Source organism: Enhydra lutris, unplaced genomic scaffold (genome assembly GCF_002288905.1).
Source record: "Enhydra lutris kenyoni isolate GAN:26980312 unplaced genomic scaffold, ASM228890v2 scaffoldscaffold58, whole genome shotgun sequence".
NCBI classification, from domain to species: Eukaryota; Metazoa; Chordata; class Mammalia; order Carnivora; family Mustelidae; genus Enhydra; species Enhydra lutris.
The window spans coordinates 6403636-6468802 of NW_019154142.1; the positions used below are offsets into that span (position 1 = coordinate 6403636).

Genomic DNA, 65167 nt, shown 5'->3' on the forward strand with positions numbered 1-65167 from the left:
TAATCAGTCTGAACTGAAAAACGCTATGAATGAGATGCAGTCTAAACTAGATACTCTAACTGCTAAGGTAAATGAGCCTGAAGAATGAATTAGTGATCTAGAAGATAAACTGATGGAAAAGAAGGAAAAGGAAGAGGCCTGGAACAAACAGCTTAAAATCCATGAGAACAGACTTAGAGAAATGAACAACACAATGAAATGTTCCAATGTCAGAGTTATTGGGATCCCTGAGGGGGTGGAGAGAGAGAGAGGACTAGAAGATATATTTGAACTAAGAACTTCCCTAATTTGGAGAACATGTCCTCTCATGTCCTAGAGGCAGAGAGGACATCCCCCAAGGTCAAGGAGAACAGACGAACACCCTGGCACATAATAGTAAAACTCCCAAATCTTAGAACCAAGGAAGCCATCTTAAGGGCAATTAGGGGGAACAATTACATAGAGAGGGAGGAACATTGGAATAATGTCAGACCTGTCCAGAGAGACCTGGTAAGCCAGAAATGGCTGGCAAGACATATTCAGGGCACTAAATGAGAAGAACACACAGCCAAGAATACTTTATCTGGAAAGGCTGTCATTCAGAATGGATGGAGAGATAAAGAGCTTCCAGGACTGGCAGAAACTGAAAGAATATGTGACCACCAAGTCAGCCCTGCAAGAAATACTAAGGGGGGATTCATAAAAGAAGAAAGAGTAATATCACCCCAAGAGTAATATGGACCAGAAATTTAGAGAGACAATCCATAGAAATAGGGACTCTACAGACAATAGAATGGCAATAAACACGTATCTTTCAGTAGTAACCCTCAAAGTGAATGGCCTAAATGCTCCCATGAAATGGCACAGGCTGGCAGATTGGATACAAAGACAGGACCCATCCATATGTTGTCTACAAGAGACTCATTTTGAACCCGACTGAAAGTGAGGGGATGGAGAATCATTTTTCATGCCAATGGACCTCAAAAGAAAGCTGGAGTAGCAATCCTTATATCAGAAAAATTAAAATTTACTTCTTTTTTTCAAAGATTTTTTATTCATTTGTTAGAGAGAGAGAGAGAGAGCACACATAAGCAGCCAGAGTGGCAGGCAGAGGCAGAGAGAGAAGCAGGCTCCCCGCAGGGCAAGGAGCCCGACGCGGGACCCGATCCCAGGACCCCGGGACCATGGCCCAAGCCGAAGGCAGTGGCTCAACCAACCGAGCCACTCAGGTGTCCCAGAAAAACTAAAATTTAAACCAAAGACTGTAATAACAGATCCAGAGGGACATTATATTATTCTTAAAGGGTCTATCCAACAAGAAAATCTAACAATTGTAAATATCTATGTTCCCAATGGGAGCAGCTAACTACATAAGCCAGCTGCGAATGAAAATAAAGAATCAGATTGACAATAATACATTAATAGCAAGAGATTTTAACACTCCACTCTCAACACTAGACAGATATTCTAAACAGAAGACCAACAAAGAAACAAGAGCTTTGAATGACACATTGGACCAGATGGACTTCATAGATATATACAGAACATTCCACCTTAAACCAAAAGAATACTCATTCTTCTCGAACATGGAACTTTCTCCAAAATAGACCACATACTGGGTCACAAATCAGGTCTCAGCCAATACCAAAAGATTGAGATTATTCCCTGCATATTGGGCCACAATGCCTTAAAACTGGAACTCAAGGGCGCCTGGGTGGCTCAGTGGGTTAAGCTGCTGCCTTCGGCTCAGGTCATGATCTCAGGGTCCTGGGATTGAGTCCCACATCGGGCTCTCTGCTCAGCAGGGAGCCTGCTTCCCTCTCTCTCTCTCTATCTCTCTCTCTCTGCCTGCCTCTCTGTCTACTTGTGATCTCTCTCTGTCAAATAAATAAATAAAATATTAAAAAAAAAAACTGGAACTCAATCACAAGAAAAAATTTGGAAGGAATTCAAACACTTGGAAGTTAAAGAGCAACCTGCTAAAGAATGAATGGGTCAACCAGAAAATTAAAGAAGAACTTAAAACAATTCATGGAAACCAATGAGAACAAAAACACATTGGTCCAAAACCTATAGGATACTGCAAAGGCAGTCCTAAGGGGGAAATACATAGCCATCCAAGCCTCTCTCAAAAAATTAGAAAAATCCCAAATGCACAAGTTAACCCTACATATTAGGAACTGGATAAGGAACAGCAAATAAAACCTAAACCAAGCAGGAGGAGAAATAATAAATATTAGGGCAGAGATCAATGAAATAGAAACCAGAAAAACAGTAGAAGAGATCAACAAAACTAGAAGCTGGTTCTTTGAAAGAATCAATAAGATTGATAAACCACTGGCCAACTTATCCAAAAGAAAAGTGAAAGGACACAAATTAATATAATCATGAATGAAAGGGGAGAGATAATGACTAACACCAAGGAAATAGAAACAATTACTAGAAATTACTACCAGCAACTGTATGCCAACAAATTAAATAACCTGGAAGAAATGGATGCCTTCCTGGAAAGTTATAAACTACCAAGACTGAAACAGGAAGAAATAGACAATCTGAATAGACCAGTAACTCGTAATGAAATTGAAGCAGTAATCAAAATCTCCCAAAAAACGAAAGTCCAGGGCCAGAGGGCTTTCTAAGGGAATTCTACCAAACATTTAAAGAAGAAATAATACCTATTCTACTGCAGCTGTTCCAAAAAATAGAAACAGAAGGAAAACTTCCAAACTCCTTTTATGAAGCCAGCATTACCCTGATCCCAAAACCAGGCAAAGACCCCATAAAAAGGAGAATTACTGACCAATATTCCTGATGAACATGGATGCCAAAATATTCAACAAGATCCAAGCCAATAGGATGAACTGCACATAAAAGGATTATTCACAACAACCAACTGGGTTTTATGCCTGGGATACAAGGGTGGTTCAACATTCTCAAATCAATCAACGTGGTAGAGTACATCAATAAAATAAAGACAAGAACTATATGATCCTCTCAATTGATGCAGAAAAAGTTTTTGACAAAATACAACATCCGTTCCTGATTAAAACTTCTCAGAGTATAGAGGGAAAATTCTTCAATATCATAAAAAAAATCTATGAAAAGCTCACAGTGAATATCATTATCACTTTTCCCTTAAGATCAGGAACACAAGATGGGTGCCCACTCTCACCACTATTGTTCAATGTAGTACTAGAAGTCCTAGTCTCAGCAATCAGACAACAGAAAGAAATAAAGGGTATCCAAACTGGCAAAGAAGATGTCAAACTCTCCTCTTAGCAAATGACATGATACTTTATGAGGAAAACCCAAAAGACCCCACCCTCAAATTGCTAGAACTCATACAGCAATTCAGCAATGTGGCAGGATACAAAATCAATGCATAGAAATAAGTTGTTTTTCTATACACTAACAATGTAACTGTAGAAAGAGAAATTAAGGAATCAGTTCCATTCACAATAGCAACAAAAACCATAAGATACCTAGGGATAAATCTAACTAAAGAGGAAAAGGATATATATACTCTAGAAATATAGAATACTTATGAAAGAAATTGAGGAAGACACAAAAGATGGAAAAATATTCTATGTTCACGGACTGGAAAAATAAACATTGTTAAAATGTCTATGCTTTTCAGAGCAATTTACATGTTCAATGCCATCCCTATTAAAATATCGTTGGCTTTTTTCAAAGAGCTGGAACAACAAAATCGTAAAATTTGTATGGAACCAGAAAAGACTCCAAATTGCCAATGGAAGGATGAAAAAGAAAAACAAAGCTGGAAGCATCACATTGCCTGATGTCAAGTTATACTACAAAGCCATGATCACCAAGACAGCATGGTATTGGCACAAAAACAAACACAGAGACCAGTGGAATGGAATAGAGACTCTAGAAATGGACCCTCAACTCTATGGTCAAATAATCTTCAACAAAACAGGAAAAAATATACAGTGGAAAAAAGACAGTCTCTTCAATAAATGGTGCTGGGAAAATCGGACAGCTATGTATAGAAGAATGAAACTCGACCTTATTCTCTTATACCATACTCTTATGGTATAAGATCTTTACACAAAGATAAACTCAAAATGGATAAGGGACCTCAACGTGAGGTAGGAATCTATCAAAATCCTAGAGGAGAACATAGGAAGTAACTTCTTCAACATCGGCCACAGCAACTTTTTTCAAGACATGTCTCCAAAGGCAAAGGAAACAAAAGCAAAAATGAACTTTTGGGACTTCATCAAGATCAAAAGCTTCTGCACAGCAAAAGAAATGGTCAACAAGGGGTGCCTGGATGGCTCAGTCACTAAGTGTCTGCCTTCGGTTCCTGGGATCAGGACCTGAGCCACAGCCTTATAAGTGGACCACAGCCACATCTGGCTCCCTGTTCAGCAGGAAGTCTGCTTCTCCCTCTCCCATTCCCCCTGCTTGTATTCCCTCTCTCACTGTGTCTCTCTCTAATAAAATAAAATCTTTAAAAAAAAAAAAAGAAATAGTCAACAAAACAAAGAGGCAACCTACAGAATGGGAGAAGATATTTGTAAATGACACTAAAGTCAAAGGGCTGATACCCAAGATCTATAAAGAACTCCTCAAACTCAACACTCAAAAAACAGATAATCATGTCAAAAAAATGGGCAGAAGACATGAACAGACACTTCTCCAAAGAAGACATACAAATGGTCAACAGACACACGAAAAAATGCTCAACATCATTAGCCATCACGGAAATACAAATCAAAACCACAATGAGATACCACCTTATACCAGTTAGAATGGCAAAAATTAACAAAACAGGAAGCAGCAAATGTTGATGAGGATGTGGAGAAAGGGGAACACTCTTATGTTATTGGTGGGAATGCAAGTTGGTACAGCCACTCAGGAAAACAGTATGGAGATTTCTTTAAGATGTTAAGAATAGAGCTACCTTATGACCCAGCAATTACACTACTAGGTATTTACCCCAAAGATACAAACTTAGTGAAAAGAAGGGGCATGTGCACCCGAATATTCTTAGCAGCAATGTCCACAATAGCCAAAGTGTGGAAGGAGCCAAGATGCCCTTCAACAAATGAATGGATAAAGATATGGTACATCTACACAATGGAATATTATTCAGTCATCAGAAACAATGAATACCCACCATCTGCATCAACATGGATGGAATTTTGTTAAGTGAAGTAAGTCAAGCAGAGAAAGGCAATTATCATATGGTTTCACTCATATGTGGAACATAAGCAATACCAAGGAGGACCATAGGGGAAGGGAGAGAAATCCAAAGGGGGAGAAATCAGTGAGGGAGATGAACCATGAGAGACTATGGACCCCAAGAAACAATGGGTATTGAGGAGGGCACATGCTGTAATGAGCACTGGGTGTTATACTTAACTAATGAATCATTGAACACTACATCAAAAACTAATTATGTACTATACAGTGGCTAACTGAACATAAAAAAAAATAAACTGATAGGAATAGCACAGAAAAAAAAATCAGAAAAAAAAGGAGAAAACGAAAAAGAAGTATGGTAGAAATAAGTTCAAATATATCAGTAATTATAATAAATGTAACTGGATTAAACCCACCAATCAAAGTAATTTTGGGGCTTAATCCCACGAGCCAATTGATCATAACCTGAGCTGAAACAAAGAGTCAGACTCAACCAACTGAGCCACCCAGGAGCCCCTCGCATGTTTTCAGGGTTCATCTTTGTTTTCACATGTATTGATATATCATTCCTTTTTTCTTTTTACATTTTTATTTAAATCCCACTTAATTAACATACAGATATATCATTCATTTTTATGGCTGAATAATACTCCATTATATGGCTATACCACATTTCGCTTATTGGTTCATCAATTGAAGGAAATTTGGGTTGCTTCCATTTTTTTGATATTATGAATAATGCCTTTATGTAAAAGTTTTGCCAGGTGTCTTCCAGAGAGGCTGCACCATTTTACAGTCTCACCAGCAATGGATGAGGGTTCTAATTTTTCCACATCTTTGTCAACACTTGTTATTATCTGTCTTTTTTATTTTAGTCATCCTAGTGGATGTGAAGAGGTTTCTCATTGTGGTTTTGATTTGCATTTCCCTAATGCTAATGATACGGAGCATCTTTTCACATGCTTGTTGGTTATTTATATATCTTCTTGGGAGAAATTACTATTCAGACTCTTTACCCATCTTCTAATCAAGTTTTATGGGATTTTTACTGATGAGTTATAAGTGCTCTTTATGTATTCTAGGTACATGACTTCTGTCAGATACATGATTTGCAAATATTTTCTCCCATTCTGTGGGAAATCTTTTCACTTTCTTGATGTTCTTTGAAGCCTTTTATCTTTTCAATGTCCGTAGGATGTGTAGTGCTGTCTCCTGCTACATTTCTAATATTGATAATTTCTATATTTGCTATTTTATCTTGATCAGTTTTATTATAGATTTAATAATTTTACCAATCTTTTTAAGTGAGCAACATTTAGCTTTATTGTGTTTATTCTAGTCTATTTATGTCTGTTTAATCTTTCATGGCTTTTTGCTCATTTGTTATGATTCATATATTACTTATTTCTATTTATTTATTATACCAATTAATTCATTGGGATAATAAATTCAATGTATCAATTACATTGAATTATTATTCATTTATTATTTACATTTTTATCACTAATCATTTATTATATCATTCTTTTTACTATATTGGATTTAATTTGCTCTTCTTTTCCTGGCTCTTGAGATTGAAGTTTGAGATCAGTAATTTTTAACCTCTCTTCTAATGTATGCATTTAAACCATAAATTTCCTTCTAAGCATTGCTTTGGCCACATCACCATTTTGGATGTTGTGCTTTCATTATTTCTTATTTAAATATTTTCTCATTTCCACTGAGAATTCTTTGTTGACCTATAAGTCATTTAGAAGCAGTTCCTTTATTTATTTATCTATTTATTTTTCTGGTCAGTTTTCAGTGTAATTTCATTATGGCCTAAGAACATTCGCTGCATGATTTTTTTAGCTTGTTTTGTGGCCTAGGTCTGTTTTGGTAAATGTTCCATGTAATTGAACATATATTCTGTTTTTGGGACTAGTGCTCTACATATGTCAGATTGAGTTGTTTGATAATGTTCAAATTTTTTATATCTTTATTGATTTTTTTGTCTGATTTTTAATGAGATATTGAGATATGTACATTAAAATCTTTGGCAATTTACCGTAGATTTATGTATTTCTCCATTTAGTTCTGATATTTTGGTTTTATATATTTGAAGTATTATTATTGGCTGCTACTAATAGGATTATTAGGTTTTTATATTGAATTGAAACTTTTGTCATTATGGCATCTTTTTTCATCTTTAGTAATATTTCTTAAAGTAAAATATATGTATTAGTAATACAATCACACAAGCATTTGGGGGGGTAGTGTTTACATCGTATGTCTTTTTAATCCTTTTAAATTATCTGTGCTTTTTTGTTTCTTGAATCCAATCTGAAAATCTTGTCTTTTAGTTGGAACATTTAGTTCATTTATATTTAATGTGATTACTGTTATAGTTGGGTTTATGTTCACAATCTTACTGTGAATTTTATTTTATTCATTTTGTTTATATTTCTACCTGTCTTATCCTTTCTTCCTCCATTCCTCCTTTCTTTCATTACTTTGGATTAAACAAGTGTTTTTATTATTCTGTTTTACCTCTTCTATTAGGTTCTTAATTATACCTGTTTGTTCTCTTTTGGTAGTTACCTAGAGCAGTGGTTCTCAAATGTTAGTGTGCATCAGAATCACCTAGAACACTATTCCAACATAGATTTCTGGGCCCTACTTCTAAAGTTTATAATTTAATAGGTCTGTGGGAGGACTGAGAATTTTTACTTCTAAAAAATTCCCAGATGATGCTTATACTGTTACTTTGTTAACTCTTATACTTTGATAATCATTCCTCTAGATTTTAATATGCATCCTTGGCTTATTACAGCTTACATTAAGCTAGTATTTTTTTAAAGATTTATTTATTTTATTATTTTATATACAGAGAAAAAGCACACACACAAGTGGGGGGAGGCCAGAGGGAGAGCATCCCCTCTCTGCTCCCTACTAACGACAGTGCTGGATATGGGGCTTTGTCTCATGACACATGAGATCATGACCTAAGCAGAAACCAAGAGCTGGATGTTCAACTGACTGAGCAACCCAGAAGCCTCTCTAGTTTTTGGGTTTTTTTTTAAACCACTGTCCAAAGAATAAAAACCTTACGATGGTTTATGTACATTTATCTTCCTCCTCCAAATCATGCAACTGTTATTTTTTCTTTAACTTCTGCATATAAACTCCACATGTTTTATTTTAGCTGCTTTGAAATTCAATTTTAAAAACTTAATCACGGGGCACCTGGGTAGCTCAGTTGGTTAAGCATCTGCCTTTGGCTCAGGTTATAATCCCAGGGTCCTGGGACTGAGCCCCAAATCGGACTCCCTGCTCAGCAGGGAGCATGCTTCTCCCTCTGCCGCTCCCCCTGCTTGTGCTCTCTCTCTGTCTCTCTGTCAAATAAATAAATAAATAAATTTAAAATCTAAAAAACTTAATCACATATCTTTTCTGCTGTTCTTTTTTCCTGAAGACCCATGTTGGCATTTGAATTAATTTTCCTTTAGTCTAAAGAACTACCTTTAATAGTTTTCATAGTCTGGGTCTGTTGATGATGAATTCTCCCAGTTTTTATTTGTTTGAATAAATCTTTATTTTATTATGATTTCTTAAGGATATTTTAATTAGGTATAAACTGATTTTTTTTTTCTTTTAACACTTTAAATGTCTTTTTATTCTTTTTGGCTTCCATAATTTGTCAGAAAGTAAATTATCTTGCTGTTCCTTTTGTAGAAAGTAGATGTGACTTGTTTTTCTCTTGCTGCTTTCAAGATTTTATCTTTGTCTTTCAGCGTTTCAACTATAATGTGCTTAATTGTGGCTTCCCTTGTATATATCCTTGCTGTGTACTGGGGTTCACTGACCTTTAATGTTGGGGCAGATGTGAGTCATCAATTTTGGAAATTTCTTGATTATTATCTCTTGAAATATTGCTCTGCCCCATTCTCTTTCATTCTTACCTTCTGGGACTCTTAATTAAACATACATTTGATTATTTAGCTATATTCCAAATGTCTCTCTCTCTCTCTCTTTTTTTTTTAAAGATTTTATTTATTTATTTGTCAGAGAGAGAGAGGAGTGAGAGTGAGCACAAGCAGACAGAGTGGCAGTCAGAGGCAGAGAGAGAAGCAGGCTCCCTGCCGAGCAAGGAGCCTGATGTGGGACTCAATACCAGGACGCTGGGATCAATATCTGAGCCGAAGGCAGCCGCTTAACCAACTGAGCCACCCAGGCGTCCCATCCACATGTCTCTTTTATTCAGTTGTATTCGTCCTGTTCATTTTGTCTCTGTGCCTCATTTCTGGATATTTTCTATTTATCCATCCTTAAGTTCACTAACTGTATTTTTTGCTCAGTCTAAGCTATTAAAAAAAAAAAACTATCCAGTGAATTCTCAATTTTAGCTGTTGTATTTTTAAATTACATAATGCACATTATTTTTATAGATTCCAAATCTGCACAAATTATCCATCATTTATCCAATTTGCCCATATTTCCTCTTTTTCCTTGTGCATATATATGCATACATATATCTCAGGGCTGTGAGATCAAGTCTTGCATCAGGCTCCATGCTCAGTGAGGCGTCTGCTCACTCTGCCCAGCAACCCCACCCCATGCTCTCTCTCTCTAAAATCAATCTTAAAAAAAAAAATACAAGAACCAACTGGACTAATAACGATGTTATTTCCCCCTGTAAACTTTCTCCCTTTCTTCTGTTAGATGCATAATTTAAAGGACTGATCATCTTAAGCCCATTAGGAATTGAATTGGATTGGGGCTGCATTCTGGTTTTAGTTAGACTCAGTTTACCTCTTCTTTGTCCTTTTTCTTCAGATGTGGCTCACTTGGACTTTTTCTTTTTAAATATGTAATGTATTATTAGCCTCAGGGGTACAGGTCTGTGATTCATCAGTCTTACACAACTTATAGCACTCACCATAGCACATAATGCTTCCCAATGTCCATTACCCACCCATCCTACCGCTCCACTTCCCTCCCCTCCAGCAACCCTCATTTTGTTTCCTGAGATTAAGAGTCTCTTATGGTTTGTCTTCCTCTCTGGTTTCATCTTGTTTCATTTTCCCTCCCTTACCCTATGATTGTCTGTCTTGTTTCTCATATTCTTCATATCAGTGAGATCATATAATAATTGTCCTTCTCTGATTGACTTATTTCACTTAGCATAATAGCCTCTAGTTCCATTCACATCGTTGCAAATGGAAAGATTTCATTTTTGATGGCTGCATAATATTCCTCTCTCTCTCTCTCTCTCTCTCTCTCTCTGTGTGTGTGTGTGTGTGTGTGTGTGTGTATCACATCTTCTTTATACATTCATCTGCTGATGGACATCTAGGATCTTTTCATAGTTTGGCTATTGTGGACACTGCAGCTATAAATCAACCTGGACTTTTGATTGATAGTTTAGCAGGTCTCTCTCCTTCAGCATTTAAAAACTATGAGAGAATCAGTTCTGCCCTTTAGAGGCTTAAAGTTTATCTCATTAGTTTCCTACCTCATGCAGCTTCAAAATGTGGCAAATGTCTTGAGAGAGAGCCTGGCCAAGTGTTCATGCTGGCTTTCTGTCTCTTGTGAGATTCTGTCTCTAAGCTTTGTGGAAAGATTTTACATTTCCAATCCAGTTTCCTTCTTGAGTGTGGCCTTCTGCAGTTTTTGATTGATAGCTTGGCTTTTCTCTTTGTCCTCATCCCTGAAACTCTGTCCTTCAAAAGTTTTGAGCTTAGTCTCTCACAACATCAATTTCAGTATCTGGCAAAAACTTGAGGGAAAGACCTGTCATGTGCTTGGTGCAGTCCCTCTCTCTAGAAGGAATTTGTCTCCTAAGCATCATAAAGTTGAAGATTTTATTCTGCCTTTCTGGACCACCTCTCCAGGCTCTTTTATACTTCAACATTCAGCAAATATCCAGGGTATGTTTCAGGCTTCTTTAGAGTCAAATCTGGCATGCCTGGACCTATTGTCTTCAAAAACTCACCTGGCTTCTTCTTTGTCCCAGTAGAGTCCCTATGCCAAAAACAGAGTCAATATGACCAGAATTGGTAAATGCTCCAAGGAATAAAAGAGCCAGGGATTGTAGCTCACCAGGAGAGCTTTTCCTTCTCTAGAAATTTAGTTCTTCTAGGCTTCGCTGTGCCCACAATTTTCCAACAACTTTAAACATTCAACTTTGTAATTTATTAGTTTCAGTGGGAGCCTAGTCTTTCTAATAAATCCTACCTAAAGTAGAAGTCTCAATACTTACTTTAGGGGTACCACAGATAATCTATTTTCTATTCTATTTCATTAAAAACAAACTGCTGGTCAGAGCTCACTATTAATCAATGTCAGGATCCACTAAAGAATCACAGTCCCATTTTGAGCAAAGCTGATCTAACAGGTCTCTAGGAAAAACCAACCTGTCTTGCTGTTTGGAAGAGGCTCATCAAAGGGATATGGGCTAAATGAACCTCAGTCCTCTTAGTAGTACAAATCCTTGAAGTATGGGTTCTGCCTATATTTTTCCTTGAGTCTGACAAAGTCAGCTTTTGAATTCAAATTAACTTCTCACTGACAGGCAGGGCAAATTTAATTTTGTTCTACCATTTCTCTCTAGCCTTTTTTCTCAGTCAAAATCAAATTTTTATGATTTGTGTTAGTCATTCGTATTATAATCCCATTAATCCAAAGTTTTTACTAGCTTGTCCACAAAGATAAGACAATTTCTTTAAAAAAGAATCCATTCTCCAAAGTACTTCTCTTAAACTTGGCCTTTTCTTCTTGTATTATTAGTTTTTTTCCCTTAAGTTATAATAACTAATTCAGTATTTGTGAAAGGGTTTTCAACCACCAAGGACCAAAAGAAGCACGTGTGGCAGCAAAACTGACATGTTGCTCCACTGCATCAGTGTGTATACATCATAATCAGAGAATAAAACAACTTGCACAGAGAAATAAGTAAACAAAAACAGAGTCACTGTGTCTAGTTCACTTTCCCAAGATAAAAGAATCCCTTAAGTTTTGTTTATAAGTACTGACTCCCTCATAAAAGCAATTTTATCAGTTTTTGCAATGATGATAGCTGAAAATTCCTAATAACCTTTGTAGCTATGACAATCATGTAAGAAAATTTGTATCTTTTCTTCCATGAGCAGACTAACTACGAGCTAGTCATGTTGGTTATTTTGTGTCCTCCCACCCTTGTATTCTTTTATTTAGTGAACCAGACATTTTAAAACTTGGGAATTTCTTATAAACCTTCCTTGAGAGTAAACTTTTCTTTACTACATGCTGTGTCTCTGAGTATTTCTTTGACAATTCTGTAGATTCTACCAAGATTTTATGTATTTATCTACCAGAGATGTACTCAGTAGCTGGAGCTGAGTAAACTGTAACTCAGGGCTCTTTGAGGTATAACTTTTCCCAGTCTTAGGGTGAATCTCTTGTGGAAATAAGGTTTTAATCTAGTTGGTTCTATTTCTTTTTATGACCATTTGTTTGGTTTTTGTGTCCCGGTTAATTCTGGTTTTCATGCTGGTTCTGATTTGTACACAACCCTTATTTCTCCTTTGGCAGCAGCCATGTTGATAATGTAGTTTTTAATGGCCTGTATGGTCTTTTGAGGTAACAAATGACACGTATTTGATTGTATTTTATGTTTGTCTTGAGGATTCTGTTAGATCCTGTCATTTAGATTATCTCTTGCTTTGCCTCTGGGTCTTGAGACCTTGATTTAGTTTCACTGGTAGGTTGGAAAGTTGTTCGTATCACTCAATACAGTACTGATTTATTTTATTGCTGCCTTACCATTGGTGAAACTCTCTGTGTTGTTTTTTATGCTGTGTGCTACTCTGATTCAAATTTTTAAGATAAACATATTTGTGTGCCCTCTGGAGTGGAGAGCAGCTGTTGGAGATCTGGAGCTGCAACCATCAGCCAGTTTTGTGTACTTTGACTACATTTGATCCATCTGTGGCTAATGTTATAAAACCAAAGTTGATGGCTCTTTTAGTGTCATTTTAAAAAGCCTTTCCTCCTCAAAAAGAAAGGCATAGCTTTTTATAATAGTCTACTTATTTACAATTATAAAACTTTCTCTGACAGCAACTTCTGCTGTCCCTTGGGACACTATTAGAGATTAATGGTCCATAAAAGCTGTCATTTGAACACACTATGTAAGGATATCTAATTCCAACAGACAAATTCAGAGAGAACAAAATATACATAATGAATACAATTTGAAATTGTTTCTACCTAGTTTTAGGGCAAAGGGTAGAGACTTTAGAGAAGGTTTTGCTTGAATGGTACAACCATTCAATTAAGCCTGAATTTGTGATGGAATGAGAATGATTGCTTCTTGACTCTCCTACAGCTTCACAGTCTTTGCAAGAAATCTAAAAAGTCTGGGTACATAACTTTTACTCTCTCGTCTTTCAAAAGAAAATAGGAAAGCATAAATAATGAGCCAGGTAAGATGTGAGAAAGAGTTTGATGCCCAAAAATAAGGTGTTAATAAATCTAAAGCTGTGCTTCTAGCTCAAGCTACAGTCTGACTGGAAAATTACCATAAAAATAGCCTTATTTAGGGGCGCCTGGGTGGCTCAGAGGGTTAAAGCCTCTGCCTTCGGCTCAGGTCATGATCCCAGGGTCCTGGGATCGAGCCCCGCATCGGGCTCTCTCCTTGGTGGGGAGCCTGCTTCCTCCTCTCTCTCTCTCTGTCTGCCTCTCTGCCTACTTGTGATCTCTCTCTGTCGAATGAATAAATAAAATCTTTAAAAAAAAAATAGCCTTATTTACAAGTTGACAAGGTAAGTAATGAAATGCAATTTGATAGCAAAGAGAAAAATAGAAACGAAACTTTAGTACTCTTAAACAAAACTTGAAGAGTTCCTAAATATTTAGTATGAAAAATAGAAAAGTTTAAGTAATCATATTCCTAATTAAAAGGAATCCTTGGACAAATTAGACTGGTTTAATAATGCTGTTTTAAAACAACTATATGTCTTCTTCCTGATTTAATTACAGGGTGAATTAAAATGTTAGTATACTATTCTAACTTATGCAAGACGGGTTTGTTTTCTCATGGAAAGCCTAAATAATTGAACTTTATAGATATTTTTCTAATTCCTAAACTAATATTAAACTGAATTACTCATTTAATTAATAATCTTTGGATATAAATTATATCTAAGAAACTCATTTGTAGAGAACAAAATAAATACTGGGTCAACAACCACAGTTTTTACATAGATTTGCCTTTTGTTTTTATACATTGTAAATGAACATTAATAGGTTGAAAAGATACATATGAAAAATTAAGATATGTTGGTATACATGTTCTTTTTTGAAAGAAACGTAAAATAATGTTTGTGAATATGTCAAGAGGTATAAATGCAATGTAATAAATTTTTATTTGTCTATCATGGGAAAAGATTGATTTTGTCTTAAAGTCAAATTGTCTGGTTATGCCAAAATGTGACAGAAAATATTAAAGCCAAATTTGAGGGTATACAACAGGTTGTAGAAGGTATGAAGGGAAATGGACTTTGTCTTGGTTTTTAATATTCACGAATAATCAATTCGAAAGAAGCATAAAAATGTATTAACTTGTTTTATAAAGTTAGCTAGATAAAAATGAATTTATTCATAAGATGGAAAAAAATGACTTGTGAATCCTACTCTATAAAATATGGATGGCATCCCCAAAGAGTAAAACTAGAATTTGGATTTTCTGTTAAATTGACAAATCCGTAAGTAAATGTTTACTCTGAACAAAAAGCAATTAAGAGGTACTTAGTGCCTAAACAGCAGGATTTTCTTATATTATCAAATTATATTATTTATATTTATAATATATAAACTTATATTTATATATATAATTATTATATATTATCATTCTTGAGAGCCTAACATTTTGTGCTTTTGTCATACCCTTGAACTATTTCTTTTTTTTTTCCTTGAACTATTTCTTAAACAAAAGTCCCTTACCTCTGAAAAAGTTTCTAGTAAGTATCATTACTTGATGCTGACTTTATTTTAAATATTGCCTGTAACCTTTTTTCTATAGTCACTTACTCATGTTTTCTCCTCTGATAACTTTTTTTTTTTAAGATTTTTATTTATTTATTTGACAGACAGAGATCACAAGTAGGCAGAGAGGCAGGCAGAGAGAGGAGGAAGCAGGCTCCCCGCTGAGCAGAGAGCCCTATGCGGGTCTGGATCCCAGGACACTAGGATCATGACCAGAGCCAAAGGTAGAGGCTTTAACCCACTGAGCCACCCAGGTGCCCCCTGATAACTTTTTTGATATGGCATTTCCCAAATTCAGAATTATAAACTATTACTACGTCTTTTACATAAAAATTTTCTTTGGGATTTCCCAAACAGTTGCTAGAAGCCCCAAAGTTTTGCTAATTTATCCTATGAAAGGAGGAATACTAAAAATAATTAGATATGTTTGGTTGGTATGCTGCAGATTTTTTATTAGCTCAAAGCTACTGTAAAAGTCATCCAGCTTATCCCCTCCTAAATATGAAAAAAAACTTATACAACAGTAAGAGGAGTTTAACCCAAGTTAATTACATTTAAGGAAAATGTATTACTATAAATATAAAGATATTTTTACCAACTGTCTAATGTTCAGGTTGGACAGAAGCATACACCTATCCATATACAAAGATTGGTACAGTAACTATTTTTTAAAAATTGGTTTTTTAAAAAAAAAAACCTAAAATATTTTATGACACTAATTAAATGAAATTTAATGCCTATTCTGTCTATAAATGTATTTTTTCTCTCAGGATAATCATTGACTAAAATGTTGCAAAGGGATTAGTGTTACTTCAGGAAAAAAACAATTCCACCCCCCACTATTCTAGTATTGTTAGGCCTTTACACATTAACCTAAGCCATTGTGTCTTATCATCCACAGATACTTTCTGCTTTTTTCTTACATTTGCCTGAAGTCCCCATGATAAGCTACAGAGCAAAAACTGAATCTTCTGGAAGAAACATGAGAAGAATGAAAGCCTCAGTAAAGACTTTTACCACACTCATAATTGTTGACTCTATAGGGTGTAGGCTCATGGGTAACAGATTTTTCAGTATAATCTGATGTCAGCATGACAAAAAGATACCTGTCAGCCTACCAAAGATACCAGTCAGGATTTCTAGGATTCTTTAAATCCAGAAGCAAATGACTTTGTGAAAATGAGTGCTCCACCCAAAATCAGAAAAACAAGAAATAATTACCTAGGATGAAATGAATTAATTATGGTTAATGCTTTATTTCTAATGGACATCTTCTTTATTTTGAACTATCTATTGGCTACACTACATAAACTGGTATAAACATTCTTTAAATGGTATGTTCCAACTGACCCTTTGGAATTCCAGAAAAAAAAAATTCTTTGAAAATTCTTGATATAATTTATAAGTAATATATTGTCAAGAAAACATAAAAATAGCGATACTGGAGAAAATGACATAAATGTGTACCATAAAATAGTAAAAATGGTTAAATATTACACAGGATGCCTTTACTAAGTTTCCTTGACTTTGGACAGCCATGTAGCTATTTTGCATACGTTCAATAAAGATCTATTCTCCTTCCTATCAAACAGTAATTTAAAAATTGCTTTTGAGTCTGTGGCTATGCCTTAAATCTAATTAAATTAGGTATGGCAAGCCCATCGCTAAGCAACAAGGTCCAAGTAACTTGACTGAGGTGAACTGAATGGCTCTTGGTTCCCGATCTTGGTATATGAGCCAGTAAGAGCAATATCTTAAACATAAACCAATGACAACCTTAAAGTCTTTACAAAGCCTCCAAAGTTAACCCCTCAATTTTAGTATCACATGCCTCTAGTTTCAGTAAACAGATTATAAAGAGGTCTCTGTGCTTAAGCATCACCCTTTATCACATTCATATAATAAAACTGACCAAATAAACCATCAAAGTAATAATACTGCACCATAAAATCACTAGGCAAATTTATGCAGTCAAAGCCGGGCTTAAAAGGAAATCTGGAGGCAAAATTTACATCTTAACCAGATGGGTAAGCAATGCACATCACATTCCAGAGTCAGAAAACAAAACGAAGTAACACTATACAGTAAAGGGTCAACACAGACTGCCCAAGTTGTGCAAACCTTTCACATTCCAAAGAAAGGTTTGGTCTTTACTCAGCTCCTAAGAGATGACCTCTCCACCCTTGGAATATCCTGTCTGATAATGTTTTTGTTTACCTAAGGGCGTGAGGCCTGACCAGGTAGTCTATGCTGACAATGTGACTTATGATCCACCACGGCCTTGGGCCATACAGTATCAGCTTGATCCACAGAGGGGTTGGAGATTGAAGGTCAGTCATTTGGGCAGTTAGCCGTGCGCTTGTGTGATCAGCCCACAGGAAAAAACCTGGACACAGAGGCTCAGAGGAGCTTCCCTGCTTGGCAGTACAGCAAGCGTATCATCACACATCATTGCCAGGAGAATTAAACGCTGTCTGCATGACTTCACTGGAAGAGGACAACTGGCAGCTCCTGCCTGGTGTTTCCTGGACTTGGCCTTGTGTCCCTTTTTCAGTTGCTTATTTAAGTCTGTATCCTTTTGCTCTAATAAACCTTAACTGTGAGTATAACAGCTTTTCTAAGTTCTGAGTGTCCTGTTAGTGAATCACTGAATACAAAGGTGATCTTGGGGATTCCGTGCAAACACACTTTGAAACCCTGAGATAAAGTAACATCAGCAAACAAGTTAACTCTGTCTGGTAATTGCTCTTCAAATAAATGAACTCTTGAGTCTTTCCTGTAAGTTATTCTCTAATGAAAACAACTATAGCCCTGATTTTGGAAATGTTGATGTCTGATGATATGTGATGACCTTTTTGGATATGAAGAGATTAAATGCAAACTCGGTGACCTTGATAAGTTTGTAGGTTGCTTTTTTCCTTTAAATGTATATCATATTTTTAATTAAGGCTGTCTTTCTAAAGCTTGATTCCTTTGCAGATTTTCTTTGCATATAAACTCCTCCTCTTTTCTAAATGCTTTGGTCTCTAAGTAGTTTAAGTTTTATTTCAGTAGATTGGTTAAGAGAAATGCTATTTTGTGTGGAACATTCTTAGGAATGTTCTGAAGTGGCTCTGAGAATTTGAAATCACAGGCAAATATCCTACCCAAATACCAAAGTCACACAGCCCTCCATCTACTTGAGACCTATACTGTAAATGAACAAAAAGAAAATACCCTATCTGAAAATGTAGCTTAGGGGCCTAGCATTTAAATCATACCAGAGAGAATCAAGGTATATGATAACTGATACAAATTCTTCCAAGTTTATCGAACAGAGAAGTTACATACATAAAATCATAGAATAAGTTTTTAAAATACCTGTTACTTTAGAGATTAAAAGAAATTCTGAACTTGAAAATAATTTCTTTTAATTCTGGTACTGAATTTCTTAGCTTCAAATTTGTAGTTTATTTTTGGGAAAGCAGAAGATAATGCTTTTTATGTTGTGTTCAAAGCATTCAATAGTTAAGATATTAGTAGCACTGTTCTCTTATATGCATTACATATTTTAGATTTGGCTATTTCTGAAAAGATTTTTAAGGTATTAAACATATTTTTTCTTTTGCTAGAAATTATAAACTATAAAACCATAAATATTCCATGGAATCCTCAGGAGTGTTTTTCAATTTCATTTTAAATGGGCTTCCAGTGTACCAATATGATTTATGTTTTAAATAACACATTTGTAAAGTTAAAAGGACCTATAGTGAAGAGAAGTGAAATACTTTCTAGTTCAGCAAGAAGATTCTGGACAACTGCCCTGTAAACATCAATCTTTTACTTCAGACAAGAAATGACTCACATTCTATACCAGTTCAGTAATAGATTTTTCTAAGAAATACCATACAAGTCAATGTACATTTAACTTTAAAGAAAACTAACCAAAAAATGCCTTCCAGTGTTTTTCTGAAGTTATCCTAAAATTTACTTAATCTGGCTATGTAAAATTAGGTCAAAAGTTTATTATTTTAGCTATGACTAGAGGGCCTGTTCACTTTACCATCCTCCTTTCCTAAAGACTAAGATCTCTTTGTTTAAGCAACTTCAATAATTTGTAGTGAATAAACTTTTGCCAAGTGGGTAGAATCCCATTATAATGAACACAGTTCCAATGTTTACTTCCCTACGGCACTTCTTCCTATGTTCTGACCATAATTCAGAGCTGATATGGCTACCAGGAAATACATTGAGGAGGATATCAAAAGTCACAGAAATGTAACCCCTTAGTAGTACTTTATTTAATGAAGCTATTTTTCAGGTAAGGTATTTATTATCTATTCCATCTGCTCACTCATTTAAAAAAATATTCTATCATGTCTAATGCTCAGTAGAATGACATGATTTTTAAAAAGTGCTACATTGGTAATATATCAGATTTTTAATTTTTTCTTTGTGTTGAATGTTGATGCTCAGGTTTGTCAAGGATAAATCTTTGTTCATTTCAGATTCAGGACATGCATAGTTTTTTCTCTTACAAATCTCCTATCTTTATTAATTTTAAAACTGTCTTAAATAGAACAAATTTGTTTCCTAACCATAAGACCCATACTTGTTTAGATTCCACACAGAGGCAGTGACTAGACAGCAACAATGGATGAAGAATAATGAGGTCATTCGTTAAGGGATTCATGTTGAATACATTTATTTGTGCCCACATTAGAAAAGTGAAATTTCTCTAATACAGTTTGCTTAGTGTTTGAAAAGAGTATTCTATAGACCAGGAAATGTAATGGTATTAAAATGGGACTTCTATCTGTAAAATATATAAAACAGATTTGTAGCATTACCGGGATAAGCAATGGATTGTCACAAGCCATATAGGGGATTTGGGAGTATTCCTATTTTAAATCGGTTCTCTCTCTTTCTTCCACATCTTTCAAATTCATTCCATCTGAACGTTTATTATGAGCCAACTTTTTCTTCCTTAAATAACATTTAGGACTACGTTTTAAATTATAATCCAGTATTCACAGAGTTTCACAAAAACACTGACTACCTTCTCTGTGTATTTTCAGTGCTATGCTAATATTTTAAAATTGTTTGTAGAGACCCACTAAATGGATTTCACAATCCATTAATAGGATATGACCTGCAGTTTGAAAAATACTGACTTAGTCCAACCAATGAGGAAGCTGAAGAGTGAGAAAATCGAGTGGCTTAAATTCATAAGAAAAGTGAGTGGTGATCATTTGCATAATTCTGTACAGGCCAATAATTGGTCTCCAGAACACAACTTTTCTGTAAAAGTATTATTTTTCTGTTTTAGTCTAAGTCATTATTGCTTTTTTTTTTTTTAAACCCTCTTCATTCTCTACTGCCTTCCCATTTTACTTAGGTGTTTCATACCCATTTTTTCTACTCATAATTTGATACATGGTTATGTGGACAACACTTGTTTGAAATTTATGCTAAGCGAACTGGTATCTTCAATCAATAAGAATTAAGAATCCTAGACCAATACTGCCACCAGGTGAAAAAGCAAATGAAAGCTATATATATCAAGAAAGAGAATGAAGAAATACAAATAGGTTCAACTTTACCTATCAACAGATGATGAACAAAAATTTAGTAGCCAAATATTTAAGCATCTTCTCTGGCATGGTCATTATACCTCTATGTCACCTACTGTTTTCCTCCTTCTGTTATATTTCTATTTCCTCTTATCAGGCTTTGGACAACTTGAAGAGAGAATCCATGCATAATTTGGCTTTGAATCTCCCATAGCATCTAGCACAGTATCTTGTAGATCAACAAAGACTTGATTAGAGATCAGGAAATACTTGCTGACTGAACAAGCCCGACATACCAATATACAAATAAAGAACTACCTTGGCTCTCTAACCTCTTCCTCTTGGCGTCATAAAATCAAAGAAAGCATCATCCTGACTGCCTTTTGTCTTTACTCCCAAACAAACAAACAAACAATAAGATACTGGCATATTTTAACCAGGAATTATATAAAATTTGGTCACATATCCTTGAAAGATCCAACAGTAGCACAATTGAACTAGTGCCTAAAACAGGTGTATATGACCCAATATGCTTACTCAGATGAGATCACCAAAGACAGTTAACATAATTTCATGACATGTAATTATTAAATATTTATTGAGAAGGCTACTACTTATAGGCTAGTATTATGTGAGTGCTGGGCTATAGTAATGAGCAAGAAAGGATCTTACCTTTAGGGAACTTTCAGTCTATGGGAAAGACAAACAAGTGATAACAAGAAAGTGTTCGAGATGCAGATAGGAGAAATACCTAGAAGTGGCAATGAAGCCAGATCTGGGAGATGGGAGAGGAGTATGAAGGGGAGACTTACAGAGGACTTCCTTGAGGAAGCAGTACATTGAGATCTGAAGAATGAGGGAAGGATAGATAAGCAGTATCTACAGAGGAGAAACCTAGGCAGAGAGTAAGAAGGACAACTTTACCCTTATTTAAAAGATAATCAGAACTTTTTATCTTTTTTTTTTTTTGACAGATAATTCTTAATTCCTAACATCCCTTCTCTAACCACACTGGGTCCAGTCTCCTAACACTGTAGACCGCTGAACAGGTCATTAACGTGGTAGACCACTGAACTTAAGATTGTCACAGAACTGCTTCAGACTATAAAGTAACAAGAGATCAATTTGCTTCTCTGTTATGTTCTGCTGAAACTGTTAATGCACACAGGTACCATTTGTATATAATAAAAAATAAATTGGGGGGGGTGTGCTAATTGTAATTCTAATAATTGCCTATGGCACCTAGTGGGATCTAGTACCAAATGAGAATTCAATGACTCTATGAACAAGCAGAACATTCCCAAAAATCCCACAAGGGAAACAAAAAATCCACTTTATTCTTTAAATGACTAATTCACAAATACAATAAAAACAAACTCTGCCCTAGACAATATTATAAAACTTTAAACTTTATAATTTTGTTATGATTAATTCTCCTTCTTTAACAAAATATAAAAAAGGAATTAAAGGAGAAAAGTTACATGAACATAAGTTTATAGATTATGAAGAAAACGGCTGAAGCACTGGCAAGGTCTATTTAATCACCAAGAAATAAATCTAGTTTTAAATCAATGGCAGTCAATTTTACTTTTATTTATCCTCATTTCATTTTAATCAAAAGGTGCCATGGCACCCACATGGAGTTTTTTTGTTTGTTTGTTTTGTTTTTTTCCCCTCACAGATTCCATAGAGAGGTTTGTCTTGTTATACATTCTGAGAGTCAGCTTGAACTTATCTAAACTTCACATACAATTAAATGTTCTCAGTACATACAGCTTTAGTTACAGCTGAATAGAGTTCCAGGAAACCCCATTAGGAGTTTCACTATTTACCCTACACCAACAGTAGCAGCTGGTACATTTTTGGCCATAGTGAGCACTCCTTTCATTGTGCATAACGAACCAGACTTTTCCCCTTAGTTTGAGGTTCACCACACTGCAAGTCAAATTTTAATGTAATTTTTTGATGTCTTATCACAGATTAAGACTACTCCTTTAGAGTTCAAATTGTAGTTTTAGAGGAAAATGACTCAAAAAATCTCAAAGACTTTTCAGTACACCATCACCACTTGCTAAAAGCTCACTACTTTAAGATCTCCTTTAATCTTATTCTGCTGAAAACTGAACATTTCCCTCCAACCCTCCTATCCTCAGCTACACAACCTAATAAAAATGGACTAGGTTACCAATGACCCACACAGGTACAGTTAATTCAAGATTCCAACTCCTGTTTCTACGATTAGAGTACTCACAATACCTGCTAGGTTAAACACTCAAACTTCCTAGTTTCATAGTTTCATCAAATCTGAGACCTGTCCTGCCTAGAAAGTTCCAACTTCATTTTTTTTTCCATTTCTGATTAAATAAAAAACAAACAAACCTGTTTTTCACTGAAGTGAGCAAAATCAATGATATCCTACCGAGTTTCTGCTAGGCAGAGCACAGCTGCGGGGTTGCTACAGTAACTCGGGAACACTGACCACAGATTGCCCCTGTCCGGGAAGGAAATCATTTGCTCCACCTCCTGAGGAGTCAAGGGCTCTGGCAAGCCGCCGTCTGCAAGCAGGACACGTTTTTAGTTCAGTAGCTGTGATGGAGCAACAAGAGACAATTTTTTAGTGTCTCTCCATAGTAACTGTTACCCAACAACCAAAAGTCTCCAAACCAAGTGGCTGTGTGGGATTGTGTATTTCTTCTGCACCAATGTAAGACCATATTCTCCACCACCCCCCTCGCTAGAAACCTGAGCTAGGGAATAAGCCAAAATTACTTCTTCCCAGACACACAGGCAAAAAAACCAAAAAAGCAAAAAAAACCAAACAAAACAGCAATCCAAAAAACCAAATCCAAGTAATTAGAATATTTCCACTTTTCTGAGGAACACATTTCGCTTCCTGCTTTCAGGCTTTAAGCCATGCAAACTCAGGTTCTCTGACCACTTTAGGTCGGGGAGGGCAGTCAGATTTAATATTTATTGAATTTTTACTCAGCACCAACCATTCTGCCAGGGGCTTTGACGTGTTATTTCATTTACTTCTCGCAACAGTCCTGTGAGGTAGGTAACAATATAATCCCTATTTAACAAATAAGAAATGGAGCCTCCAAAGTTACTTGATTGTCCAAGCTACTAAAAGCCTGGAGTCAAAATTTGAACCCGAGTCTCCTAATTCTGAAGTCTTATGGTTTTTTTCCTACACAACACCGGTTTTCCAAGAAAACTCTCAGTGCTTAACTGAAATATTCAAGCGTTCCTAAAATGACTCTGTTTTTGTTTTAGCAATACATTTTTGCAAGTAATGACTTCACTACTGATAAACTAAATATAGCCAGCCACCTTCCTAAACGCATAGGGAACAAAGGCACAGAAGGGTATCGGGCTGCATTATGGTCTAGTGAGGTTTCCGCTAAGTTGAAACTATAGCACTCACATTCTTGAGGAGGAAAGGCAAAGTTGAAAAGTAGATAAGGTGATGAAATGAATTTAGATGAAGCAACATCTCTGGGGCTGAAGGAGCTGTAGAGGGAGAGGGAATAAGAGTGGGTGAAGGACACATACAGTACTTCAGCCAGAGAGAAACTTTCATCTCCACCATAATTTACTTTCAAGGATAATTCCAAGTATTCATCTATTTTCAGTTATTTCCCCACTTCGGGTCTGGAAAGGTCCTCTTACATAACACCTCTTCTCTCAAATGAGAACAAATCAGAGTTTTCCTCTTCCCTACCAGAAATTCCATAATTACCCCCTTTCTCCTACATTCTGTTAGGGATTTTCCTAGGAGGATTGTCTTTAACATAATTGCTTTTCCTAGCTCCTCCAGATCTTGCCCTGAAAATTCTTTCACACCTATAGCTTGATTATTCCCCCAGCTGTAGATAAAATGTACCTCCAACTCTATCCTTTTGGAGTCACCATCTCTTAAACTGCTACCCGAGCTTCTGAGTTCCTCCCTTCTATTACGCCTTTTCTGTCAGTCTTCTATTTCTACTTCAGTTGAGGACTTCAATTCTCTAGTTGCCCCAAAGGATTTCAGTGAAAAACCAAAAAAGTTCTAAAGAGCATACTAGTTTCCATAAGTTTCTAAAAAGGTCAACAAGTATAAATTTATTATAAAGCATTCATATACAAAGAAATCACTTAGGACATCACTGATTTTAAAATATTTTAAAAATATATCATATTCCTCTGAGTTTTTTTATTGGAAAGGTAATAAAATGTCCAATTTATTTTTCCTATACTTTGCTATAAAAGTGGGTACTGGAATTCATATTCTCAATTTATACTGATGATTATATGTAATGCAAAGACTAAAATGCATCAAAAGTTTTAGATATAAAGGAATAAGGTGAGTCACTGGTTTTAAAAAGCAGCCCTGGATTTGTAAAAGATTACAGGAACTACAGAAAAAGGCTCCTGTACTTGAGTTACTGTAATCTAAAAATAAAGTAACCACGAGTTTGTATTTGTAATTGTCACATTAAAAACTTGGGCTAAAGGCCTCTTTACAGAGCTCTTATATTTCCAAAAAAGAAAAGTATTTCACAGCTCTAAAGTAAGACAGGGAGGAAGCATCACAAAAGGTAAAAGACTTTCATTATTGTGTTCATTTTACATTGGTTCTTAAGGTTACAAGCTTACTAAATGAAAAAGTGGAATGGTACTTGTATCTCAAAATTTAACTCAATTTTAAATATCACTAATCCAGTATAAATTCTTTAACTTAGTTTAAGAAATCTGCAAAGTGAACGATGTGTCTAAAACATGGACAGATTAGGTATTTCAGTCAGTAAGAGAAAAAAAAGCAGTCATTTATTATTTGTGACTCTGAGAAGGTCATTAGGCATTGATTTAAAAAATACTACAACTTGACACTTCATAGGGACTAGAAACATAATTCAAAATTTCATAAAGGTATATTAAATTAAAACCACTCTAGACAATTCAAGATCTCACTGACAGAGTTCATTTAAGGTGACAGTTTTACTATTGTGTTACTGTTCCCACATGATATCATCTCTCCTCAATTTCATTTGAAGATTATGGACTTGTACTGGATGAAAGTTGCTGTTCTTCTGAAGAGAGTTAGTTAGCAAACATCTTCTGGGACTATTTTTTATGGTCTTTGATCCTTTAAGGTTGTTCTCGTCTCGCTGAATCCCTGAAGCTTCACTCATCTTTGAGTTTTGAACTTTTTGCTGCAGTTTACGGACCTGGAAAAGAAAAAAAAAATCTGACATTTTAGTAAAAAAAGATATTAAAAATATACCCTAAAATGGATTGATGTTATAAAGATTACATGAAATTTTAAAATTTCATTAGGTCTTTATTTATTGAATACCTGTTATATGCCTAATACTGTGCTAGTTAGGTAAAAATATCCTTGCTCTCACAAAGCTATTGCTCTTATCACTGAAAGAAAAGCATATACACAACAACTAGAAAATAATGTAGGCTGGGATAACTCTGAGTAGGACAAAAAGTGTTTATTTGAGAAGACTAAAGTAGGATAAGATCAATGTAGGCTGAGAAAATCAAGAACTCAGAAAAGCAGAGAGGAAGATTTATAAGGGATATAAAATGAGTAAAAACTGGAGAATAGAGACGAGAGAAAAAGGACCTTTCAGGTGGTATTAAGCAAAGCAAAGATCTGGTACTAGGAATGAGAATTGAATTTACAGAGTGAAATGTGTTATATATAAATTCCTGAATTTAAAGTACTACTGAATGCCAGTGCAAAAAAAAAAAAAAAAAAAAAAGAATAAAGTTCCATTCAGTAGTATTTGGTAACAGTTGGGTAGACAGAATTAAACAAAATAAAACCTATCAACTTGCCAAAACTCATTTCTGCCAAGCCTAGTCCATTACTCAGTCTGTTTCACTCATGCATAGGCCTAATTTTGTAGAGCTGATCCAGACATTGGCTAAGAACCTGGTATTTGTCCAAGGCCATTTTAATTGTAGAGATTAAATTTATCATGATAAAATGCTTGAAAATTTATACTGCTACAGCTATAATAGAGCATAAATAATATTTTTCAAAATATAATTAATGTGCATTTAAAATATGGCTATTTTTCTACTCTCTTCAAATTTCTCCTATGCAATTCTAAGAAAGTGTATAAGTTAAATGATCTTCACCCTAACACAATCATACAAAAAAATTTACTTTAGTAGAGCCCTAAAAGCCAGTAAAGTGAAAATATTTGCTTCAGAAGTCTCATTTCCTCTTTTTCTCTTTATTGATCATAGGAGAATAAAGGCAGTAAAATTCTGAATCCTTTATTACTTTTCTACGAAAGTGAAGAGGGCTTTCTTGTAAGCTTAATATACCACCAACTTATATGAATGCTGATTATTCTATAGACAGATAAGCTACATGATGTTATTTGAAGGTTCCTGGAAAGACTCCCTCTGCCTTCTGCTCCAACAGCTTAACAGTGCTAAAATTCCAACCTATGGAATCATTGTCTTGGGATAAAATATAATATAATATTCCATGCTTATAATATTCCATATTCCATGATTATAATATTCCATGATTCTTCTGTTAAAATATTAAAATTGTTATGTATCTTAGTTATTAAGAATTCACGTGCAAGGAGAGAGTCCCCCTTAACATCACACTATAGCTAGCTAAGCACAGGTCCCCAGGTAATGGAACACAGCATAATTTGATCTGGGAAAGCAGAAATAGTGGTTTTAGCATTAGAGTACTGCTTTAGGAGCCAGGTTTATCTATGGTACTGAAGTAGAGACCTGTCAACATAAAGGGCTTCATTAAGGCATTAGGGTTAGGAGAGATAAAGGGAAAGAACGGTTAAAAGGGTAAGGAGGGCTGCAAAGCAAATTTAGTCTACCTCACAATTTTCCCAAGGCCATTTTTGAATACATAACTAAACTTTTTTGTTCCTCTTACTTTACATTATCTTGGAGAGTTATGTGGGAGGCAATGGAATAGATGGCTCTGTAAGAGGCCTATGGGATTCCTGCCATCTTTTTACTAAGCTACACATACAGACCTTAAATTTGAAGGATCATACAGAAATAGAACACTGACTCCAGATGTATCTTTTTTTATATAATTTTTTTATATTTCTTTTCAGTGTACCAGAATTCATTGTTTATGCACCACACCCAGTGCTCCATGCAATACGTGCCCTCCATAATACCCACCACTAGGCTCACCCAACTTCCCACCCCTTGCCCCTTCAAAACTCTCAGATTGTTTTTTAGAGTCCATAGTCTCTCATGGTTCCTCTCCCCCTCTAATTTCCCTCAACTCCCTTCTCCTCTCCATCTCCCCATGTCCTCCATGATGTATCTTTTCATTAAAATCTTTCACTAAAGCCTTCTTACATTGTCTTGATGCTTCAACAGTTTGGAAATCTGTTCTTCTTTAATTTCCATTTTCTTGACTAAATGCTCTAGTTCACATTCAATGTCTTCACAGACCGAATGACTTTCAGTGTCCTTCATTTGATTCAGTAGTTCTTCATGCTCCCTATGAAAGAAAAGCAAATATCAAGCACTGTTATGACTTACACTATATGTCTTTGATATAATTAAGCAGTATTCTGTTCAACCATAAATTTTTATCCATTAAATATTAATTTTCAAAGACAGTCTTTTTACATAGAGTTATCTAATAATCTATGGTAAATATAAAAGGCTCTTATGATTTGAGATTAGATAAATTTAGAAATATCTTAGACTTAGGGTCTTAAAGAACCTTAAAATAAAGTCTGAATTCTTGATGTCTTGATATCTTCATAGCTAAATGTAATAAAATATTCTGATGTCCTTAGCGAAAAGCATTAAAGGACTCTCTTTAGTTCCAACTTGGGAATTCTTAATATAGGGTGTTTGGGAAGAACTGCAGCTATGAAAATATTTGCCCAAGAAATCTCTAGATTTGCTGATAGCCCACTTAAAGGAATACTGTCAGGAGAACCAGCTATATCTTCTACAGACATCTTAGTTCAATGAGTTTGCTACCCAAATCTCATATTTCCTGGAATTCTTGTTGAATATATATTTAAAGTAGGGGCCTAAAATATGTATCCCACTCAGAATCTTATTTACTATGGGTGCTTCAAAACTTACAATGCAGACCAGCCCGAGTTTAAAACAAGGAATTGCTTTCCTACTTGTCTAATGAAATCTCACTTAATTAAAAAGATTATAAAAAACAAAAGGAGAATCTTTCTTATAAAAGCATTTGTGGGTTATAATTTAAGGTCACCAGACTGTATCTGTTAGAATGACAGTAGTATTTTTCTAACAGGTCAGATCTTGGCAACACAGAAACTCCTTAGATCCGAAAAGTAGTAATTATACACAGGTGGAAACTTAAATACTATCAATAAATACAGTGAAAAATCAGTGACAACTACTCTGCAGATCCAAATAAATCCAAATCTGAAGCAAGGCCTTTAAGAATTCATAAGTGGAATTATTCTTAAGACTGAGAAGAAAAAAGATAGCTATATATCTTGCTAGTTCTGATAAAGAATAGAAATACTTACATACTCATTTGGTCCAGCTCATCCTGCATTGCCATCAAAAGTTCAGACAAACTATCACCAACAGAAATGGAAATTTTTGAATCAGAAGGTTCAGCTTTACCCTGGGAAGTTGTTCTAAGAGGCTTGTAGAGACATGGAGGCTCAGTAACTTCAGGAAGTTTCTGACAGGTATGTGGCCCATAATGTTGCATCAATTGCAGGAGGCTTTGCATACTTGAATTCACAGAACAGCTCGCACTGGCAGACTTTAGGGGAAAAGAAATAGCTAAGAACAACTTCAAATGACTCATGGCATTTAAATAGCACTTACGACAAAGCAGGAGTGGGTCTGAACAATACCTTCATTTTTCCCTTCTCACCTTCTCAGCCACAATAGGCAGTGATCCAAACTTTGAATAAGTTTGCTGAGGTGGTCCTCCCTTTAAACATTTAGTTTTCTAAATATTGACAAAAAAGTAAACAAAAATTGTTTTAAAAGACATTTATGATATAACGAAGTCTCAAAACTCAACAGGAAACAATCTGATTAGAAAATAAGCAAAAAATGTGGATAGGCATTTCACTGAAGAGGTCACAGAGATGCCAATAAGCACACAAAAAGATCTGCGACATCATTAGCCATTAGGAAAATGCAGGTTGCAATGAAACCGCTATATACCTATCAGAATGGCCAAAATAAAGAACAGTGACAATATCAAATGCTGGCAAAGATGTGGAGAAGCCAGATCACTCACGCACGGCTTGTTGGAATACAAAATAATATGAACTTTCAAAAATAATTTGACAGTTTCTTGTAAAACTAAATATGTGCTTATACGGTAAGTATATATGATGATTCTGCGATTACACTCTTGGACATTTAACCCAGAAAATGAAAACCAATGTTCACACAAAAACCTACACACAAATGTTCATAACAGCTTTATTTGTGATAGTCAAAAACTGACATGAATCCAAATCTCCTTCAACCGGATCCAGCAAATACCAGCACACACCTTTTATTTCAGTGTCGTGTTTCGCATCGTGGATGTACTGCAGCTTATTCACCGACTGCAATGCAGGACGAGCTAGACCAAATGAGTACGTAAGTATCTTCATTCTTTATCAGAAGAAGTAGCAAGATATATAGGTGTCTTTTTTCTTCTCAGTGTTAAGAACAATGTCACTTATGAATTCTTCAAGACCTTCCTTAGATTTGGATTTATTTGGATCTGCAGAGTTACTGACACTGATTTTTCACTGTATTTATTGATAGTATTGAAGTTTCCACCTGTGTATAATTACTACTCTTCCGATCTAAGGAGTTTCTGTGTTTCCAAGATCTGAACTGATAGATAAATACTACTGTTATTCTAACAGATACGGTCTGGTGACCTTAAGTTATATAAAGCTGCTTCTAGGATCTATTGTGTTGTTATCATCTTTTGTGTCGTTTGGTGCCTCTTTTATGAAATATTGCAGAATACATTTCTATAAGAGTTTAGTACTAGGGGCAGCTTGAGGGAGGCCTTGGTCCCTCTGTGCCTGTGTCTGGCAGAGCTGGTGTGAGATGAAGAGACGATCCTTCCCTGTGCAGCCTTTGAGCACACACTGAGACAGTGAGGAGCCAGATGAAAGGCACAGGTTATGGCACTGAAGTGGATTAATATGGAACTTAGTGATTCCATCCATAACCCTCTAGCATAATATTCTGCAGGTCTGCTGGGGATGATACCTTTCATTAGCAAGCCACAATCATGGAACTTAATGACAGCCCATATCAAGGCGGTGTATTCTTTTTGACAGTTCGTTTTCCTATAGTCTACTCCTTCAAACCACCTAAGGTTGCATTTGCAACAAGAATTTATCAGCCAAATTTTAACAGTAATGGTAGCTATTTGTCTCAATGTTCTAAGATCACAGTGATGTGCTGCTTTAACTATTTCTAAAATTCCTTCATCCATTTGTTCACTGTTACGTGACCCCCTAGTCCCAGAGATTGCATGGTTCTAAAAAAGATAAGTACAACAGAATATCTTGGAAATGGACTCAGAAGTAGGTCAAGTGATGCTACCATAAAGTCAGAATAACCTGCATTATAGCTGGAATAAAATTTAAACTACTGTTCCTTTTTTGATTTTCTTATCCAGCTTATCCTTGTCAGACTTCATCTTTTTAAATTTTATTTTTTGTTTATTTCCCTCCATTCATTCACACGCTCATCTGACAAAGACTTGAGTTCTTCCAGCTTTAGACAATAACTGCTTTTAAAAACTACAAGGTATTTATAAAAGAAGAGTTGCCCAAGATTCAGAATTTAAAAAAAAAAAAAAAAAAAAGATTTATTTATTTATTTATTTGTTTGCATGGTTGGGGGTTGTGCAGAGGGAGAGGGAGAGAATCTCAAGCGGATTGCACCAAGCACTGAACCTGACACAGGGCTCCATTCCACGACCCTGAGATCATGACCTGAGATGAAATCGGGTGACACTCAACTGACGGAGATAGCCAGCTACCCCCAAGATTCAGAATTAAAAAAAAAAATGGAGCATGTGTATTATTTGGCCGGTGTCTTCACTCTAACTTGGTCATGAGATGAAAACCATTCCTCACTGCTTTAACATGTTGAAGAAATCACCAGGGGGGGACGGAGATAAATGCTCAGTTGTCACAGGAGAGCAAGCAACATTATTCAAGCATCCATTCTTTAGCCTTCCACCAAGAGAGATTTGGGTTACATGATATACTTTATGCTCATAACTGCTATGACTGGAGAATTGGTATTAATTTATAGCATCAGCAGAACAGAAACTATGATGTATTTTATGCAGGTTAATAATGGAATGATATGTTCTTGTTCTACAGAGAATGGAAACTGGAAGTCAAATACTCTTTGCATTCCAAAACAGAGTCTCAATTTTTTTTAAATTTTCATTTAATTTAAATTATTAGGAGGCTTGGAGCTCATAGTTAATCTACCTTCTAATACACTGTTTAATATAGCACTGAGCAAATGATGAAAGTTGTCAATGGATCAGTGATCAACTAATAGCTCTGCTAGTAACTTAATTTATTTTTCTAGCAATAAAGTTGCACAAATCGAAAAAAATAGTTTAGTACTAGGAAAATGTCTATCTTTCTAGAAAAATTGGAATGCTTATTATTGTTTCACAAATATACCTACTGTCATATGGTCTTTTTTGCTTTGGTTGTCAAGTAAACTCAAAACTAGGTTTTGTCTGGGGCACCTGGGTGGCTTGGTTAATTAAGCATCTTCCTTTGGCTTAGGTCATGATCCCACGGTCCTGGGATCAAGTCCCACTTTGCACTCCCTGCTCAGCAGGAGCCTGCTTCTCCCTCTGCCTGCTCTGCCTGCTGCTTCCCATGCTTGTGCTCTTTCTCTCTGACAAATAAACAAATACAATCTTAAAAAACAAACAACCAACCAACCTAGTTTTGTGCTCAACTGCTGATACTTTCTTTAACTAGATTTTATGGAATTTTCTATCCTCAAATCTAAAACCACTCAACTAATTTTTATTCACATTTCAAAGCACTATTCCATGTGTTTTATTATAAATCTCTTCGAATTCTTTTTGGAAATGGATAGGTATAAATATTTAAAAAGTAAAGAAATAAGCATTAGCAAATAAGAATGAAGTATCTGCATACCTTCAAAGACTTCTTCTTTTCCTTAGAGTGTTTTGGATTTGATACTGAAGACATTAAAATTCTGTTGATTTCAAGTCCAGTTTGAAGCTACAATATTAAAGAAAAAGCTTTATACAACTGATTTTTAACAAACTTCTTCAAAAACATTGTAATAAGAAATCAAGTCTCAGTTTATGAAGACAAAATGCTTGGGGCGCCTGGATGGCTCAGTTGGTTGAGCACCTGGCTTAGGTCATGAGATCAAGCACCATGTCAGGCTCTGTGCTCAGCACTGAGCCTGCTTAAGACTCTGTCTCTGTCCCCTTTTGCAACTCATGTGCTCTCACTCTAAAATAAGTAAACAATATCTTTTTTTTTTTTAAAAGTGCTTTTTGAGGAAAAAAAGAAAACCCCAGGGTGCCTTGGTGGCTCAGTTGATTAAGCATCTACCTTCGGCTCAGGTCATGATCCCAGAGTCATGGGATCCAGTCCCACATCGGGCTCCCTGCTCAGCAGGGAGTCTGCTTCTCCCTCTGACCCTCCTCCCTCTCATGGTCACTCTGTCTCTCTGAAACAAATAAATAAAATCTTAAAAAGAAAAGAAAGGGAAGAAAAGGAAAGAAAAGAAAAAAGAAAACCCCAAATGCTATTTTTTGTATGTGAAAGCTACTAAGTCTATTGGTAACTGTAATCATTTTCTGCTTACAAAATAATGCATTAACACATATATGTTAATCAAATTGAAAACAATCTATATCAGGTATTACCATATATATATATGTATATGTACATACATATCTGTGTGTATGTGTCAGAATTTCAAAAGACTACAAGACTTCTTTTGGCAGTGCATCCAAGTATGGTTGAGTTACTGATAATCTCATTATTATAGCAAAAAGAGACAAAACTAATAAGCTGGGAAGCAGAAATTATAGTCTAAAATATAGTCTACAGATAATGAAAACAAAGTATAATGAAACATGTGTGGTTTATTGTGATAAATGCCATAATGCTCTATTTACTTCAGATGCTTTGTCTTGAAACAGCTTACGCTGATGTTCTTCTTCCTTAAGTTTTTCCTCTAAATGTTTAATCTTGTCCTGCAAAAGAACAAAAATTAGATTCTTATATAAAAACTAGAGCCAAATTAGCCTTTGTTCTTTTTCCACATAGAGTCTTCAAGTCTTGATTCTTTGTAGTTGAGCAAATTAAAGCAGAAAGTCAGAAAAAGAAATGTCAAAAGATACTATGATTTTTCTTGGCTTTCTTCCTATGCTTCTTTACCTGCTATTACATATAAGAAGAATATAGGAAAAGCAAAGAATGTACATGCAAAGGCATTATTAATTTCTAGCAACAAAACTATAATGATGAAGTTTTTGGGGGTATTAAATGTTTAGAGATTCAAATGATCATAGTCTTGGGTCTCAATGTTTCATTCAAAACAGAGAAATCACAAGAAATGTCTACTGTGTGCATATTATTAAGGGTGCAGCTATTGACGGAGGGAAGGGATAGGAAGACATAGAAATATAAGATATGGACTACATCAAAATAAAAAGTTTCTGCACAGTGAAGGAAACAATCAATAAAACTAAAAGGCAACCTATGGAATGGGAGAAGGTATTTCCAAATAACATATCTGATAAAGGATTAGTAACCAAAATAATATAAAGAACTTACAAAACTCAACACCCCCAAGACATGGATAGAAGACATAGACATCTTTCTGAAGAAGACATCCTGATGGCCAACAGACACGTGAAGAGATATTCAACATCACTGATCATCAGGGATATACAAATCAAAACTACAATGAGCCATCACCTCATACCTGTCAAAATGGCTAAAATCAACAACATAAGAAACAACAGGTATAGGCAAGGATGGGATGGCGAGAAAGGGGACCCCTTGTGCACTGTTGGTGGGAATGCAAACTGGTACAATCACTGTGGAAATCAGTATAGAAGTTCTTCAAAGTCAAAAATAGAGGTACCCTACGATCCAGCAATCACACTACTAGGTATTTACCCAAGGGATACAAAAATACTAATTCAAAGGGATACATGCACCTTGATGTTTATAGCAGCATTATCTACAATAGCCAAACTATGGAAGTAGCTCAAGTGTCCACCAACTGATGAAGGGATAAAGAAAATGTGTGTATAGGGGCGCCTGGGTGGCTCAGTGGGTTAAAGCCTCTGCCTTCGGCTCGGGTCATGATCCCAGGGTCCTGGGATCAAGCCCCATGTCGGGCTCTCTGCTCAGCAGGGAGCCTGCTTCCTCCTCTCTCTCTGCCTGCCTCTCTGCCTACTTATGATCTCTGTCAAATAAATAAATAAAATCTTAAAAAAAAAGATGTGTGTATATATTGCCATATATAAATATATATTTATTCAATGAACCATAACTCAGCCATAAAAAGGAATGAAATCTTGCCATTTACAATGACATGGATGGAATAAGAAAGTTTTAAATACCAAAGGACAAATACACCACAAGGTAACGTGAGAAAAGTTGGCAATGATTTTTGCAAGACAGAAAAGTAGATAGGTGATCTCCAACCTTACTTTGAAGGCAGAAAGAGCTGAAATTTCACTAGAGAGTATAATGCTAAGCAAAATAAGTAAGTCAGAGCAACACAAATACCACATGATTTCACTCACATTTGGAATTAAGAGACAAATGAGCAAAGGGGAAAAAAAGGCACAAAGAGAGACGTATCAAGAAGCAGACCCTTAACAGGTGCCTGGGTGGCTCAGTGGGTTAAGCCTTTGCCTTCAGCTCAGGTCATGATCTCAGGGTCCTGGGATCGAGTCCCACATTGGTCTCTCTGCTTGGCAGGAAGCCTGCTTACCCCCCCCCCCCTCCATCTCTCTGCCTACTTGTGATCTCTCTCTGTGTCAAATAAATAAATAAAAATCTTTAATAAAGAAAAAAAAAGAAACAGACTTTTAACTATAGAGAACAAACTGATGGTTACCATGAGGGAGGTGGGTGGGGGGGGTGAGTTAAACGGTGATGGGGATTAAGGACTATATTGGTTGTGATGAGCACCAGGTGATGCATGGAACTGCTGAGTCACTCCATTATATACCTGAAACTAATGTTACACTGTATGTTAACTGGAATTTTTTTCAAAGATTTATTTATTTACTTGAAAGAGAAAGAGAGAGAGTGTGGGATCAGGGGAAGAGGTGGAGAAAGAGAGAGAATTCCAAGCTGACTCCTCACTGAATGCCAGAGCCCAATATGGGGCTCGATCACATGACTTAGATCATGACCTGAGCTGAAACCAAGAGTTGGACACTCAATCAACTGAGCCACCCAGGTGCCCCCTCTAACTGGAATTTAAATAAAAACTTAAAAAAAAAAATTGTCAGGGGCGCCTGGGTGGCTCAGTGGGTTAAAGCCTCTGCTTTCGGCTCAGGTCATGATCCCAGGGTCCTGGGATCGAGCCCCACATCGGGCTCTCTGCTCAGCGGGGAGCCTGCTTCCCCCTCTCTCTCTGCCTGCCTCTCTGCCTACTTGTGATCTCTCTCTGTCAAATAAATAAATAAAATCTTAAAAAAAATTGTGTAACAACATATGGTGATGGATATTAACTAGACTTACTGGGACGATCATTTTGTAAAATATACAAATATAAAAAAATACAAATACCAAATCATTATGTTGTACATCTGAAACTAATATAATGCTCTATGTCAATTTTACCTCAATTAAAAAGATGAAAAAAAAAACATAAGATATGTTCCTTGTTGCTTGAGAGCTTATACTGTACTTAAGGAAATAAACAACAAAACAATGAGTATAATTTGACTCAGACCATGTATACACTTATACATATAAGTACTTCATCTTATACCCATTGTATGGTTCAGAATTTGAGGACAGTTACATTTCAAAGGGAGAGCTCCCTTTATGTTGGAGAACTCAAGGAAGGCTTCATAGCAGAAGCAGGACCTGGAGAAAAGTCCTATGATATGGATAAAATGTGGGTTGAAATAGGAGAGGGCATTTCAGGGGGAATTGAGGATAGATTTAACTGCAAGCAGTGAAAAACAATCTTTTCAATACCCTTTAGGCAAATTATCTGACAAATGAAAATGTTCTGCCATTTCAAAAGAAGCCAAAATTATGATTTTACATCAAAAGGCAAGTTCATTCATGGCATGACAGAATAGATTAAATTTTTATCTCCACAGGCAGAAATTCATATGTGGATTACTAAGAGCTGTTAAAGAAGTTTTATAAATCAGATTTACTGTATATTCACATACAGGGCTTAACACCTGCTTAACACTAAAGATTTATTCCTGGCATCATCACTTCAAAGAAATAAGTGGAAACTTACCTCAGCAGTTTTCTGAGTGGTTGTAAGTTTAAAACATTCTTTTTCTAAGACATCAAGCTTTTCAAGTTTTGCTTGCAGCTTCCTATGATCTTGTTCTTTTTCCCTTTGAAGCTGGGCCTGGAAAGGATAAAAACAAAACCTGAATTTGGCAAGTGATTCCAATGGCTCAAAAATAATACAATTTCTGAGAATTAAAGCATGATAAATCTGTCATAAGAAGCACATATGTACATGTACATATTTTAGGTAATTATGAGTAAAAAAGAAAATCAAATACTTTTAAAGAACATACAAAAAAAGATAAGCTATATTAGCATTAATGGAACATACTCTTCTATGCATGTTTATATAACATTTCTACTACAGAAAACATCAACAGTGAAATCTATATTAAATTTGAAAGGTGACCAAACCTATACATTATCTTATCCTCTAATTATAGCACAGAAAAGCAGCTATCAGAGGAATAAAGCATATAGAGAAACTGGAGAGAAGGAAAGTTATACATATATTTTCACACCTATACACAGTTTTCTAATGGTATTTATTACCACATTAATGCAATGTGTTAATAATAGGGACAACTGTGAGAGGGCAGCAGGTATATGAAAACTCTCTGTACTATCTTCTCAATTTTCTATAAACTTAATACTATCCTAAAGAATAAAGTCTATTAAAAAAAAAAAAACTGAAACAATCAAACAGTCTTGGTGACCTGTGATCTAACATTCAAATGGTGTTACAGAATGAGAGAAGAGCGAAGTCAGACAAGAATAATTATTTGAAGGATAATGGCTAAAAACGTTCCAAATTTGATGAAAAATATTAACTGACAGATTCAATAATAATAATAAATTTAAAAATCCAAGAAGAACAAATACAAAAACACCCACATTTGGACACATTGTTATCAAATTGTTGAAAACCAGGAAAAACCTTAAAAGCAGCCTGAGAAATGATGGTACTTATGCACAGAAGAATAAAGGTAAGAATTCTCATTAGAAACTACAAAATCCAGGGGCACCTGGGTGGCTCAGTGGGTTAAGCCTCTGTCTTCAGCTCGGGTCATGATCTCAGGGTCCTGGGATCGAGCCCCACATCGGGCTCTCTGCTCAGCAGGGAGCCTGCTTCCCCCCCAACCCCTGCCTACCTCTGCCTACTTGTGATCTCTCTGTCAAATAAATAAATAAAAACTAAAACAAAACAACAACAACAAAAAACTATGAAATCCAGAAGACAACTTTGACCACACCTTTAATATGCTGAGAGAAAAAAACTGTCAAATAGAATTTTATATGCAGTGAAAATATCCTTATCCAATAATGGCGAAATAAAGACTTTTCCAGAAAAATATATGCTAAGAGAATTCCTAGCATATTTGTAAAGGAAGTACTTCGGCCTTAAGGAAATGACACCAGACATAAAATCAAATCTACACAAAGAAATAAAAAACACTGGAAATGGTAAAAATGTGAAAAGATACATATTTCAACTTATTTAGCTTTTCTTTAAAGGATAATTAACCTTTAAAGGAGAAATAATTATGATGTCTTGTGGGTTTTACAAAAAAGCAGAATTAAATGTATGGAAGCTGTAGATCAAAGGGAGACAAGTAGAAGCATACTTTAGTGAGGATGGTACATTATATTGAGGTGTTTTAATACTAATTCATGGCAGAGTGTGGTAAGTTAAGAATACATATTTTAACATGTACAGCAGCTACTAAAAAGCAGGAGGAGGAGAGAACTACCAGAGGACAAGAAGAAGTCAATAAAATTTAAAAAGAAATCACTAGAGAAGTGTGAAAATATTTTTAGCTGGATGATAATGAAAATACAAAATATCAAAATCTGTGGGATGCAGGTAAAGCAATTTAGGGAGAACTCGATAACTTTCATCATAAAATGCAACATTTAGAAGAAAGAATAAAAGTATTAAAATCAATCAACTAAACTTCCAACATACAAAGGTAGGGGGAGAAAAACAAATTAAACCCTATATAAGTAGAAGGAAAGAAATAATAAAGTAGAAATCAACTAAGTAGGAAATAAAAAATTAAAAATAAAAAGGTTGCTTTTTTAAAAAAACAATCAAAGTGAGAGTAGATAAATAATTTTAAAAAAGGAAAATTATAAATTAGCAATATCAGAAATGAAAGGGGGTACATCTCTAAAGACACAAAAAGAAAACCGAAAATCCAAGTAGCCTATACCTGTTAAAACAAACAAACAAAAAAAACCAAAAAACAACTGAGTTCATAATCTAAAAACAGTCCACAAAGTAAATGGCAGTCCCAGATAGGTTCTATCAAATTTGAATTCTATCTCACATACTTAAGGAAGAAATAATGCTAATCTTACACAAGATCTTTCAGAAAACAGGAGAAAGAATCTTCCCAACTAATTTTATGAAAAACAAAGAAACAAATCATGGCATATCTGTATAACAAAATCTAGACAGCAATAAAAAGTAAAAAACTATTTGTATATACAACAACATGGCTTAGTCTAAAAAACTTTAGGATAAACAAGAGAGTACATTTTCTATGATCCAATTATATAAAATTCTAGGACAGGCAAAAACTCTAAGGTAAAAGTAAGGCAGAATAGTAGTTGCCTTATTGGGAACAATCTCTTGACAGAGATTTATCAGAGAATTTCTGTTATTTGGTATGGCTATGGATTGTATGAGTACATTTATTTATCAATAATCACTGAACGTTCCACTTAAAATCTCTGCATTTCACCATATAAAAATTATACCTCAAAAAATATTATACCTCAATAAAAAACATTTAAAGAACGGTTGAAAGTCACTGATCTACAATATTTAGCTAGATAGGAATTTCTAGGTTAGTTCATAAGATAAAATATAACGTATTTTGTAATTATTATTCTATAATAAGTTATATTTTATCTTCTGTAGTTTATGAAGTGGTTGCTCTTCTACTTGTTGCACCGTCATTTATAAATAAAACCCAGAATTTTATTGGACTGGATGTGCTGTTATTTGTGCTGTTATTTTGCATTTTCCTAGTTACTAAATGAGAATGACAATTCCTCTATAAATATATGACCATTTGCAAGATCCTTTTTCCTGGAAAATGCCTTTTCATAACTGGGCCCATTTTCCTACTGTTTTGTTACTTTTTATATCTTGTTAAGAAATTGTTCTCCACGGGACGCCTGGGTGGCTCAGTTGGTTAAGCAGCTGCCTTCGGCTCAGGTCATGATCCCAGCGTCCTGGGATCGAGTCCTGCATCGGGCTCCTTGCTCGGCGGGGAGCCTGCTTCTCCCTCTGCCTCTGCCTGCCACTCTGTCTGCCTGTGCTTGCTCTCTCTCTCTCTCTCTGACAAATAAATAAACAAAATCTTTAAAAAAAAAAAAAAAGAAATTGTTCTTCATGCCAAGGTCATCAAGACATTGTTCTGCATTTGCTTTTTAAAAATTACGAAGTTTTGTCTTTTACGTGTAAATCTTTAACCCACCTAGAATTGATTTTATGTATGATGTAAGATTGGGATCCAATTTCATTATTTTTTCCTCACATAGCTAACCAATTTTCCTAAAACAACTTATTGAAGTCTATCTTTTCCCCACTGATCTGCAAATGGCATTCTTGTTGTATTTTTTCCATGTGAGTTTGTTTCTGAGTATAGTCTATTTGTTTATTCTGCTTTGTCTATCCATAGAAATATATTAATTTTGTTAGAGTTACAATTTGTTTCAATATGTAATAGAGCAGGACCTTATTCTTCAGAATAGTTTTGCTATTCTTGGACCTTTGCTTTTCCCTATAAATCTTAGAGTCAACTTCTATAGTTCCTGGAAAAAAACCTATTAAATACTTGGCCCATTAAAATTCAGTATTGATTGGTACTGTTACCCACTTCCAAAACAATGCAAAAACCTTACAACACTTAGTATTTTTTTCATTTTTTAATTTATTTTTAAGTGATCTCAACACCCAACATAGGGCTTGAACTCAGAACCAAGAGTTGCATGCTCTTCTAACTGCGTTAGCCAGGTGCCCCCAAACCTTACAACACTGTAAACTACTAATTTATAAGCTTCCTAATTTATAAGCTGTTGTCCTCATTAATTTTAATCCTTTATATATCTTTAAGCCACATAAAACATTATTATTGTTTTATACAATATTCACTTAGATTTACATACACCTACACACACACATACACACCATCTGTGCTGCCCTTATTTCTTTCTTGCATCTCTGACCTTCCATCTAAGATACTTTTCCTTTTGTCTGAATAATGTCCTTTAGTGTTTCCTTTAGAACAGATCTCCTGGTAACAGATAATCTCAGTCTTTGTTAGTCTTTAAATGTCTTTATTTCATCTTTCTTTCTTTTTTAAAGATTTTATTTATTTGAGAGAGAGAGAGTGCACATATGCGAGAGAGAACAGGGGTGGGGGGGGCAGGGGAGAAGGAGAAGCAGTCTTCCCACTGAGCAGGGAGCCTGTCATAGGGCACAGTGACTTGAGTTAAAGGCAGATGCTTAACTGACTGAGTCACCCCGGTGCCCCTCATCTTTATTTCTAAAAGATATTTTCTGCTTTGTCTATCCATTTAGGACTTTTAGATTGGTAGGTATTTCCTTTTACTACTTAACTGTATCAGTCCATTGTCTTATGAATTCAGTACTTTGAGAAGTCAATTGTCACTTTAATTCTTGTCCCTTTGAATGTAATCTTTTTCCCCCACCAGCTTTTAAGATTTTATGCTTGTCTTATTATTCATTATGAGGTATCTAGGTATATATTTCTTTTCATTCATCCTGATTTAGTTTTACAGGTTTTGTGGGATTGGTTTTCTTGAATCTGTGGTGTGATTTTTTTAATCCATTTTGGAAAATTCTCAGTCACTATCTCTTCAAATAGTGCTTCTGTGCCATTTTCTCTCCTTTCCTGGTGGAACTCCAATTACACTTAAGTTTGACCTTCTCACTCTAACTTATGCCTCTTGCTCTCTCTTCTCAATTTACTTTCATTTCACCTCTTTGTTCATATGGATGATTTTGCCTTCCCGTTCACTAATTATCTCTTCCAATCTACCATTAGATCCATCCATTCAGTTCTCGATTTCATATACTATATTTTTCAGTTCCATAATTTTTATTTGGTTCTCTCTCAAATCTGCTCTGCCTTTTTGGTTTCCAATGCTTTCCTGAAAATGTCAATCCTGTCTTTTATCTCCTTAATTATAACAAGCGTAATTATTATATTTTTAAAGATTTTATTTATTTATTTATTTATTTGAGAGAGAGAGAACAAAAGAGTGAGTGAAAGGGGTGGTGGGGGGTGGGAGAGGGAGAGAATCTCAAGCAGACTCCATGCTGAGTGCAGAGCCCATACAGGGATGGATCTCATAACACTGAGATCGTGACCTGAGCTGAAATGAAGAGTTGGACACTTAACTGACTGACCCACCTGAGTGCCCCAAGCACAATTATTTTAAAGTCTGTGTCTTTTAGAGCTAGCACCCAGCTGGAAATAACTTGTAAGAGTGCTCATATAGTCTGTTATACATGTTATTTCTTTTCATAGTGTCTTTTTTTCTTTAAGTAAAACTTATTTAAATTCCAGCTAACATACAATGTTCTATTAATTTCAAGTGTACAACAGTGATTCAACAGTTTCAGGCATCACCTGGTGGTCATCACAAACAAATGTGCTCCTTAATTCCCAACACCTATTGAACCCAACCCCCCACCTACCTTCCTTCTGGTAACCATCAGTTTGTTCCCTATAGTTAAGAGTCTGTTTCTTGATTTGTCTCTCTCTCTTTTTCCCCTTTGCTTATTTGTCTCTTTAATTCTGCATGAGTGAAATCATAGGGTATTTGTCTTTCTCTGATTTATTTTGCTTAGCATTATACTCTCTAGTTCCATCCATGTCATCGAAAATGGCAAGACTTTATTCTTTTTTATAGCCAAGTAATGGTCCACATTCATTTTATCCATTCACCAGTCAATGGACACTTGAGCTATTTCACATAATTTGGCTACTGTAGATAATGTTGCTATAAACATCAGGGTGTATGTATCCCTTTGAATTAGCATTTTTGTATCCTTTGGGTAAATACCTAGTAGTGTGATTGCTGGATAGTAGGGTACCTCTATTTTTGACTTTTTGAGGAACTTCTATACTGATTTCCATGGTGACTGCACCAATTTGCATTCCCACCAACAGTGCACAAAAGGGTCCCCTTTCTCACCATCCCCATCCTTGCCAACACCTGTTGTTTCTTATGTTGTTGACTTTAGCCATTTTGACAGGTATAAGGTGATAGCTCATTGTGGTTTTGATTTCTATATCCCTGATGATCAGTGACGTTGAGTATCTTTTCATGTGTCTGTTGGCCATCAGGATGTTTTCTTCAGAAAAATGTCTATTCATGTCTTCTACCCATGTTTCAACTGGATTATTTGTTTTGGGGGTGTTGAGTTTTGTAAGTTCCTTATATTATTTTGGATACTAACCCTTTATCAGATATGTCATGTGGAAATACCTTCTCTCATTCCGAAGGTTGCCTTTTAGTTTTGTTGATTGTTTCCTTTGCCACGAAGTTTTTTATTTTGATGAAGTCCCAATAGTTTATTTTTGCTTTTGTCTCTCCTGCCTCAGGAGACTTAGCTAGAAAGAAGTTGCTATAGCCAATGTCAAAGAGGTTATTGCCTGTGTTCTTCTCTACGATTTAATGGTTTCCTGTCTCAAACATAGGTCTTTAATCCATTTTGAATTTATTTTTGTGTATGATGTAAAAAAGTGGTCCAGTTTCATTCTTTTTGTATGTTGCTGTCCAGTTTTCTCAACACCATTTGTTGAAGAGTCTGTCTTTTTTCCATTGGATAGTCTTTCCCAGTTTGTTTTTAGATTAATTGACCATATAGTTGTGGGTTTGTTTCTGGGTTTTCTAATCTGTTCCATTGATACATGTCTATTTTTGTGTCAGTACCATACTGTTTTGATCCCTATAGTTTTGTAATACAACTTAAGTCCAGAATTGTGATGCCTCCAGCCTTGCTTTTCTTTTTCAAGATGCTTTGGCTATTTGGGGTCTTTTTGGTTCCATACACATTATAGGATTGTTTGTTCTAGCTTTGTGAAAAATGCTGTTTGTATTTTGTTAAGAGATTAAATGTGTTAATTGCTTGGGTAGTATAGACATTTTAACAATATTTGTTCTTCCAATCCATGAACATGAAACGTTTTTCCATTTCTTTGTGTCTTCTTCAATTTCTTTCATCAGTGTTCCAATAAGGAAGAAGTAAAACTTTCACTATTTATAGGTAACATGATACTGTATATAGAAAACCTTAAAGACTCTACTGAAAAACTGCTAGAACTGATAAATGAATTCAGTGAAGTCACAGGATATAAAATCAATGTACAGAAATTGATTGCATTTCTTTCTTTTTAAAAAATGTTTTTATTAAGTAGGTATATACCCAATGTAAAGCCCCATGTGGGGCTTGAACTCACAATTCTGAGATCAAGAGTTGAACTCAACTGACTGAGCCACCCACGTATCCATTATATTTCTGTACACCAATAATGAAGCAGTAACACAAAGAGAAATGAAGGAATAAATGCCATTTACTATTACCAAAAATAATAAGATACCTAGGAATAAACAAACAGGTGAAAGAACTATACTCTGAAAACTATAAAACACTAATGAAAACAATTTTCATAGGGTCTTAACTCCAGCTGCCTCGTTATGTCTGATCAAAAGTTATTCCTGTGTTAAATGTTCGTAGGAATAATTTGAGGTCCCCAGGAACATTAGCTATCCAGGATCACTTTAATTCCATTTCAGGGAAGAAGATTTTCCGGATTACTCTGATAGAGTTGTAATTTGGGTTGTTTTCTTTCTTTTACAAAGAATTCAGAGCATAGGAAAATTATTAGAGTTCCTACTCTTGATAGGCCCTGGAATCTAACTTCAATTGCTTAAGCCCTATAGCTTTAAAAGCATTATTTAGAGGGACCTGGGTGGCTCAGTCAGCTAAGTCTTCCACTCAGGTCATGATCTCAGGGTACTAAGATCAAGCCCAGCACCAGGATCCCTGCTCAGTGGGGAGTCTGCTTCTCCCTCTCCCTCTGCCCCTCCCCATTTCATGTGCGAGCTCTCTCTTTCTCTGCTCTCTTTCAAAAAATAAATAAAATCTTTAAAAAAAAAAAAGCGCATTATTTAGCCTCTCAATGGACTCTTCTGGAATCAGAAATTCCCTAAGAAGGATGAGGCCTGAAATCACATTCTCTGGAGGCCAACCTCTTTGGATTTAAGCATACACATAGATTTTGAATTGGTGATTTTCATGACTTCATTAACTCTCCAATGCCTTTAAGTATTTTCCCCTTTTCATCCTCCCTTCCTGTCTTTCTTTCTTTCCTCTCTATCTTTTTTCCTTCCTTCCTTCCTCTTTAATATCCTGTCCAGTTTTTCGTGTTTTCTTCTACAGAAAGCTTGGTCCAAATGACCTACTCTGCTTCACTGTAAGTGGAAATCTCCTCAATATAGCTTTCTATCCTAATTAAGATAATACAATTTTCTCATGACATTAAATATTCTTCAAAAACACATTAAATGATATTATATTCCTATAGAAAATGTGTTTACCTGTTGTTCTAGGATCATATTCTTCTCTCGTTCTACATTGAGAACCATTCTCTTTGTATATTCTAATTGTTTCTCTAGAAGAGTACAGCGAGACTGAGCTGAGCTTAACTGTATAGTAATATCTGTGAAAAAGAAAAAGTAATAATGTCTGGATTATCATATAGATCAGAGATTTGGTAGTCACAGAAATACATTATATAAATTCAATCAAGAACTAAAAGCTCAAGGACTCTTTAGTTCTAAATACCAACTGTAAGTGTTGTGGGCATTCATTTTGTGACTATCTCATTAACTACATAATACTAGTTTTACATTGTCTTCCCCTAAAAGGCCCACAGGGCAAACTTCTGAAAGAGTAAGATGTCAGTGACTTGTGGAATGATAAAAATCCTGGCTGTTCCTGGGAAATGACATTATCTAGAAAAATAGAGGACCTAAAGTCTCTTTCCTATCAATGTATTTTTATCTTTCAGGAAAAGAAAAAGACTTGACTACTGACAGCATGGTTACTTCCTAAGAAGTAAGCAACATCTTTCTAATCCTTTAATTTTTTACTTTCCTCAGCTCTTTACTCTACTTTTGTCCAATTACCTCAGAAAAAATTTTCTCATTTCTTCACTCTATTTATAACTTGAAACACAAACTTCAACATTATTTATGAAGATGAATGTAGTACAAGGAAAAAGAAAGCCATACATTATGAAGTAAAAATTATACAAAGAACTAATATTCTAAATCTCTAAAACTTAGGTCCAGATGTCTTTTTCATAATTTCCACAGAAAGTTCTACTTACCTGTCCATTTCTTCTAATTAATCTTTCAAGTTAACAAAAATTTTAATGTATTTTTATGGTTTCTGTATTGTCTAATTACTAGTGTTGCTTTCTATTTTCAAAATTTTTTTTTTTAAGATTTTATTTATTTATTTGACAGAGATCACAAGTAAGCAGAGAGGCAGACAGAGACAGAGAGGAAGGGAAGCAGGCTCCCTGCTGAGCAGAGAGTCTGATGTGGGGCTCGATCCTAGGACCCTGGGATCACGAGCTGAGCTGAAGGCAGAGGCTTTAACCCACTGAGCCACCCAGGCGCCCCATATTTTCAAATTTTAAAAACCAGTATTGACTGAATATGTGAAGTATTTCAATTATATTATAGGTAAAACTAGATGTTTTTGGTATTCTGAAAATAGCCTAATTTCACAACCTGTCTAAAAACTTAATTTGTCTTTTAATCTCAAGAATTTATAAACTGGGATAATAAACAAAAGAAGCTCAAAATGATATCTATTTAATGCAAATATCACATTGTCTGTGAACAAGGCCTCAAGGTTTGAATATATATAAGAACAAAGATATTTGAGTAAATCTTAAACTGGGCTTTTTATTTTCAAGTTGTAAATTTTGATAACTCCTTGTTTCTGAGAACTATTGAATTTCCTTACCTTTTTTCTGTTTTATCAGTTCCTGGTGTGCCAGAATTCTTTCATTTGTTTCTTTCTCCAAGGCCTTTTTATACTGTGCTGCTTCTCTGGATAGAATGTTTAGGTTATCCTCAGCCTGTGTTCTCTCCAACTCTAAACGATGAATCTTTTCCTGAAGAGTTTTTAAGGCTAAAAGAAGAGCTGTTGAAAAAAATTTGCTTGTTACGTTAGTGAAAATTTCTGAACACTTATACAGTAGCAATAAAACTGAACAGTATTTTTGTTAGTGAGCCAGAAAAACATATAAGTAATATATATTTCTCAAAAAAACACACTAAAACTCTAAAAAGAGAAGTTTTTTTCTAACATATCTTCTAAAAACAATATATTTATTATTGTATTTAGTAATTTTCTAGGTTTGAGATAGCTAATAATCAAAATTTAATTCAATAAAATAAATATCATCAAATAATATACAGTCTAGGAGGCATAAGATCCTGAGTACGGATAAAGAAAGTTAAGATGTTGTGTCACTAATGAACATGGAAATTTAGGTTTAATGTTAAAGGTTTTTCTCAGTTCTTGATTTGTCCAATTTTAGTTAAATCACAAACATTTATTGTTTCTTTGTCTAAGATAGAGTATTAATAATCAGAATATATGAGTTACAACAGTTTCTTCCACAAGAAAAAAAAAAATTACAACCTAGTTTAACTCACATCAGGCTTGAAAGATTTTAAGTGGTACACATGTACAACTGTGATTTTTATTCAGCTATATTAATATCATCATGATTCGGGTATGTTCAGAGTTATACAATTTTCAAATAACTTTCTATTCAGTTATAACTTCAAACTATAAAACTGGAGTATAATGGAATATAAGTAAATGTTATAGGTTAATTTTCATATGCCAGCCTACCTTGTTTTATTATGCCTCACCTTACTGCATTTCATAGATAATATATTTTTTACAAATTGAACAATGGTTTGTGGCAACCATATGTTGAGTAAATCTACCAGCACCATTTTCCCAATAGCATTTGCTCACTGCATGCATGTCTCTGTGTTACATTTTGGTAATGTTTGTAGTATTTCAAACTTTTCATTATTATTATATTTGTTATGGCAATCTGTGATCAGTGATTATGACTCATTGAAAGATAAGATGAGGGCGCCTGGGTGGCTCAGTGGGTTAAGCCGCTGCCTTCGGCTCAGGTCATGATCTCAGGGTCCTGGGATCGAGTCCCGCATCGGGCTCTCTGCTCAGCAGGGAGCCTGCTTCCCTTCCTCTCTCTCTGCCTGCCTCTCTGCCTACTTGTGATCTCTGTCTGTCAAATAAATAAATAAAATCTTTAAAAAAAAAAAAAAGAAAGATAAGATGATGCTTAGCATTTTTTAGCAATAAAGTATTTTTTAGTTAAGATATATAGTACATTGTTTTTTTAGACACAATGCTATTGCACAATTAATGGACTACAGTATAGTCTAAATGTAACCTTTATATGCACTGGGAAACCAAAAAAATTCATTTGACTCACTTTATTGTGATATATTAACTTTATTGTGGTGGTCTGGAATCAAACCTACAATATATCCAAGGTATGCCTGTAGTTCATATCCAATGAGAAAGATGTTTGCTAGAGATTACCATTTGGTTCTTTTTGGGTTTGGGTTGTTTTTTTTTTTTTTTTTTTTTTTTTTTATAACAAATGACATAAAGAAATTATATTTATTGCTTTTTAGATATGCAATACCTAATTTGCTGATTTGGAATATTTCTTGTGGTTTTTTCCTCCACAAAGCTAGTCTATTCATTAATGGTAACCATTATTAAAGAGTATTTTTTAAAAAGGTAATAACCAGAGTTTTAGAAGGTAATTCATATGGCATAGGTATGTTTTCCTAATTCAATTCTGATATCCTCCTTTTTATTTTAAAAGTTACAATACTTTTATTTCATAGTTATTATGTCAAGCATAATTTTGAAAATAGGCAATTTCTGAATTTAATCCTTGAATAAGATATAACTTTACTTAACTCACCAATATTCTAATCATCTAGTTTAGAAAGATTCCAAATCTGACCTTGGATTCTTCAAAGAGTATTTTCCTATTTCCTCATGATTTTTTAGGATAAAATTGTAATTATGTGTCTAGCTGGTTAATCTCTATCTTATAGCTGAAGAAGCCAAAATAAAAAATGTTAAATAACTTGGGTCGCCTGGGTGGCTCAGTTGGTCGAGCGGCTGCCTTCGGCTCAGGTCATGATCCCAGCATCGTGGGACTGAGTCCCACATCGGGCTCCTTGCTTGGCAGGGAGCTTGCCTCTCCCTCTGCCTCTGCCTACCACTCTGTCTGCCTATGCTCGTGCTCTCTCTCTCTCCCTCTCTCTAACAAATAAATAAATAATATCTTTGAAAAAAAAATGTTAAATAACTTATCTATGTTTATAGAAACTTTAAGCAACAGAGTCAAAACTAATAGTTTTATTAAGATTAATCATACTTTTTTCTACATAAAAATGTAAAGTTTTATATAACATATTTCATATCATTCCCCTAATTTTAAATATGACTTCATATTAGAATTACCTTGGCTGTTTGGACTATGAAGCATTTGAGGAGAGGTGGCTTCTAAGTTTGTGGAGTGGTGAGTCTGAGATGCTGCATCATTCTGGGTAAATGATGGAATAAACACTCTTTCTGGAGGTTTATGATAGCTTCCTACTATACTGTGCATTAATTCAGAATCCATTATCTGTAGAGAATAAAGGAATAGTATAGTATAGCATCATTCTTTCCTATTTAAATGACAAAAATATTAGACAAAAATTTAGGTGAAACTTAATACATAATCATATACTGTGGTGTTATTTCTTTATGAGGTTAATTATCACAAATTCAACTATAATAAGCTCATCAGTATGAGAGAGAAAAATTATTATTTACTGTATAAATAGTATGGACAATTCTGCCTAATTTTCAGTGAGCATATGCTCTGGAGTGAGCATTAATTATATGGGTGGTGTGAATTTGCGGGTTATTCAGTTGATCATAAGTTCATATACCTCTCGTCATCCAAGCACCTCTCTACAAACAGTGTGACTCTAGGGTTCTCAGGGAAGGTACATATTCTAAAAGGCAACATAGCTTTGAAACACAAGCCACCCATATAATCCAATTCTCAAAGACAGATTATTGAATTCCAATGTACTGGCTTCCTAAGGGATTTTCAAGGGTAATTTGGATATATCAATCTCTGAATCTAATCACTGAGTATGACACGACTCCACTTAATGTGCCAGTATTTTTTTTTTTTTTAAGTAGGCTCTAGACCCTGCATGGAACCCAGTGTGGGACTCAAACTCGGGTGGTAAGATTAAGAACTGAGCCGAGATCAAGAGTTGGATACTTAACCAACTGAGCCACCCAGGCGCCCCAATGCACCAGCATTCTACTCATAGTTTAGATGGTTCTCAATCTGAAGAATCTAAAATAGCTTTGTCATTCTGGTTTTATTTAATTTTAATGTTTTATTTTTTCGGATAATCATTTTAGCAGGCAATTTCCTATCTAATTTCCCCCAAATCACTTATTGTCCTTTCTGTAATTTAAATACTTTAGAAAAGGGGCACCTGGGTGGCTTAGTCAGTTAAGCAAATGACTCCTGAGTTTGGCTCAGGTCATGATCTCGGGGTCGTGAGATAGAGCCCTGCGTTGGGCTCCATGCGCAGCAGGAAGTCTGCTTGAGATCCCTTCCCTCTCCTTCCCCTTCCGTCCCTCCCCAAGCTCACACACACACTCTCTGCCTGTAAAATAAGTAAATAAATTTTTAATAAAATAAATAAAGGTTAAATAGCCTAGGAGGCTTTGCGAGAACATTTGATGCTCTTTGCTCTTGAGAAGCAATCATTTTTTGCTATTGTTATTAGTATCAGCTACCATTTACTAACCATGTCTCCATCCCTCTGGGTTGTTGCTGCTCAGATACTGTGTGCTCCCCATGGGAGACTGCATCTATCTAAGTTGCCATTCCCTCAAAAAATAAGAAAGCAAAGTTAGCACAGCTGGTTCACAATGAAATAGAGGTAGGATCCCAAAGTACAGAAGTTCTGAACATGGCTGTACATCTTCAGAGAGAGGGTGTGGGGCTGAAGCTATCCCAAGAACCTTGGAATTACTCAAGATATCTCAGTTTTCGGCTCTTGGTGAGTTTCTCTAATAAAAAGAATGAAGTTTTGCCATTAGTCACTGTATCCTGAGGTCCTTGGGGAGGACTCTGCTTCCTCTTTACCAAATACAGTACTTATTTCACAAACTAAATTTTGTACCACTTAAAAAACAAATTCAAATCTGAAGTTTTTAATGTAAATGACTACTTAGAAGATGCCAGTAAATTAAAAATTAGAACTAAAATTTATTTAAATGTGTAAACACATCTCAAAGTGGGGATAAGCAGAATAACAACCTACCAGTAGGTGAAAAAAAAGAAAGGAAAACAGTATAGAAATGAGAGAAGACACACAATGATGCCCAGTGGCTGTCACGGTAATAAAGGTCCTAGCTTATCCCTTACAATCTAATCTAAGTTACAAACAAGTGCATAAACCCAGCAGAAGTTTATACCCATAAAGAACTGTGGCATTCTAGGAGAAAAACTCACTCTGAAGGAAGATGAAAGAAGTACAGAAAGCTTGATCCAAAGTCAAAGCCTTACTTGATGGAGGAAGGGAGGAGTAATTTTGAGTAAAGCACAGACATGGTCATTCTAATTCATCTCTAACCCAGTCTCATGGACTCACACATGGGTGTGGGGAAGGGGGAGGACTATAGGTAAAAAACTGCGAAATATTTCAACAATATCTCTATAAAAGGTTGGGACATTAGCTGTCCTGCCTTGTGTAGAACGGTATATTCCAATAAAGAGGAAAATTGCTAGAGATCACTAACAACAGTTTTGATGGTTTGAGGGCTCTGGTGCATTGTTAGTACCATTCAGCAAGAAAGGGAACAGCTGGAAGGGACATACATATTCACGGGCATGTACAACAAAAATTTCTAGAGAAAAAAATTCTCAAAGTAGAGAGGTGCTTAAGCCCCAACCTCCAAGGATTCTGACCAATCTGGTGTGGAGCCTAGCTGTAGGTCATTGAAAAGACCTCAGAAAATCCTGTGGAGCACTTCAGAGGATTTGCAAATGGGGGCAAAAGGCTGTGAAACGTGGGTCTCATTTGCATCAACAGCCTAGTAAAGCTTAGGGAAATTCAAGTTATAACTAGAACCATTACTGACAGCTTGTAAATAACCAGGGATATAACCCATTTCTCTCTATAATACATAAAATTAAGACATCTTTGTGGGATGCAGCTAAGGAGCCACTACAAAAAGAAATACCCCCCCGCCCCCCAAAAAACTCTGTCAGACACAAATATTGTACTGAAAACCATTTTTACTTGTTCTTGAGGGAAACAATTGTTCCAAAATGGTCCTTTATTTAACAACCAGTGTCTATTCTGGCTAGTGGCTGACTGTGCCATCATCTCTGCATAATCCCATAGGACTGTTAGGGAGACAGCACTAGGAGACAGTCAGAGATACTACAATGGGTTCTAGGAAGAGGGTACTCTCTGTTTCTCACACTGCTCTATTATTATTATTACTATTATTATTATTCTCATTTTGTAAATGAAGAAATAGAGGCAGAGAGGTTATTCAAGGTATTACAACTTGCAAGTGGTGGAACCAGGAATTAAAACTAGCCGGTTCAATTCCAAAGCCTGGGTTCTTAATCACTATATTTAACAGCCCATAGTTTGGGGACATTTGCAGTTAGCCAGGTGTGAGATGATGCTGCATTTGGATTAGGGTGGTGACAATGGAGATGAAGAGAGTGTACAGAAGCAAGATGCATCTTGAAGATTAAGAGGAGAAGAAAAGGAAGAAATTGAGTTTTCCAGCTTAAATAACTGGGTAGATGATAGTGCCATTCATTAAAAAAACAAAGACCAAGACTACTCACATAGTACTGACATGTGTCAAACACCAGTCTAAGTGTGAGACATCCGAGTTAAGTTATGAAATAGGTAGTTTGTTAGAAGAGTCTAAAGCTTGGAGGAGAGATCTAGTATAGAAATATAAAGAACGGCATTATCAGCATATGGATGGTATAGAAAACCACAGAGAAAAGAAGTCACCTAAAAGGAAGAGTATTAATAGAAAAGATTTCAGGTAAGGAAGGAAAACAAGAGAAAGAGAAACCTGTGACAGAAAAGAACCAGAAAAGTGTGACATCATAAATAAAGAGAAGAGGGGCACCTGGCTAGCTCAGTTGGTTAAGCAACTGCCTTCAGCCCAGGTCATGATCCTGAAGTCCTGGGATCAAGTCCCTCATCAGGCTTCCTGCTCAGAGGGGGGTCTGCTTCTCCCTCTGACCCTCACCCCTCTCATGCTCTCTCTCACTCTCTCTCTCTCAAATAAATAAATAAAATCTTAAAAAAAAAATCAAAACAAGAAAAGAAATAGAGAAAGAAGGCTGTTAGAAGGAGGGAGTAGTTTAGATTAAAAAAAAAAAAGGCAACTGATTTTTGAAAAGGAAGAGACCACTGATGGTATAATGTAAGAACTGAAGACAGTTCCAAAGGCCTCATACTAAAAGAACAAGTAGAAGAGAAACCAGCAAAAGACAGAAATTTTATTCAAATTAGGATGTCCTTTTGCAATTATCTGGCTTAAAATGACCCAAGATTCATAAACTGTGTCATGTCATTCATACTGTGAGCTAACTTGCTAGAAGTCAAAGTGCAAACAACTGTATCCATCATTCATTTGCACAGAATCAATACTTTTCATTCTTGAAAACTTCTGTGGCAGCAAAGTACATTACAAACAATTTCACTGACTGAATTCATTATTCCCCCAAAACTCATATGTTGACGCTCTAACTTCCAGTATTTTAGACTGACAATGTTTAGAGATAGGGCCTTAAAAAGGTGATTAAGTTTAAACAAGACTCTTAGGATGGGCTCTAATCCAATCTAACTGGTATCCTTGGAAAAAGAGGAAATTTGGACATACAAATTATGTACCAGGGATGTGCCAGGGATCTGGAAAAGATCAAGTGAAGACACAGTGGGAAGACAACCATCTGCAAGCCAAGGAGAGAGTCCTTAGAAAAAACAAAATCTACTGACATCTTGAGCTTGGACTTGTAGCATCCAGAACTGTGAGAAATAAATTTTCTGTTGCTTAAGCCACCCAGTCTGTGGTATTTGTTTTGGAAGCCCTAGCAAACTAATATACTGACTGCGACTTACACCTTTGTTTCACAGTGAATGAAACACAGGAATAGTGCCAAGGACGTAACAACAGATGCCTAAGGTTTACACTATTTAGAGGACATAATAAAGCTATTTACAATTTAGAGTTTCCTACTTGATGGGAAACAATTACGTAACCCTACCTTGATTTATTTTTCCCCTATAACTTACCTTTAGTAATTTCTTAAGCTTAATAAATTGAATAGGAAATTGTTAATGTGCTATCCTGTATGCAATAATTTAAAATGATTAAAAATGCCCCAGGATAATCAAATGGGAGAATAAAACTAAAATCATGCTTTTGACTCATATTCATTTAATGTATATGCATTTGTTTTAGTTTCTGACCCCAATACTAGCATTTTTACCTAAAACTATTTATTTCCTAAACTATTATTTATTATTTATTATAAAAACTATTTATTAACCTAAACTATTTATTTCCTCAATAGTTTATATTAAAAGTGAAAGAATAATGCTGTAGAGTTAAGAAATAAAATGTCATTCATCTCCAAAGGCAAGGGAGACAAAAACAAAAAGGAACTTCTAGGACTTCATCAAAATAAAAAACTTCTGCACAACAAAGGAAAGAGTCAACAAAACAAAGAGGCAACCCACAGAATGGGAGACGATATTTGCAAATGACACTACAAACAGGGCTGATATCCAAGATCTATAAAGAACTTCTCAAATTCAAACCCCAAAAACAAATAATCAAGTCAAAAAACGGGCAGAAGGCATAAACAGACACTTCTCAAAAGAAGACACACAAATGGCTAACAGACACATGAAAAAACGTTCATCATCATTAGCCATCAGGGAAATTCAAATCAAAACTACAATGAGATACCACCTCACACCAGTTAGAATGGCAAAAATTGACAAGGCAAGAAACAACAAATGTTGGAGAGGTTGTGGAGAAAGGGGAACCCTCTTACACTGTTGGTGGGAATGCAAGTTGGTATAGCAACTTTGGAAAATAGTGGGGAGGTTCCTCAAAAAATTAAAAATAGAGCTACCCTATAACCCAGCAAATGCACTACTGGGTATTTACCCCAAAGACACAGATTTAGTGAAAAGAAGGGCCACTGCACCCCAGTGTTCATCCAGAAATGTCCACAATAGCCAGTGGAAAGAGAAGAGATGCCCTTCAACAGACAAATGGATAAAGAAGATGTGGTCCATATACACTACGGAATACTACTTAGCTATCAGAAATGATGAACACTCAACTTTTACATCAATATAGATGGGACCGGGGATTATGCTAAGTGAAATAAGTCAATCAGAGAAAGTCAATTATCATATGGTTTCACTTATTTGTGGAACATAAGGAATAGCGTGGAGGAAATTAGGAGAAGGAAGGGAAAAAAGAAGGGGGGGGAATCGGAGGGGAAGATGAACCATGAGAGACTACGGACTCTGAGAAACAAACTGAGGGTTTTAGAGGGGACAGGGATGGGGGGATGGGTTAACCCAGTAATCGGTATTAAGGAGGGCACTTACTGCATGGAGCACTTGGTATTAAAAGCAAACAACGAATCATGGAACACTACATCAAAAACTAATGATGTACTGTATGGTGACTAACATAACATAATAAAAAAAAAAGAATTTAAGTGTCATTGAAAAAACCACAGCACTGTAAAATTAGAAAAATATGACACATTTGAATTACAGGGACATAAATACAGGAACATATAAATAACTAATCTGACGGTTAAGGTACAATCAAATTCAGGCAACTTTAAAGTACAGTGAAATATAGAATTTTTTTTTTTTTTTTTTAGGATTTTATTTATTTATTTGAGAGAGAGAGAGAGCATGGGGATAGGGAGTGGCAGAAGCAGACTCCTCACTGACCAGGAAACCTGATATGGGCCTCGATTCCAGGATCCTGAAATGACCTCAGCTGAAGGCAGACACTTAACTGACTGAGCCACCCAGGCACCCCTAGAGTTTGGTTTTTAAAAAACGTTATCTAACACTTTCCTCCAAAACGTATTAAGAGGTGACAAAGGATATATTTCAAGTTATTTAGTTTGAAACAATGGGGATTATATTCAAAATGTTTTGAGAAGTTCATGGTACCATAAATCTGTATAAGTCATAAATATTTGGGAGTTCTAGAATTGACAGGGAAATTTCATATATCCATTTAAAATTTAGATCAGCTGCAATCTTCCTGTTTTATAGATGTAGAAGCCAAAGTCCAGAGACACTAACTAATCACTAATCACATAGCTCAAGTTTCCTGCACTCCAAAATCCATGGAGTGCAAGAAAAATATTCTCTCTTAAGGACTCTGTTTATTTATATTTATCTAAACAGAAACTACCCTAATGGAGTGTCATCAGGAAAATGCCTTCTGGAGAAAAATGGGATGTTTAAGAAACACTGAATCATGCATAGAATCATGTAATCTTGGCAAAGCCTAAGAGCATCTTAGAGGCCATCTATTCTCTAAATGAAATTTCACAAACTTATTCTCACATTATCTTTAACAAGTCATCTAAGCTCTGCTATAGAACTCCAGAGAGATAGAACTCACTATCCTCGTGCTGAATTCAAAGTTGCTATCTCTGATTCTTACAGATTACACAGATTTTGCGAGGAAAAAAGTAGGGCTTCTATACTTATTGATAGAGAGGTTGCATTGAATATTGACTGTGATAACTATTATATTACATACTGAATTCATCTAACAAAAACTTGCTGCAGAATTTAGGATCATTTTCAAACTTCAAATTTCATCCCTGTATCTGAAAAGCCTGTAAAAGAGTAATCCCATCCCCTGAGGGCAAAATTGATAAATCAAATAGAGATGACTCAATCATATAACTGATAACTTATTTCTGATTAAATCTCAGTAGAATGGACTAGATCCAGATTAGCACAGCTGAATTCTAATTTAGGAGATAACTTTAGCATGTTCTGGTCACCAAGACCAGCAGATTCCTTTCTTCTTAATAACTTAATAGATTTAAAAAATAATTTACCATATACATAATACATACACGTATAGTTAAAGGAATTATAACAAAACCTTTAGTGTATCTACACCTAGATTAAGAAATAGTGTGACAGTGCTGTTGAAGCCCTCTCTGTGTCTTCGCCATTTCTTGCATTGACTTTTGTGTTACTCATTTTAATGCCTGTTAAGTTTAGTCATATTTGTATGCATCCTTACCAATATATTGTTTGGTGTTGATGGTTTTTAAACTTTCTACAAGTGGAACCATACTTTTTTCATTCAAAATATCTTGGTATTTATGTTGGAACATGAAGCTGTATGGTCTTCATTTTCACTTCTGTATAGGACTCTATCAGAGATCACAGATCCTAGAAGGCATTAATTCCCATCACTCCCCTCCAGACTCATATAATACTATGGTTCTGAAATTTTTAGTTTTATTTTTATTTTAACTACACAAATTAGACAATATTTCTTTGATTTATAAAGTCAGTGTTTGTTATATTCACCTACAAGTTTTCTTTGCTCATTGTGGTGGACATTATGATGCACTGCCTGAATTCCCTTTCAGGAATGTGAACTTTTCCCAGTTCCTGGGAAAGCTGCCAGAAAGTGGCTCTTGGCTGCTGGCCCTCTTTGGGGATTGCTTTGTCTAGAGAATACTGTCTCATCTAAGGTCAAGTCTCCTTCCAGGGGCAGTCCACATCCAATGAGGGTAAAAATGCCTGACCCTCTTGTCCCAAGTCAAGTCAACAACGAAGGATCACCCATCTCCAGAGCTCTCTATAGTAGTAGTGAAACCTTAGTTGGGTCTTCACTGAAGCTGGACTTCTCTGCCTAACAGTGCTTCCTTCTTCTCCCTTCTACATGTATTGATCCCCAAAATAGTTGCTAATAAATGTGTATACTTGGACCTTTAACTAGGAAAATACTTCAAAACCAGTATTTAAAGCAATTTTCTTCAGAGAAGATTTCTATTTGTTTCTGCTAGGTCCATAGGGCACCCCAAACTCAAGGCGCCATTCAATAACTTTTATATTGAGGTTTTGTTTTGTTTTTTGGTGCAGGATGAATTCCAAGTCCAATCCCACATGTGATTAGAAAAGATTCTTTTGTCCACTTCATCCAAAGCCAAAGATAAAATAAACAGTGTCATTCTGAAGAGCAGGTTATTTTCCTGTCATTAATAGAAGGTTTTATCCTTTGGGGATGCCAGCTTTTTACACTGCAGTGTCCAAACTTATGAGCATGCCCATCAGAATTTGTCCCTCGCCCCACTGCAAGCAGAAATACCTCCTTAATGCCCAGGTTCTGGGCCATTAAGGATCACAGGTGTCCTCAGGGATAAAATGGGCTCTAGGGCTCATTTATCTCTGTGGAACTGGGTTTTCTCATTACATACAGCCTCCTATATCCCCTCTTACATCGCTTCCAACTCAGTCATGCCTTTCAAAAGTTGTTGTAACATTTTATACAGCATTTCTGTGTTCTTTACCAGAGGAGGTTTCTCTGAACATCTAATCTGCCATGCGGCTTGAAAATGTAACAACTTCAGACATATTTAAGAGATACTAAATGCTTTAGACCAACCAGTTTTTTTTTTTTTAAAGATTTTATTTATTTATTTGACAGAGAGATCACAAGTAGGCAGAGAAGCAGGCAGAGAGAGAGGGGAAAGCAGACTCCCTGCTGAGCAGAGAGCCCAATGCGGGGCTCCATCCCAGGACTCTGGGATCATGACCTGAGCTGAAGGCAGAGGCTTTAACCCACTAAGCCACCCAGGCGCCCCAAGACCAACCAGTTTTAATTACACAGATACAATGAGATCTATATTTTCAAAAGGAAAGAGAGTTTACATCTTTCCATTCAGCTGAAGTTCTCAAAGCTACTCCATATTCTAAAGTTTGTTCTTCTTCAACAGCAGAAAGTATTATTTGGTTACTCATTAATTAAATACAGAGTTCACTAGCAGGATTCAGACAATAGAGAGTACCTGGTAAACAATTTGTAAACTGAAAGTAAGAAAAGCACACTACAAGGGTGTCTGGCTGGCTCAGTTGGTAGAACACATGACTCTTGATCTCAGGGTTGTGAGTTCCAGCCCCATGTTGGGTGCAAAGATTTCTTAAAAGTGAAATCTTTAGGGGCATCTGGATGGTTCAGTCGGTTGAGCATCCTACTCTCGGTTTTGGCTTGGGTCATGATCTCACGGTCATGGGACTGAGGCCAATGCTTGAGATTCTCTCTCCCTTTGACCCTCCAAACCCCACCATACTGCTTGCACACAAGCTCACACTCTCTCTCCCTCTCAAAAAAAAAAAAAAAAAAAAAGTTGAAATTAAAAAAAAGAAAAGCACACTATATATTTAACTTTTAAAAATATGCAATGAGGGGCACCTGGGTGGCTCAGTGCATTAAAGCCTCTGCCTTCAGCTCAGGTCATGATCCCAGGGTCCTGGAGTCCTGCATTGGGCTCTCTGCTCAGCAGGGAGCCTGCTTCCCTTCCCCTCTCTCTGACTGCCTCTCTGCCTACTTGTGATTTCCGTCTGTCAAATAAAATAAAATCTTTTTTAAAAAAATTAAAAAAATAAAAATATGCAATGATTTTATATGAATACCATAACTATTACATTCCAAAAATTCAGGAGCAGTTTAGTCATTATGCTTCGATGATTATCATATATAATGTATTAACAGTAACAACAAATATCTTACATTTACTATACTGGCCACTTGACATTCAAATCGCTTTATTAAATACAGTAAATAATCAACTTAAATTTCCCTTACTGGGTGCAGTAAGCCCTGGGTGGCTCAGTTGGTTAAGTGTCTGCCTTTGGCTCAGGTCATGATCTCAGGGTCCTGGGATTGCACTGGGCTCTCTGCTCAGTGGGGAGTCTGCTTCTTCCTCTCACTCCCCCTCTGTGCTCTCTTTCTCTCAAATAAATAAATAAAATATTTTTAAAAGATTTTATTTATTTATTTGACAGACAGATCACAAGTAGGCAGAGAGGCAGGCAGAGAGAGTTGAGGGGAGAGACAGGCTCCCCGCTGAGCAGAGAGCCCGATGTGGGACTCGATCCCAGGACCCTGGGACCACAACCTGAGCCGAAGGCAGCAGCTTAACCCACTGAGCAACACAGGCACCCAAATAAAATATTTTTAAAAAATAGCCCTTATTGGATTTGAAAAGTCATTTTGCAGCCATCGTAGTAAAGATTAATTTAGGCAAGAAGCATCAATACTAAATCCAAGGGTGGAAATTTTGATGAGGAGTGGGATATCTGCATGGTCTTTAAGTATCTCTTTCACAGATTGCTTGTTAAGTTTCAAGAAAAAACAGGTGTAACTATATAAGAGAAAGAGTAACACTTGAATTGGATAATTAAAATTAATACCACCCCTAAAAGGTAAGATGGACATCATGTACCTCTGTATGTGAAGCCCTGCAAAAGACATGTCACTTAAGCAGTATTCTGTCCAGGAATATATAACCTGAATCTCAACATAAGAAAACATCATTAAAGCCCCAAATGAAAAACATTCTATTTTTTATAGAGGGGGAAACTGTTCTCCTTAAGAAATGTCAAAAGTCTTTTTTTTTTAATTTTTTAAGATTTTATTTATTTATTTGACAGAGAGAGATCACAACTAGGCAGAGAGGCAGGCAGAGAAAGAGAGGGGGAAGCAGGCTCCCCACTGAGTAGAGAGCTCGATGTGGGGCTCGATCCCAGGACCCTGAGACCATGACCTGAGCTGAAGGCAGAGGCTCAGTCATTATGAGCCACTCAGGTGCCCCAAGAAAAGTCAAAATTCTTAAAAGACAATGACATTTCTCAGTATATCCTGAAAAAAGCAGAACTGAGAAAATATCTGTATATCCATGCTCATAATGGCATCATTCACAATAGAAAAAAGGTGGAAGCCACCCAAATATCCATCAATAGATAAACAAAATGTATATACATATAATGGAATATAATTTGGCCTTAAGAAAAGAGAAATTTTAAAACACACTGAAACATGGATAAACACTAAGGACATCATGCTAAGTGAAATACACCAACCAAAAAGACAAAATAATGTATGATTCCCTTATAAGTGGTATCGGGAGTAGTCCAGTTCATATTAACAGAAAGCAGAATGGTGGAAGGGTAAATGGGGAGTTATAGAGATTCGGTTTTCCCAGATGAAAAAATTCTGTAGATTAGTTGCCTAACAATATGTGGTAGGGGAGAAAACAGGCTAAAAATAAGATATGACTGGGGTGCCTGGGTGGCTCAGTGGTTAAAGCCTCTGCCTTCGGCTCAGGTCATGATCCCAGGGTCCTGGGATCGAGTCCCGCATCGGGCTCTCTGCTCAGCGGGGAGCCTGCCTCCTCCTCCTCTCTCTCTCTGCCTGCCTCTCTGCCTACTTGTGATCTGTCAAATAAATTTAAAAAAAAATCTTAAAAAAAAAAAAGAAAAAAAATTCTTAAAAAAAAAATAAGATATGACAGAATGGGATCAGTTCCATAACAAAAGCGTACACAGAGTGCCATGGGAATATAAAAGATATTACCTAACTCTTCCTGATTGATGGAGAAATAAGAAAAGCCAGAACTAATTTAGAATTACAGCTTTGAAAGAGGAGTTTAGGTAAATATGCCAGAGTGGACATACACACTAATTTGTTCCCTCTTGGAAACACACTAAAATAATACTAAAACACTTTTTTAAAAAAAGGTATCAACCTGCAAGGACAACAACAAAACTCTGGAAAAATCGAAAACAGATGTACAAATAATAATAGAATGAGCTAATGTAAAAAAGGCAGTCTTCTAACCCAAGGAAGAAAAGTGACTTTTAAGTTTACTCTGCAAAACCTCCAAATGGCTTGGGACAAAGCTGCACCTCTGTAAGGTAAGAGTTAAGATAGAGCCAAACACTAGAAAACAGTATGAAAGTTTACATTAGTAAATTGTATGCCCAAACTCTCTTCGTCTCTCTATGAAGTCAGAAGACTGCTTTATCCCCATCTGGGAAGAAGACTAGAACTTTTGTTTTATGTTTTCTAGAAGGGAACGACAGAGTGTCTCTGTCTGAATTGAGGGACTCCCAGCATAGGTGAGGGTGGCACCTGACTCCAGGCAGGAACATTCCAGTTCTCAGAACACTGGTAGTCTAGATTATATCCAAGTGGAGATGGGAATATCCTGATGAAGGGAATATGACTAGTCCAAGTTAACAAAGATACTAAAGATGATAAAATAAATGGATTGGATGGATTTGGAGTTTCCAATCAGTTTTTCAGTATCTGACTCTGAGATTTAAGTTGTTTAATCAAGCCTTACCAGACACTGAGGAAAGATATGAAAGACAGAGACCAAAACAAGCAAACAAGAGGCTAACAGGAACACGAAATTTGGAAATATTTAGTCAGACAGGATGTAAAATCATTGAGGGACATGACAGACTCTAGTGAATTAGACTGGAGCACAGTGAATAAGTGCTAGCAGTAAGAGATGGCTAAAAAGGTATGTAAGGGCCAAACCATAAAGGACTTTGTACATCACACTGAGAGTCTGTCTTCCATAGGATCAGGTAATGGGGAGCTAATGAAGGATATAAAGGAAAATAACATGATCATGTTTACGTTCTGACAAGATTATTCAGGTGGCTATGAGATAGATGGATTGGTGGGGGAGAAATTATTAACAGAGGGACAAAGTTGCTGAAGCAATTAAGACAAAGAAAAAATATAGACAAAGAAAAATATAGGTTTGAATTAAGACTGGAGTAGATGAGAGGAACATAAAAGATACTGAGAAGATATAATTGAAAGGACTTAGGAACCAACTCGATATGTGAAATGGGAAAATGGGGGAGAGGGAAGAATAAAAAAGTGCTCCCCAAATTTTCACTTGAGCAAGTGAAGAGATGGCAATGGCATTCATGGAAATGAGAAATAATATAAAAGGAGATACAAGTCTAATGGAAAACAATGAATTCTATTTTAGATATGTCAAGTTTGAGGTACTGGAGACAAAGCTATTCAGCAATCAGAATGAAATATCGGTCAGTGTTAAGGCAGGCGGGCTAAGCTAGATCTAGAGACATAAATTTGGTTATCAATCAGATCACCCAAGGACAGTATAAAGATTAGCAATTTTCAGTGTGTGTGTGTTGTGTACAAGGAAAGCAGTGGCTGAGATTCAATGCCTTTGTTTATTAGAGAGCTACTGTTACCTATCCATTGTGGTGCCCCACAGACGCATTTAGGGAAAATTTTAGGAGGGTAGAATAACAGACTTAGGAGAGAAAAAGGTGGGGCTCAGAATGCTAAAGACCACTAACATTTAGAAGGCAAATGAAAGAATAAAATATTTCAAAGGAGATCAAAGAAGGGGGAGGAAAAAGCAGGACAAAGTGGTAACAAAGGAGTCAAGTGAGACAAGTAAATATTTAGTTATCTACCTCTTATATGCTGTACCCTGTAGAAATAAGAAACACCCAAGCATGGTTTTTGCTGTCAAGTAGTCTGCAATCTCACTGTTGAAGAAAGACTAACAGGAGAAAACAGAAGAAGAAAAAACAATATGGCAGTAAGTCAGCACTACATCCAGTAAAATTGCTTTGCTTCTTTCATAATTAATTTTTATCAATCATTCTTTATACTCATATTCTTTAAATTTTTATTTAAATTCCTGTTGGTTAACATATAGTATTAGTTTCACATGTAGAATTTAGTGATTAAACAATTCCATATATTACTCAGTGCTCATCACAGTAAGTGATCACCCCATCAACTATTTCACTCGTCACCCCCTCTTTTTCTTTTTGGTAACCATCAGTTATCAGTTATGAGTGCTAGAACTGATACACAAATTCAGTAAAGTCAGGATACTAAATCAATGTACAGAAATCTGTTGCATTTCTATATACCAATAATGAAGCAGCAGAAAGAGAAATCAAGGAATCAGTCCCATTTACAATTGCACCAAAAACTATAAGATGCCTAGGAATAAACCTAACCAAAGAGGTAAAATATCCATACTCTGAAAACTATAAAACACTGATGAAAGAAATTGAAGCAGACACAAAGAAGTGGAAAGACATTCCATGGTTGTGGATTGGAAGAACAAATATTGTTAAATTGTCTCTATCACCCAAAGAATCTGCACATTTAATGCAGTCTCTAAACAAAATAGCAACAGCATTTTTTCACAGAGCTAGAACAAACAATCCTACAATGTGTGTGGAACCACAAAAGACCCTGAAGAGCCAAAGCAATCTTGAAAAAGCAAAGCAAAGCTGGAGGCATCACAATTCTGGATTCAAGTTGTATTACAAAGCTATAGCGATCAAAACAGTGTGGTACTGGCACAAAAAGAGTCACAGATCAATGGAACAGAATAGAAAACCCAGGAATGAACCCACAACTATAAGGTCAGTTACTATTTGACAAAGCAGGCAAGAATATGCAATGGAAAAAAGACGGTCTCTTCAACAAATGGTGTTAGGAAGACTGGACCACTTTCTTACACCAAACACAAATATAAATTTAAAATGGATTAAAGACCTAAATGCGAGACAGGAAACCATTAAAATCCT

The 65167-nt window shown here is 35.7% G+C and overlaps 1 protein-coding gene and 1 pseudogene across 2 annotated transcripts; one reads left to right on the forward strand and one right to left on the reverse strand.

Moving 5' to 3' along the window:
* Positions 1-25262: 25262 nt before the first annotated feature.
* LOC111158263 (centrosomal protein 57 like 1) lies at positions 25263-59406 on the reverse strand. 2 transcript variants are annotated; one of them, XM_022520186.1, is made up of 11 exons: positions 59389-59406; positions 49878-50043; positions 47307-47486; positions 45866-45987; positions 37221-37337; positions 33886-33963; positions 32885-32971; positions 29593-29670; positions 29234-29478; positions 28065-28209; positions 25263-25918 (listed from the first exon to the last, which is right to left on the reverse strand). In XM_022520186.1, the coding sequence occupies exons 2-11, from the start codon at positions 50038-50040 to the stop codon at positions 25700-25702; spliced, it is 1434 nt and encodes a 477-aa protein (XP_022375894.1). In that variant the 5' UTR covers positions 50041-50043; positions 59389-59406; the 3' UTR covers positions 25263-25699. The 2 variants fall into 2 exon arrangements, with proteins under 2 accessions (XP_022375894.1, XP_022375893.1); XM_022520185.1 differs by lacking the exon at positions 59389-59406 and adding an exon at positions 51239-51315.
* On the forward strand, positions 30737-31271 carry LOC111158265 (annotated as a pseudogene).
* Positions 59407-65167: the final 5761 nt, after the last annotated feature.

Excerpts from the sequence above, each read along its gene's own strand:
- LOC111158263 (XM_022520185.1), bottom strand. Across the intron at positions 37,338-45,865 it reads ATATGATCCTAGAACAACAG|GCCCAGCTTCAAAGGGAAAA; the intron begins GTAAACACATTT and ends TATCCTTTCCAG. Across the intron at positions 32,972-33,885 it reads TTCAAGACAAAGCATCTGAA|CTTCAAACTGGACTTGAAAT; the intron begins GTAAATAGAGCA and ends TTAATATTGTAG.